Source organism: Protobothrops mucrosquamatus, unplaced genomic scaffold (assembly GCF_001527695.2).
Source record: "Protobothrops mucrosquamatus isolate PMUCROS unplaced genomic scaffold, P.Mucros_1.0 scaffold81, whole genome shotgun sequence".
Classification (NCBI taxonomy): Eukaryota; Metazoa; Chordata; class Lepidosauria; order Squamata; family Viperidae; genus Protobothrops; species Protobothrops mucrosquamatus.
In genome coordinates, this window is record NW_015386458.1 from 355,958 (window position 1) to 419,754 (window position 63,797).

Here is a 63,797-nt window from a genome sequence, read left to right on the forward strand (position 1 = left end):
ATGGAGGGGAAAGNGAAAATGGAAGGAAGGATGATGGAAGGGAGGGAGGGAGGGAGGGAGGAAGGGGTGATGGAGGGGAGGAAGGGAAGATGGAAGGAAGGATGATGGAAGGGAGGGAGGGAGAAGAAAGGAAGGAAAGGAGGAAGGGAGGGAGGAGTGATGGAGGGAAAGGAGGAAGGGAAGATGGAAGGAAGGATGATGGGACAGAGGGAGGAAGGAAGAAAGAAGGAAGGAAGGAAAAGAAACACAGAGAAAAAGAGATGGTTGGAGGGAGGGTGGAAGAAAGGAAAGAAAGAGAGAAAGAAAGAAAAAGCAAGTTAAAGCAACATTGGAGATCATCTCAACCCTCCTTGGAAACAGTCTGAGCCCATCAAATTTCAGGTGCTGCTTAGTGACCAAAGCCCGTGACCTACCTTGGTAGCACAGTTTCTCCATCCACAGGACACCCTCCACTTATAACCATTCATTTAGCAACCATTCATAGTTACAACAGCACTGAAAAGGGGTGACTTAAACTGCAATTACAGCTCTTGCAGTATCCCCAGGGTCAAGTGTTCATAATTTGGGCACCTCTCTTTTAGTTGCCAAGACTGAGAAACTGCAGCCAAGCCATCTCTAATCTTATTACAGGTAGTCCTCAACTTACGACCATGAATGAGCCCAAAATTTCTGTTGCTAAGTGAGTTCTGCCCCCATTTTACGGCCTTTCTTGCCACAGTTATTAAGTGAATCCCTGCAGTTGTTAAGATAGTAACACAGTTGTTAAGTGAATCTGGCTTCCCCATTGACTTTGCTTGTCAGAAGGTCACAAAAAGGGATCACGTGACCCCAGGGACACTGCGACCGTCGTAAATATGACACCAAAGGGGGTTTTTTTTTTTTTTTGCAAAGATTTACTTCTGATTTCATTTTTCTTTTTGCAAAAAAAAATATTTTTGATCTCTTTGCAGAGATTTATTTCTAATTTCATTTCTCTTTTTGCAAACATTTATTTCTGATCTCGTGGCAAAACAATTATTTCCGATTTATCTTTTTGCAGATTTATTTCTGATGTCTCTCTCTCTCTCTTTTTTTTTTTACAGAGATTTATTCCTGGTTTCTCTTTTGCCAAAAAGATTTATTTCTGATTTCCATTTTTGCAAAATTTACTTCTGATCTCTCTCTCTCTCTCTTTTGGCAGATATTTATTTCTGATTTCATTTCTCTTTTGGCAAAGACTTTGTTTCTGATTTCTTTTCTCTTTTCCCAAAGATTTATTTCTGATCACTCTTCTCGCAAAGATTCATTTCTAGTTTCATTTCTGTTTTTGCAAAGATTTGTTTCTGATTTCCTTCTCTGTCCCCACCCACCGCCTTCCCATTTTCTGATTTGTTTTCGGAGCTGAGGTTTTTGGGTTGGCTGAGAAACCAGGGAACGTTAGGGCTCTGGATTGAACAAATAGAATTGTTAAATCTTTTTGGAATTTTTGGGAACTGAGAAAGACATCTGTTGAAAACATAAATGGCTGCCAACTTGGATTATGCAAGCATATCCATTAATTGCACAAGAAATGACAGCAGCCTAGCATAAAATGTGAAAAAAAAAGCTGATGTAGAACTGAAAAGATAAAACATAAAGCTACGACTTACAACATTTAGTGACGGTTCGTAGTTACAACGGGACTGGAAAAAGTGACTTATGACCAGTTACAGCTGTTGTGGGATCACGTGATCAAAATTCAGACAATCGGCCACTGACTTCTATCTATGACGGTTGCAGTGTCCTGGGGTCACATGACCCCCTTTTGTGATCTTCTGAGAAGCGAAGTCAACGGGGGAAAGCCGGATTCAGTTAACAACCGTGTTATTCACTTAACAACTGCAGGGATTCACTTAAGAGAAAGGAGGGAGGGAAGGAAGAATAAAGTCAGGAAGGAAGGAAGGAAGGAAGGAAGGAAGGAAGGAAGGAAGGAAGGAAGGAAGGAAGGAAGGAGAAATAAAGTAAGTGAAGAAGGTAAGAGATAGAGAGAAAAAGAATGATAGAGGAAGGAAGGAAAGAAGAAAATAAAGAAAGAGGAAGGAAGGAAGGAAGGAAGGAAGGAAGGAAGGAAGGAAGGAAGGAGAAATAAAGTAAGTGAAGAAGGAAAAGAGATAGAGAGAAAAAGAATGATAGAGGAAGGAAGGAAAGAAGAAAATAAAGAAAGAGGAAGGAAGGAAGGAAGGAAGGAAGGAAGGAAGGAAGGAAGGGAGAAAAAAATAAAGTAAGTGAAGAAGGAAAGGAAAAGAGATGGAGAAAAAAAGAATGATACAGCAAGGAAGAAGGAAGAAAATAAAGAAGGAAAAATGAAGGAAGGTAGAATGAATGAATGAAAGAAAGAGAGAGAGAGAGAGAGGGAGGGAGGGAGAGAAAGGAAGCAAGCAAACAAGCAAGAACATTTCTCACGGCCCAGCCTGTCTAACACCGGGCTTGTTGCCAGCTATGCCAGGATTGTCAGCTTGGGCCGAAGCATGCAAGGTGATCGGAGACGAAGATCTGAAATGCAAAGCTTTTGCAAAACAACTGCAGAAACTCTTCCTTCCTTCCTTCCTTGCCTTCCTTCCTTCAATCTTTCTTTCCTTCCTCTCTTTCCTTCCTTCCTTCTTCCCTGTCTCCCTCTCTCCTTCCTTCACCTTTCCTTCCTTCCTTCCTTCTTTCTTTTTCTTTCCTTCCTTCCTTCTTCCCTGTCTCTCTCTCTCCTTCCTTCACTCTTCCCTTCCTTCCCTTCCGATGAAAGCAAATTCCCCAAATCGATAAAGAACCATAGAATCCCAGGGTTGGAAAAGACCTTGGAGATCATCTAGTCCAACCCCCTGATCAAGGAGGGAGATGGGCTGAAAAGGCTTCATTGGGCTGTGATTGCGGAAGACCCACTCAGAATAACAGGCAGTCCTTGATTTACGACCAGCCCAATCAACCCCCCCCCCCGGTCCTGGGGTTGAATTATCAGGCAGGTCCACTTTACAACCAGGGTCACGTGACCATGATCTGCAACGTCCTTTACCAGTTTGCAGAAAAAGATGAGCATCACAAACACCTGTAGTCAGTCCTTGACTTACAACCACAGTTGAGCCCAAAATTATCATTGTTAGATTAAGACAATTGAGTTTTGCCCTATTTTGCGACCTTCCTTGCCACAGGTCGTTAAGTGAATCACTGCAGTTGCTAAGCTAGTCACGCAGTTGTTAAGTGAAACTGGCTTCCCCAATATCAGAAGGTGGCAAAAGTTGAGCACATGACCCCTGGACACTGCAACCGTCATAAATCTGAGTTGCCAAGCGTCTGAATTTTGATCATGTGACCCTGCAATGGTCGTTAAGCGTGAAAAACGGCCGTAAGTCATTTTTTTCAGTGCTGTTGTAACTCTGAACAGTCACTAAATGAACTGTTGTAAGTGGAGGGCTACATGCATTCATTATTCGTTATCCAGAAGTACTAAGTTGACCTCAGTCATAATTCTGAGTTAAGAAGCCATGTCTAAAATATCAATTTATGCAGCCCAGAAAATTAAACGGCATAGTTAAGAGGAACATTGGAGATCATCTATCCAACCCGAGTCTGTAAAGGGTTCAGTTATACTCTAGTATAATAATAATAATAATAATAATAATAATAATAATAATAATAATAATAATTAATAATAATAATAATAATAATAATAATAATAATAATAATAATAATAATAATAATAATAATAATAAAGTTGGAAGGGATTTTGGAGGTCATCTAGTCCAACCCCGTTCAGGCAGGAAACCCTGTACCATTTCAGACAAATGGCTGTCCAGTCTCTTAAAAACTTCCAGTGTTGGAGCATTCACCGCTTCTGGAGGCAGGTTGTTCCACTGGTTAATTGTTCTAATTGTCAGGAAGTTTCTCCTTAGTTCTAGGTTGCTTCTCTCCTTGATCAGTTTCCATCCGTTGCTTCTTGTCCTGCCTTCAGGCGCCTTGGAGAATAGCTTGACTCCCTCTTCTTTGGGGCAGCCCCTTAAATATGGGAACACTGCTATCATGTCCCCCCTCGTCCTTCTCTTCATTAAACTAGACATACCCAATTCCAGCAACTGTTCCTTGTATGTTTTAGCCTCCAGTCCCCTAATCATCTTTGTTGCTCTTCTCTGTACTCTTTCTAGAGTCTCAGCATCTTTTTTACATTGTGGTGACCAAAACTGGATGCCGTATTCCAAGTGTGGCCTTACCAAGGCATTGTAAAGTGGTATTAACACTTCACATAATCTTGATTCCATCCCTCTGTTAATGCAACCTAGCACTGTGTTGGCCTTTTTGGCAGCTGCAGCACACGGCTGGCTCATATCTAAGTGATTGTCCACTAGGACTCCGAGATCCCTCTCACAGTTACTACTATTGAGCAAGGTACCCCCTATACATATGGACATGTAAACCAAAAAGAACGGATTTACATCTTGGAATGAAAAAAGTGGTAACTTAAAGTAAAACAATCTATCGCGGGTCACAAGTTCAGACAGGTCTAGGAGGACATACCTAAGCCTGTCTTCTGGAGTGTTGGCTATTCCTGCCAGCTTGGTGTCGTCTGCAAATTTGATGATTTCCCCATCTATCCCCTCATCCAGATCGTTGATGAAGATGTTGAAGAGCCCTGGGGCACCCCACTACACACTTCCCTCCATGTAGATGTGGTTCCATTGAGGACCACACACTGAGTACGGCCGGTCAGCCAGCTACGGATCCATCTGGTGGTGATGCTGTCTAACCCACATTTTTCTATCTTATCAAGTAGTAGGTTGTGATCTACTTTATCAAATGCCTTACTGAAGTCCAAGTAAATTATATCCACAGCATTCCTCTGGTCCACTAATTTTGTCACTTGGTTCAAGAATGCAATAAAATTTGTCTGGCATGATCTGTTTTTGACAAACCCATGTTGGCTTTTAGTAATGACTTTGTTTGCCTGTAGGTGTTCGCTTTTTCGTTGTTTATCTTTTCCAGGATCTTCCCAGGTATTGAGGTCAGGCTGATAGGTCTGTAATTTCCTGGGTCCTTTTTCCCCCCTTTTTTAAAAATGGGAACTACATCAGCTCTTTTCCAGTCCTCTGGTAGTTCCCCAGTGCTCCAGGATCTTTGAAAAATATAGTTCAAGGAGCTAAACCTAAAATGTAGTATTGAAAAAAATGTACTTATCTGATTTGGCAGCTATGCAATTTCTCAGCCTGGAAGAACCTTTAAAACACGTGGACTTCAACTCCCAGAATTCTCTGTCATGCGCAGGGTAGCTGGGGAATTCTGGGATTTGAAGGGCACAAATCTCCCTTTTTCTAAAGCCACTGAAGATCTTATATGCCATCTTTGCAAACGGTGGGTGCAAAATTTTTAATTTGTTTTCAGTGAGTTTGGGGGTGTTTTAAATGAGGAGGAAACAGGAAGGGGAAATTTCTGGGAGACCCGTTGCTGTAGTCACAATTTTAACTGTTCAAAAATGTGCTGAAATTGCATTGAAATTGGATTTAACAACAAAATACAGGTAGTTCTCAACTTACGACGACAATTCAGCCCAAAATTTCCATTGCTAGACCAGACTGTTCTTAAGTGTGTTTTGCCCCATTTTACCACCGTGTTGTTAAATGAGTCACTGCAATTGTTAAGTTAGTCACATGGCTGTTAAGTGAATCAGACTTCCTACTTGGCAGAAGGTCGCAAAAGGGAATCACATGACCCCAGGATGCTGCAAGCGTCATAAATATGAGTCAGTTGCCAAGCGTCCGAATTTTGATCACATGACTCTGGGGATGCTACAAGTCTGAAAAACGGTCATAAGTCACTTTTTTTAGTGCTGTTACAACTTTGAACGGTCACTAAACAAAACGGTTGTAAGTTGAGGATTATTAGTAGCAAGTTTCTAGCAATTTTTCACGGAGAGGAATTAGTCCTTTGAAAAGAGGAGTTTGCTTCTCATGTAAAGGGTCACTAAATTAAATTCAATGTATCACTAAAATCAACTGCAGGCAGTCCTTGACTTAAAACGGGACACTTACTAACCGTTCCAAGTTATGACGGACCCAGAAATGGAGCCTATGTCCCAGTTTCGAACTTCTGACAGTGGCCTTCGCTTAACCACCACCACTTAAAAGTTCATAAAATTGGGTGCAGTAACGTGGTGACCCGTTTTACGACCAAAGTTTTGGCCTCAATTAATGTTGTAAGTAGAGGACTATCTGTAATAGTTTTGTCAAATTTTGAATGGATCAGTCTCAAGGGATATGCAAATTATCTCTTTGATGAGGGTTTCCCAGACGCAGCTCATTTTTAGTTGTGTGGACTTCAACTCCCAGAATTCACCAGTTCGCATGGTAAAGTTCACTCATGCCCGCTACAGAATTTTGGGAACTGAAGTTCATTCAGGCTGGCTGGGGGATTCTGGGAAATGAAGCCCAATCATATTGGCTGGGGGATTATGGCAGATGAAGTCGCCTCAGGCTGGATGGGGAATTCTGGGAAAAGAAGTTACCTCATAGTGGCTGGGGAATTGTGGGAGTGATGTCGTCTCATGGTGGCTGGGGAATTTTGGGAACTGAAGTCAATACATGGTAGATGGGGAATTCTGGGAACTGAAGTCCACAGATGTTGACTGGGGAATTCTGGGAACTGAAGCCCACAGGTATTGACTGGGTAATTCTGGGAACTGAAGTCCACAGATGTTGATTGGGGAATTCTGGGAACTGAAGTCCACGTATTTTAAGGTTGCTGAGTTTGAGAAACACTATCTTAGATCAACCCTATGACTTATATTTTACTTTCATGTCGATTCAACAGAATGTGGGATTACAAAGGATTTTCTGTTCATTATAGTTATTTGGTTTGCTTTTGCTGTTTGGGTCTCTAAATCCACCCCATTTGGTCAAAGAAGATGGGAGTTGTAGTCCTAAAATTCCAGAAGCCAGGGGAGGGGCCATTGCCTATCATAATGGCGGGCAAGTCCTCAATGATATCCAGGAATTGGGTGGAATAAAAAGGGTCAAATGGCTTAAAGCAGCTTTGCCCCCAATGCACGGACATTTGTGAGGGAAAGTGTACCACAGCATACCACAACTGCACAAAAGCCTTTGTTTCTGCCGGTGCCTCTACAACTCTCAATTTACAACAGTTCATTTAGTGACCGTTGACAGTTACAACGGCACTGAAACAAGTGACTTATGACCGTTTTTCACACTTACGACTGTTGCAGCATCCCCATGGTACACATGGTCAAAATCTAGACACTTGGCAACTGACTCATATTTATGACGGTTGCAGTGTCCTAGGGTTACGTGATCCCTTTTTGTGACCTTCTGCCAAGCAAAGTCAATGGGGGAAACCAGATTCACTTAACGACCGTGTGGCTAACAGCTTTATAGATTCACTTAACAACTGGGGCAAGAGCGGTCGTAAAAAGAGCCAAAACTCACTTAACAACTTTCTCGCTAAAACAGAAATTTTAGACTCAATTGTGGTCGTAAGTCAAGGATTACCTGAACTTTTAATGCCCGCAAATTTTCTCCTTTGTTGATCTACTCTACTGTTACACAAACACACACACACACACACACACACACATTCTATTCCTTACAGCTACTAATGACAGAACAAAACTCTATTGTGTTTGGGGTGACACTGGAAGACACCGGCCATCCACGAGAAGATGAGTTGGCCCTTAAAAGAACAATCCGATGAAACAGAACTCCAAAGTTTGGACAGATTTTGCTGCAAAAAAACCCCACATTCACACAGTTGTTAAGTGAATCACTACAGTTGTTAGTAACAGGGTTGTTAAGTGAATCTGGCTTCCCCACTGACTTTGCTTGTCAGAAGGTCGCAAAAGGGGATCCCGTGACCCCCCCAGGACAGAGCAACTGTCATAAGTATGTGTTGTTGCCAAACGTCCAAATGTTTATCATGTGAACATTGGGGATGCAGCGGTCACTCAGTGTAATGTCACTAAATCAATGGTTGTCAAGGACAACATCTCTCTGTCTGTCTGTCTGTCTGTCCTATCTATCTATCTGTCTGTCTTTCTGACTCTGTCCATCTATCCTATCTATTGATCTAGCCATCTGTCTGTCTATCATCCATCCATCCATCATCTAGATTCTTATTGATCTATTATGTTATCTATCATTAACTATATTGTCTTATTGATCTGTTGTCTACCTACCTGTAATCTATATTGTTTTATCTATCCATAATCTATCTAATCTATCTTATATCATATCTATTATATCATTTATCATCTCCTATCTGCCTGCCTATCTATCATTACCTATCTATATCTCTTCTATCTCTATCACTATCATCTCTCTATCTATATCTACATATCATTATCATCTATCTCTATTTATATATTTCATCTCTCTATCCTGTTTGTATCTATATCTATCGATCTGTCTTCTATCTATCTATCTATCTATCTATCTATCTATCTATCTATCTATCTATCTATCTATCTATCATCTATCTATCTATCTATCTATCTATCTATCTATCTATCTATCTATCTATCAATCATATCTCTCTTATCTCTCTCTCTATCTATCTATCTCTATCTATCATGTCTCTCTCTCTCTCTCTCATCTATCTGTCACTTGAATTAAACTCTATCCTGGTGCTACTTGCGTAACAGCTCCCCAATTCATTGATAATGAATCCATGAAGAATTTTGGAAATAAATCCCTGAGAAAGCCCAGCACACAGGGCCCCCTAACTGCTCTCTTGGGGGGCATTTGCAATCACCAGCCTGTGTCCCCCACAAGACACATGCCATTACTTTGCATTCTGGCTAAGGATGATAGGAGTTGAAGTCCAGCACTTCCTAGGATCGCATTACAGTCTTTGGGCCTCCTTTGCAGGTAGGAGCTGACCTACTCAGCCAGCTGCAGCATAAGCACTTTTCAAAAGGAAACCCCAGAGGGAGGGGGTCATGTGGTCTTTCAAAGGGACAGGGTCATCCCACTTTCCCAAAAAAAAAAACACCAATATTTTTTTTAAAAAATCCAACACATGCAAACTTAAGCAGACCACGGGAACCCCCCCTCCCTCCAAGGGAGCGACAGAACTGAGTGGGGGGTGTCAAATCAAAGCAGATTTCTATTGCAAAACTGAGACCGATTCTTTTCCCAACTTCCACTCCCCCCAACCGTTTATGTAGCCCAAGCCTCCCTCTTTCTCACATAAATACACACACACACACACACGCACAATCAGGTTGCCAAGCTGCTTGCAAGGACCTTAAATGAACCGAGATGCAACTGTCACTCACGCGTGCAAGGAAGCGGATTTAGTCCCTAAACTAAAGCCTGGAGGGTTTGCGGGCGGGGGGGGGGGGGGGGGGGGGGGGGGGGGGGGGGGGGGGGGGGGGAAGCGGGCAGAAGGAAAGAAATCACAGCGCGAGCCAACTTGTTCGGGTGAGCTCATTCGTCGCAACGCGATCGGGTCTAACGAGGAAGGGAGGTTAACTCCTTGCAAGCCACGATCAGGCCAGGATGGATGGATGGAAGGTGGTGGGCATCTCCTGCGCCTCCCCCCCCACTTTAAAAAAAAAAAAAAAAAAGACAAGGCAATAGGACTGAACCAGCAGGCGTGCAAATTCAGAATCCTGTTGAACCTCTTTTACTACCCCGTCCTGTCTATTCCCCCCTCCCCCGCTTTTGATTGCAACGTGTGCATGGTGCAGGACAAAACCCGGGCGTCGGAAGGACCAGAAGAAAAAGGAAGGAAGGAAGGCAGGAAGGAAGGAAGGAATGAAGGAAGGAAAAAGGCAGGAGAAATCAGGAAGAGCGAAGACATTGCACTGCCTTGCAAATTGCACTGTAAGCCGCATTGTACATTGCATCGCATTATAAACTGCACTGCATATTGCACTGCACTGCAAAGCCACTTCCGATCCTCCCTTCCCCACCGCCCGTTAGCCCAAGCTTGCCAGCGCCCCCATTCCGGGAGGAGGAAAAAAAAAAAGAGGGGGGGGCGCTCTACCATTTTGCTGCCGGGCTACCCGATCCAGGGAGCCCCGCTGCTCCTTTGCTCGCGGGGGGGTTGCGCTCTCCATCAAAAGGTCCAGGGGTGGAGCGAGGAAGGTGGATTGGGGGGGGGTCTTCTCGCTTATTCCGTCTAAAGAGGGGGTCTATTGCTTGCCTGGCTGCCCCCCCTCCTCCTCTGCAGCGGCCGCTGCTCGGCGCTCTGCAAGGTTCCTCGGCCGATGCTCCGCCTCCCCTCCCCCCGCCCCTTTCCGTCCCCCCCCCTCGCAAGAAGGGAAAAGGCTGGCAGCGCCTGCCTAGCATTCCAGGCGGGTGACGGAGGCGTTTGGCTTCGCTTGGCCTCAGTGCGCCTGCGCGCCCGGTTTTCCCACTTTGTAGACTCAATTCTTGACAGATTTGGCTTCTTTGCCGTCTAATGAACAGAATCGGGATGGATGCGGGACGATTTGTTTTTTTATTATTTTTTATTTATTATTAAATAAATAGGGTTTCCTGCCTGAGAGGGGGGTTGGACTAGATGACCTCCAAGGTCCCTTCCAACTTTACTATTATTATTATTAATGATTATTGGGTCTTAATTGCTCGGTATGGAATGAGCCGCCTCCTTCCTTCTCCCGTTTTCCCCAAAACAATGACCCTGCAAGGTGGAATTGGCTGTGAGAGAAGGACTGACCCAGTCACCCAGAAAACGTCCTTGCCTAAGGTGGGACTAGAACTCGCTGCTACCCAGTTATTGACCCAACTAACCAACCAGCTTTCACGCACAAGTGGGACTAGAAATCACAGTCTCCTGGCGATTGGTTCAAAGTCATCCAGCTGGTTTTCACGCCTAAGGCGGTACTAGTACTCATTGTCTCTTAGTGATTGGCCCAGTTACCCAGCTCAATTTTGTGTCTAAAGTGGGACAGTCGCCCGTGATTAAAGTCACCCCGCTGGCTTTCATGGTCAGCACCTTAACTACTATCGCTTCCCTGTGTAGAAAGTGAATCCAGGCAGGACCAACCTGTCCATGATCCGGGAGGACAACACAGATGGGTGGGGGCTTGGGTGGGGTCATTATCCTGGAAAGAACAGACGCCTGGTGGGTTTGAACCCGTGACTCAGTTGGAGGGGGAGCCCAGAGTACATTGCACTTTGCTGTCAACACAACCACACCAGCCATCTTTGGAGCACTCCCAAAACGTAGTGCATCGCCATTGCCTCTGATTGTCGGGACTGAAAAAGGGATGCTTGATCTACGAAGCTTTGGTGGGCTCAAAATATAACGTCTGAACATGTTTTAAAAGGACCACAGGGAGATTCTGGGAATTGAAGTTTTTAACAGATCAGCAGATTTGAGATTTAGGCCTTCGGATAAACTTACATCTAGGCCAGCTTAGCTAATACCCATCAGTCTGTCCCAGTGTGCCATCTGCAGGCTCAAGGCTATGTGCATCTGCCCACCTGCTATGAGCTGCGCTGGGAAACCAGGTTTTTAAAGAACCACCTTCCCCTTATTACATTCATTCGGTTCATCAGGATGGAAAGGCTAGGCATGTTACAGATCCTATCTACTAGGGGTTGCGTATCTAAAAGGGCCTTCTAAGTGGTGGCCCCTTTTCTATGGATCATCTTTCCCCCAAGGAAGAAAGGGTCAATCTATTCTCCAAAGTAGTTGAAGGCAGGACGAGAAGCAACGGGTGGAAACTAATCAAGGAGAGAAGCAACCTAGAACTAAGGAGAAACTTCCTGACAGTGAGAACAATTAACCAGTGGAACAACCTGCCTCCAGAAGTTGTGGATGCTCCATCATTGGGGGTCTTTAAGAAGGGATTGGACCACCATTTGCCTGGAATGTGTAGGTTCTCCTGCTCGAGCAAGGGTGTGTGTGAACTAGATGACCTCCAAGGTCCCTTCCAACTTTGTTGTTTGGACTGGCTCCCACCCTATAGTTTTTCTGAAAGGCCCTAAAAAGGTGATTTTGTCAGTAGGCCTGGGTGTCCCAAATTACTATGGAGCTGATCAAGTGGCTGGTTTGACTGGATTGTTGCTGCCATGGGGTGAGGTGAGGACTACCTGTATTGTGTGAGAAGTTAACAACCCTGAGCAAAAAAAAAATCTTGTGCAAAATTTCTCTTATACTAAGATGGACATTCTCTCGCTCTCGCTCTCTCCCTCTCTCCTTTTTCCATGTGGTTTTTCAGACTTTCCAAATAGATCTGTAGGCCTTGAAATTAAACCGGTTAGGCATTCGTTTTAAAAAAAAATTGGCTTTTCTCCACGGCTACAGGATTTCAGAAACAGGTTTCTCTTCACGTTTTAGGGCACACCCCTGAATATAAGCTTACAATTGAGGCCAAAATTTCCACTGCTAAGCAAGACAGTTGTTAAATGTGCTTTGCCCCATTTTACGACCTTTCTTGCCATGTCGTTAAGTGAATTGCTAGGGTTGTTAAGTGAGTTAACATGGTTAAGTGACCTTGCTTGTGAAAAGGTTGCAAAAGGTCACATGACCCTGGGGCACTGCAACCATCCTAAATATGAGCCAGTTGCAAGTTTCGATCACAAGACTCACAGCGAGGCTGCAACAATCATTAAGTGTAAAGAATGGTCATAAGCAACTTTTTTCATTGCCATTGTAACTTCAAATGGTCACTAAACAAAATGGTTGTATGATGAGGACTACCCGTAAAAGTTCTCCCACCAGACAATTGCTTTTAATTGAAGAACAGGCAATTCGTACCTAAAGATCAACAACTGATACTTAAGTGATTCGTATTTTTAATTGCATCAAAGGGAAAAAAAAAGATCATTTCAACTGTACATTTTGGCTCCTAATAAAAAGTTGAAACGGGGAGTCTAAGAAATCCTTCAAACTGTTTTGAAAATGAAACGGGCTGCTTTGAAAATTTGTGTGTGGTCTTTTTCCCCGTGAATTCAAAATGGCAACCTCAAACTCAAGTCACAAATTTGGGGGCTGAAGCAGGTCCAAGGAAAATGCTCTGCGCCACCCTGTTACGAAATACGCAGCATTTTGGCATCGTAGAAATTTAACAAATTCAGGATCGGCATTAACAGATAATAAAGAGTCGGCATATCCCTGGACCACTAAATAACAGAGTGTTATTTCTGCTGTTTAAAAAAAAAAGTTAATTATCCAATATGAAAATTTTGTGTAGATCCCGACATTTCGATTTCAAAATGAATTTTTACCTGCTGAATCTAAACCCGGGAACAAAATTTGATTGTTCCTGAAAGTTAGTTCTCTGAAATAAATTTACAGCTTGCTATCTTTGCCAATACTCATCAGCAGACTTGCAGATCTGACAGCGATAGTAGAAAGTTAGAAATGTTAGCACATCCAGACATGATGAAAATCCAGAGTCAGAAGACCATGGGAAAAGCCAACACAGCTAATGTCAGAAACAAGGAGAACATTGTTCTTGCTTCTTCACTGGATAGAGAACGGAGACTCAATGTGGTCTAGCATCGCTTGGAGTTCAGACACCAAAGTTAACTATCGGCACCTGGATTACACCTGCAAGGGTGTATTAGGTAAAACTGATTAAGAAACAGGATGGTAACCAGTTTTAACTCCTGGAATCCAAATATACATGACATTTTCCAGGCAAGGGATGAATCTAACTCCCAGAATTCAAACTGTAGTGGTGAATGATCTCTTTAAGTTAGGAACTTTCGGGATCTTCCTGAACATTACAGATCCAAGATCTTCCTGGATCTGTAGTGTCACCGTTTTCTGGGGTGTCAAGATATCAACGAACCATTATTTTGGCATTTAAGGGCAATGTTTGAAGCAGGTAGACTGCAGGTGAGATTCCTATGATTCTTCACAGTTTCATGGTTACCAAGCAAATTTCCTTCGGAAAAACAACGACCGGGCTTAAGATTGCACGTCAACCGTTATCATCTATAGTTTTGAAACGGAACTCCGGGCAACACAAAATGATCGCCACAATAAGAGTGTACAAAAAAGGTTGTGTTAAGTTTAAATAAGGCTCTGCCTTTGTTGGCAGCGATTAAGTTTTACGTAGACATTGAGAAGAAAACGAAAAAACAAAACCTCGATGCAGGCTACGGACACAAAAACTTTCTGTTAATTATAATTCGCTATGCTCAACCGGTCGGGCTCTCAGCTGTATCTGCTGCTTTCACTGGGACTTCGGCAATTAGAATAGCTGCGGTCACTTTCGCTGTCGGAACCGTAAGATCTACGAGGAAAGCAAAAATATACGTCAATACAGCACATCGGGCACCCACTTCCACTTTAAAAAACAGGTAGTTCTTGACTTACAACAGTTCATTTAGTGACCAAAGTTACAATGGCATCGGAAAAAAAAGATTTAGGGCCATTTTTCACATTTATCGTTGCAGCATCCCCATGGTCACGTGATCAAAATTTGGACACTTGGCAACTGACTCATATTTATGACTGCTGCAGTGTCCCCAGGGTCACGTGATCCCCTTTTGTGACCCTTTGACAAGCAAAGCCAATGGGGGAAGCCAGATTCACTTAACAACCGTGTTACTAACTTAACAACTGCAGTAACTCACTTTAAAGTTATAAAATGGGGCAAAACCCACTTAACACCAGAAATTTTGGGCTCAATTGTGGTCTTAAGTCGAGAACTATCTGTAGAGACTTTTCCACAATCTGAAGATAAAAACTAAGGGAATCTTTCTGGGGTGTCTTCTATCATTTGCCTCTTCAGAACCCCCTCCTCAAATATGGCTTGTTAGGCTAATGCAACCGTGTCAGGAAACAAGATTGCGCAATTATCCCTCCTTCACAAATCTGCAGGGTTTGTTCCCAAGACTTCTGTCTGAGATAATGATGTTCTAATATCTCTTCCATTTTGTTGCTAGTTATGGTTCCTGAACTTCTGTCGCCGGGTCCAAATTTTTTTCTCTGGAGTTCTGGAATGCGTGCCATGCCATGCCTAGCAAGCCAAAGGGTCAGTTGCAACTGCAGGAGGGAGCCATGTTGGTCTAAGATGGCAAAGAATCAGGAAAAGTCCCTTTTCCGATCAACTATTTTTAATAATACAGTGGTACCTCGGTACTCATTGTTAATTGGTTCTGGGAGGCGTGATGAGTACCAAACAATTTTTCCCATTAAGGAATAATATAGTGAGTCACAAGGCAGCTGACACCAAGTAATTCTAGCTTTGTGCGTCGAGTACCAAACGAGCGATGAGTACCGGGATAAAATTTTCACGTCAAAATGCGCTGAGTGTCAAATTTGATGAGTTTCAAAGCAATGGAGTACAAAGTTACCACTGAAATAATAAGAAGAGAAAGAACTGCAGAAGATCACAGCAGAAGTAGAACAAATAGAAGTAGAACAACTATGGCAATGGAAAGTGAAAAGTAATCCCGGCCAGTGATAAGTGCAATGTTGGGTGCCATCCCAAAACATCTGGAACACCCACTGAACACCTTCGGCATTGACACAATCCCCATCAGTCAATTGCAGAAGGCAGCTGACATCCTGCGAAGAGACCTTTAACGCCATCAAATATCCACATCTGCCTGTCCCAGGTCCTTGGGAAGGACGCCAAGGTGGACAAAAATGTCCAACAGCACTGAGATCAACAAAGTCCAGCCTCAGAGGCTAGGAAGGAAGGCCAGTAGATGTGAATCTGAGGGATCCAACTAGCCCTTTCCTTGTGGAATTATGAAAACAGGCCTTGAAAGATGTATTGGATCCTAATTACTGTATAATTATTGTACTAGTATTCTTTTGGATTTTGTCTGTTAAGCTATAGGTAGCCTAGAATAGTGCTTTTTAAAAGTGTGATCCTAGGACCCCTGGGGATTCTCCTCAAGACCCTTTCATGAAATCAAAATTAGTTGCTAGGCTGTGATGAAAAATAACACAATATTAAACAATTGTGAGAAGCAGTAGCAGCATGTGGTTAAGGTGACAGTCTAGAAAGTGGGAGACTGGGAGTTCTAGTCCGCTTGTAGCCATTGAAAGCTAACTGGGTGACTTTGGGCCAATCACTAGGAGATCATGAATTCTAGCCCGGCCTTAGCCATGAAAGCAAGCTGGATGACTTTGGATCAATTACCAGGAGATGGTGAGTTGAGGTCACCCTTAGGCATGAAAGCCATCTGAGTGACTTTGAGCCAATTGCCAGAAGGCTGTAAGTTCTAGTTCTTCCTTCGGCACAAAAGCTGGCTGGGTGATTCTGGGCCAATCACCAGGAGACGGTGAGTTCTAGTCTTGCCTTAGGCATGAAGGCCAGTGACTCTGGGTGAGTTCCTTTCTCTCAGCCCAACCCACCTCACAGGGAGAGGAAGGTGTGTTGGATACTGCCTTGAGTTATTTGTAAAATAATAAAGGCAGGATACAAATAAAAAAAGTGTTAACATGCTAAGTGAAAGCTCTTTTGGGATCCTCCATGATATTTAAAAAAGGGCAGGGATCCTGAGAACAAAGGTGTTTAAGAAACACTGTTCTAGAAGCATCATTCTATACTTCCCTACTTTTCCAAAATGCTGGCACTTCCACAACAGACCTGAAAATGGAATGTAAGAGTTTGCATGCAATGTTTGCCAGCCGGTCCAGTTAACAGCCAAGCTACTAGGAAAAATTTACCTGGAACGTCGGTCGTAGCTACGAGAGCGGTGGTAACTGTCACTTCTTCTGCTACGGCTACGACTCCGGCTGTAGTAACTGTCATATGTGTAGGATCTGCTTTTGTGAAGGAACCAGAAGCAAAGGATTATTTGATCTAGAATGACTTCCATTGTTAGTAATTAAAATGAGAATTGTGTGAAAGTAACAACTGCTTTTAGAGTGCCAATCTTTTGTGCTAACAAAAGGAAGGAAAGACACCTACACAATTGCAAAACAGCTGCGAGCTTTCTACCTTCTGTTGTATTATTGTTTATAACCAGAATTGTGTTTACAACTAGAAATACAGATAGTCCTCGGCTTACGACCACAATTGAGCACAAAATTTCTGTTGGTAGGCGAGATATTTTTTAAGAGAGCTTAGCCCCATTTTATGACCTTTCTTGCCATGGTTGTTAAGTAAATCACTGCAGTTGTTAAGTTAATAACAAGGGTTGTTAAGTGAATCTGGCTTCCCTGTTGACTTTGCTTGTCAGAAGGTCACAAAAGGGGATCACAACTGTCATAAATATGAATCGGTTGCCAAGAACTTGAAGTTTGATCACACGGCCATGGAGATGCTGCAATGATCATAAGTGTGAAAAACAGACATAAGTCATTTTTATCAATGCTGTTGTAACTTCGAATGGTCACTAAATAAAGTGTTGTAAGTCAAGGACTACTTGTATACCTGAATCCATTCATTATTCCTAGGTATCTCCATATTATTCCTACGGTGTTAAAATTAGGAAATTAGGAAGGAATATAAAAGTAGAGCTATGCAAGCTTCAAATGTGACTCAGAAGCATGTTTATTACACAAATATAACCCGTCTCCATTATCTATTAAAGCAGTTTTTTTTTCTTTTTCCTCCATTTTTCCATGCTTGCCTGAAAAAAGAAAATCCCTTGATACAGGTAGTCCTTGACTTGACCATTTGAGGTAAAAACGGCACTGAAAAAAAGAAGACTTATGACTGTATTTCACAAAGACGTTTAGGGGACTGGAGGCTAAAACATATAAGGAACGGTTGTTGGAATTGGATATGTCTGGTTTAATGAAGAGAAGGACGAGGGGGGACATGATAGCAGTCTTCCAATATCTGAGGGGCTGCCCCAAAGAAGAGGGAGTCAAGCTATTCTCAAAGCACCTGAAGGCAGGACAAGAAGCAACAGGTGGAAACTAATCAAGGAGAGAAGCAACCTAGAACTAAGGAGAAACTTCCTGACAGTTAGAACAATTAACCAGTGGAACCACCTGCCTCCAGAAGCGGTGAATGCTCCAACATTGGAAGTTTTTAAGAAGGGACTGGACAGCCATTTGTCTGAAATGGTATAGGGTTTCCTGTCTGAGTAGGGGGTTGGACTAAATGATCTCCAAGATCCCTTCCAACTTTATTATTATTATTACTTTTGACCATTGCAGCATCCTCATGGTCGCCTGATCAAAATTCGGGCACTTGGCAACTGACATGTATACACTACTACAGCTGCACTGTCCCGGGGTCATGCAATCCACTTTTGCAGCCTTCTGACAAGCAAAGTCAATGGGGAAGTCAGATTCACTTAAGAATTGTGTTACCTGCTTAACAAATGCAGTAATTCGTTTTAACATTTGTGGCAAGAAACGTGGTAAAATGGGCCAAAACTCGCTTCACAACTGTTTCACTTAGCAACAGAATTTTTGCACTCAATTGTGGTCTTAAGTCAAAAGACTACTGCAATTGTTTATAAAACAACGGTCAGAATACCGGTTTTCAGATTGTTTTACAAGGATGTTTATAAAAATTAATCTCGATCTTATTACCTTACCTTGACCGACTCCGGTGAGTGTAAGAATTACTTCTGGATCTGCTCCGACTGTAAGTGTGACTGTTAAAACAGGGGGAGGGGAAATGGTTGATATAGAATTTTTTAAAAATTATTTGCACGGACAACTTTCCTAGCATTTAAATGTAGGTACTTAGGTCTGAGAATTCAAATTCTTCCCTTGTTAACAGAAAACTCTTCCCTAAATGTAGAGAGGGGTCTGTAACGAAGCCAAAGTTGGCTGCAAGTAAAAAGATCCTGTATCTCTTTCAAGGTGAGCTGAGCTTCAGGGACGCAGTCGTGCACGTTGGGGGCAAGGCAGGTAATCCTCGACTTACAACTGGGTCAATTAGTGACCGTTCAAAATGATGACGGGCCTCCCCGAGGATGCTTATGACCTGCTCCTAAAGTTCCCACACACGATCACGTGGCAACCGCCCGGCTTTTACAGTTATTTGCACGTTTTACAAGAGTTTGGGCAAAAAGTGACACTTAGTTCTGGTTTTCGACAAAAGCAGCCCGTAATGAATTATTGGTTTATTTAACAACCACATTGTTCACTATTATGTCTGCGGTGTTTGCTTAATAACCGTCATCCCCAAAAGGTCATAAGATTGGACCAGTCACGTGGATTTACAATTGTCAATATTTACGACCGTGCATGACTTATTACTGTGATGGGCAGGCTCCATCATAGTCATAAGTCGAGGATTCCCTGTAGTTTAAAAGTTGTTTGCCACTGCTTTTTTCTAAAAAGTTCTTTTTTAAAAAAAAATTTCCACTCGAGTCTTAAGCGATGTAGATTCTTCTTCCTCAATTCAGCTCAACCTCTGGCGACTGCACACACGCTGTCCACAAAACCCAAACATTTCACTACGGCGTTTAGTCAGTGCTGCTTTCTCAGCTTCCCGATATGGCACTTAACAATAGCACTTAGATCAGTGGTAGCGAACCTATGGCAGGGGTGCCAGAGGTGGCACTCGGAGCCCTCTCTGTGAGCACATGTGCCGTTGCCCCAGCCTCGCCTCCCCCCATGACCCCCTCCTCACCAGCAGCCCCCCTGGAGGGGAGTCGCTCCCGAGCGTGGCCCACACAGAACAGCACAGCCAAGGACATGGCAGCCAGGCAGCGTAGACAAGACTCTGCCGTCACACCCCATCCCGCACAGTTAATGCTGCAGGGCGCGGGGAGAGGACGTGGCCATGGCGCTGCTGGGCTGCCTGGGCGATCTGCGGCGGGCCCTGGAGGTGGTGAGTGACCCTGCGGGCAGGCGGGGTGGGGGCGGGGCAAGGGGTGGAGCGGGGGTGGGGGCAGTTTTTGGGCACTCAGTCTCTAAAAGGTTCGCCATCACTGACTTAGATTTATATATTGCTTTAGAGACCTCTCTAAGCAGTTTACCCATGTCAGCATATTATCCCCAACGATCTGGGTCCTGGTTTTACCGATGTCGGAAGGATAGAAGGCTGAATTCAACCTTGAGCCGATCAGGATCGAACTCCAGACTGGAGGCAGAGTTTCCCTGCCGTACGAACCACCGTGCCAGCATGGCTCCAGTCCTTTTCCCTTGACAGACAACTTACCTATCACTTCTGCAACTGTTGTAAGAGCTACTTCGGGTTCTTGAGCGACCACGACTGTACCACCCTCTGCTCCGACTTCTCGAGTAGCTCCGGGATCTGTGTATTTAAAGGAAATGGGTTGGGAGAAAAATACACATCCGAAAAAAAAAATACCCCCTTTAAAAATACATATAATAGACCGTAAATTCAAGTTCCGTCTTAGCCATAAAACCTAGCTAGGTAACTTTGATCCAAGCACCAAGAGACTGTGAGTTCTAGTCCTGACTCAGACATGAAGGCTGGCTGGTTTGGGCCAATCATGGGGAAATGGTGAGTTGTAGTCTCACCTTAGCCATGAAAGCCAACTGGGTGACTTTGGGCCAATCCCCAGGAGACGGTGAGTTCTAGTCCCACCTTAGACATGAAAACTGGCTGGGTGACTTAGAGCCAATCTGTAGGAGACAGGGAGTTCTAGTCCCACCTTAGACACAAAAGATGGCTGGATGACTGTGGGCCAATCACCAGGAGACGGCGAATTCGAGTCTTGTCTTAGGCATGAAAGCTTTGTGGGTAATTTTGGGCCAATCACCAGGAGATGGTGTGTTGTAGTCCTAGTCATGAAACCCAGGTAGGTAGTCTTAGGCCTGTCACACTCTCTCAGGCGAACACTGATGTTGTTGTGGGAAAAACTGGATATGTTCGCTGTCTTGAGTTATTTATAAAAATAATAAAGGCAGGAAATAAATGCACAGACAGGCAGGCAGACAGATGGATGTAGGGGGAGAGGGAGAGAAATGTACTCACCTATATGAGTACGTGGAGCTCCTCGACTGGCTTCGTGAGTGACTGTAAGACAGAGATCTTGTCCGGTGCCTGGATTTAACATCCGATTTGCTCCGTGAGCGACTCCGACTTCTGGACTGGCTGTCCTCTGGGGTCGCAGAATCTTCCTCACTCGAGCTCTCGTGGTTCCGTGGCCTCCGATTCAGACGCGCCGTCTTCCTGACTTCATCAAACAGGGAGCCCGGCCTAATCTTGTTTTTACTTTTAATCTCGATCCTTAAACCCGGAGGTTTGGATTCCGAGGAGCCGGCAGCCAAGTTTTTCATTTCGACAATGTTGCTGGCGGATACGGTGAACTGCAGATTCCCAGCACCCTGTAGCGGTTTCCACTTATTGTCCCCGAGACTGCTTGATATACTTTCAGAAACTTCCATCTTCACCACGGTTTCAACGCTGGTGGAGGCTTTCGGTTTTTCCCGGTCTCGCTCTTGGTTTCCTTCTTGGAGGCTAGTTAGCCCTTTCGCATCAACGGCTTGTCTTACGTTCCGGCTTGCGGTGCTAATCGGCACCCGGGAGCTTGTGCTGGCTTTAATGTCTTGGAAATTTAATTTGAGGCTTACTGGAGAAAGTTCCAGATTCACTTTTACGGGCGAATTATGGTCCGGAGTACAGATCTCCATATCGTCTATCTGTACGGCATCCGGCCCGGTTTTGTTATTCTCCTGAGCTGCGGTGGGATTTTTGGAAACAGAGACGCTTTTATTTGAATTTGGTACAGGAGTTGAAGAAATAGCTTTTTCCTCACTGCGTTTATTCAACTGACTAGCGGATGAGGCCTGATTTGCTCCTCTCTTTGAGAGGGCAGGTTCTTCATGGGACGTCCGATCATCCTTCGCTTGGTCTTTGAGTGTTTTATCACTTTTGGAATCCTGGTCTTTGTTTTTGACTTTTGCTTCCTTTTTGGCGTGTTTCTCTCGTTCTTCTTTCGTTCCAGGTTTTCTGGCAACGACCTCCTCCTCCTCTTCCTCTTCTCCAAACTCTAAGGGGGGCTGCCAATGGAATGTCTCTTTACGTTTTTCGGCCTTGTGTTTCTTCTCCTTTTTATTTTTGGATTTTTCTTTCGCCTTTTTGCCATGGACTTTTCGGAAGGACTTTTTGGAACTTCGCTTCGGCTTCCGGGATTTGTCCCTGGAACCCGCACCGGAATCGGAAGTCTCCGTGTCTGAAGAGGAAGGATGCTTGTTCCCTTTCGACGTATCTGGGACGGGTTCTGATTTCGACTTGTGTGTGATGGGCGGGCAGGGATCCGTATCGGAGTCCGACGAGGCCTCGCCTTCCTCTTTTGCAGACAAGAGTCTCGAGTTTTCTTTCTCGCCTTGGGTCCCGTCTCTTTCAGAATTCGATTCGGAATCCCACTCGTCGCTCGCACACTTTTTCGTTTTAGCTTTCCGGCTGCTTCTGAGAGTCTCAGGTTTCTCTTTCGAAACTTTTTGTTTGGAACGGTTGCTATCCTGCCCAGGCCGAGGTTTCTCTTCGTGCTGGTTGCAACCCGAGCTTCTTTTATTTTGCTTTCGGCCCACTTTTTCAGATCTCGGCTGTTCTTTTTCTTGGGCGGGCTGGGATGGAGTCAATTTTTCACTATCGATCGAGGACTCGACGGAGGATCTGCTTGCACTCCTAGGCTTCAATGAGCTCACGCCTTTCACGTAGGGAAGCGTGCTTTCCGAACTGCTCTGCCTTTTCTTGGACAGCTCGGAATTTCTCTCACGGGATCCCAATTTTGCCCGGCTTTTCTGCCGGTCGTCCTCGCTGAGCGAAAAGTAAGAGGAGGATCCGCTGTAGCACGACTGGTCGCTGGGGAAGGGATTCCCCGAACGGGATCTCACGGTGGATTGGGATCTCGAACTGGATGGGCTTCTTGATCTTGAGGAGGACTTGGAGGAGGACCGACTTCGTGAAGTCCTGCTGCTATATTTCCACCAGCTGCCTGAACTTCTGTTGCTCTGGATTTTGGAGTAACGGCTCCGGTCGCTCTCCGAGCTCTTTTGCTGTTTAGGATAGGAAGAGGAGGAGCCGGGGTCTTTGATGCTGATTAAACTGTAACTCATCTGAGCAGGTGGTAGATGAGTGGTCTTGGCTTTCATTTCCTGAAGCCGCTCGTAAGATGGTTTCCACGGTTTTTGCCCTGGTTTCCATCTGGAAGGTGGGGGACTATCGCTCAGCGGGATGACTGGAAGGCTTTCGGCGACCACGGGCTGAATAGTGAGTTTATCGTTTTGGGGTAACGCTGTTCGTACCGGTTCAACGGAGATCAGCTTGCACTCCTTTAAATGAGCCACCACATTTTTGGGCGAGTTGGAGACTGTTTTGACCGGCTTCGAGGTGGAACTGGATCTTGACTGGCTCCTTGACTGCGAGGACATGCGAGTGTTTCTCGACTGAGAACTTCGGGAATAAGATCTGGACCCGGACCGAGTTTGGGATCGAGACTTATAGTATGAGCGAGAATCTCTGCTGGAGAGAGAGGCCGAGCTCCGCTTGTCTCTGTCGGATTTGGACCAGGCTCTTCTAGAAGAATCATCTTTAGATGTCAGGGAGGAAGAACGCGATGCTCTTTCCTGGTCACGCAACGATTTTTTCCTTCTGGTAGAAGAAGGAGAGGATTCTAACTCAGTGGAAGGAGTCTGTTTCTTTTTCATTTGTTTGTGCTTCTTCAAGTGCTTCTGCTTTTTGGCCTTCTTCTTGTGCTTCACTTTTTTCTCTTTCCGGTGTTTTTTCCGGTGACTGACATGCTGAGCGGTACTGAGGTCTGAAAAGCCATTGTGGGACCAAGAACGAGACCGCGGGGATAGACTTCTTTCATCCCACCGTCCTGGGTCGCTCAGCCTAAGGAAAAAGAAATCAAAATGTCTTCATTTTGGTCTTTGATCAGCTTTTACAAAAATTAAAAAAATACACTAAAATAGTTTAATACAGTGGTGGCGAACCTATGGCACATGTGCCAGAGGCGGCACTCAGAGCCCTCTGTGGGCACATGTGCCACCGCTGCCAGCAACTTGCGCAGGTCCATTAGGCCGCTGGCCCCCACAGGCGTCCCCCCCATGAGCAACATCAAGGAGGCCCTGCCCACCCCAGCCACGCCCGCGTCTGTCGTGACAACCACAGCCATGCCCATCCAGTGGGCCACAACCACCCAGTGGGCCACGCCCCCATGCCCCCCCCCCCCGAGGCCACCACAATGCTGATGCGGCCCTGGCACTTTGCGATAAATAAGTAGGTTTTGGGTTGTGGTTTGGGCACTCGGTCTCTAAAAGGTTCGCCATCACTGGTTTAATACATTGAAGAAGGGAAAAAAGTAATAGGAAACAGCATATCTAATTAAATGTTTTGCACAGTTGTATAACTAGGTGAAGATATTTGGCCACCTGATGTGCGAGTTTGGGGTTAGCATCCCTTAAACAAAATCAGCATAAAATGGATTATTGTGGTCCCTGGGATTTGGAAATGATTGGGGCTATCAGACCAGGTCTTGGGGTATTCATATGAGGAAGATGTTTTAGTACCATGGATCAACAAGGATAAAGTCTCTGCAAACAAGGAGTCCCATTAAATCTCCCTGCCAGTAGAGCTGATGGGAGGGTGCATCAATAGATTCTGCAAAAGGCTCATTTATATTTGCTTTATGGTTAAATTGTACAGAGGCTCTGTAGTAAAGGACCTGCAGCTCTAACATTTGGCAATCGAATTCAGGGGCACTGGTGATATCATTTTGACGATCTATGTCCCCGATTCGAACAAAGTAATCCAAAGAACAAGCGATCCCTTTGAGTACAGTGCTTAACTCCCCTTAGGCATTAAACTCTGCAAGTGCTCTAAGTAGCGCCTGAAAGATTAAAGAAACCCTGAATGAGCAACTTGAATAAAGCTAAAAACAGAGGTCTGTTAATAGCCTCTTCCTAGAGAAGAAGTCAGCAGTCACAATATACCACAGAATACTACAGCACACTACGTAGAGTTGCACTGTGGGGCCCTTGAGGCATTCTTGAGCTTGGTTTTCTTGCAGACATTTCATGACCCAACTAAGTAACATCATCAGTGATAGAAAGAAGTGGGGTTTGGAGTGTGGAGAATGGAGGAAGAGACGTTCTATGGGATCCTTGGTGCTCTCTGAGCTTTGTTTTTTCTCCCAAAACATGACACTTCAGGAAGACAACATTGTCAGCTAATTCTTACTTGTCTCCTTTACTCCACTTTTCTCCGCTGGGCGCCCTATAAGTTCTCAATCTCTGCATTTCCTCCTTCCAGTGGGGCGGTGTTTCACTGCTTCCATTGTTATCCGATTCCGTGCACGAGCGAGATGGCGTATGGTATCTCTAGAAAAAAAAAAATGCAATAGGATAACAAATGTACACCAAATCTACAGATTACGTGAAAAGTGGCTCAACAGCAGTAACTGTGTGAGGGATCTTGGAGTCTTAGTGGACAATTACTTCAATATGAGCCAGTAGTGTTCGGCAGCAGCTAAAAAAAACCAATGCAATCCTAAGCCGCATTAATAGAAGGATAGAATCAAGATCACATAAAGTGTTAGTACTACTTTATAAGGCCTTGGCAGGATCACACTTGGAATACTGAATCCACTTTTGGTTGCAACAACGTAAAAAAGGAAGAGTGCAGAGAAGAGCAGCAAAGATGATTAAAGGACTGGAGGCTAAAACATATGAAGAACAGTTGCAGGAATTGAGTATGTCTAGTTTAATGAGAAAAAGGATTAGGGGTAAGCAGTGTTCTAATATCTGAGAGGCTGCCACAAAGAAGAGGGGTGGGGGTTCAACCTATCCTCCAAAGCACCTGAAGGCAGGACAAGAAACAATGGATGGAAAATAATCAAGGAGAGAACCAATGTAGAAATAAGGAGACATATCCTGACAGTGAGAACAATTAATCAGTGGAATGACTTGCCTCCAGAAGTTGTGGATTCCCCAACAATGGAGGTTTTTAAAAAGAAACTGGACAGCCACTTGACTGAAATGGTATAGCGCAGGTGTCCCCAACCTGTGGGCCGTAGCCCAGTAGTGGGCTGTGTTCTACTGGCTACCGGGCCGCGGAACAGGCTGGCCAGTGCATGCACGTGTGCGCACGCCACCTTACTCCTGCTAGCACCACGGCTGCGAAAACAGGACACTGTGCCACGGGGTGCAAAAACAGGACGCCGCCATGCCTTGGGGCACGAAAATGGGCTGTGCCTTGCTGCGGGGCACAAAAATGGGCCACCGCCACGCTGCAAGGCACAAAAACAGACAACGCGCCATGGAAACAGGACACTGCCATGCCGCGGAGCGCAAAAATGGGTGCCGCTGTGCTGCAAGGCACAAAAACGGCACAGAAATGAGACACTGTGCCACGCAAGAACGGGGCAGGCCTAGTATCACGGCACTAGCCCCGCCCCATTTGCGGCACGCGTGTGCTCGCAGCCCCATGCGCACGCATGCATCTAAAATGCTTCCCCCTCCCTTTTCCTTTGGTCCGCCAACTGAGAAAGGTTGGTGACCTCTGGTACAGGGCCTCCTGCTTGAGCAGGGGGTTGGACTAGAAGACCTCCAAGGCCCCTTCCAACTTTATTACTGTTAATCTGTTACTTGCCCACTTTCAGGAGTAATTAAGATTGCTTGCAGACATGGGGTAAGGAAGGAAAAGGATCTGGTGTGCAAGAGAATTCGGCTCCAGAATAGAAAAGGACAGATAGTCCTCCAGTTGCGACCATAATACGATCATCTGTCCATTATGGTCATAAGTCGTAATATGGGTCAGTCATATGACCAACTCGATTTTATGACTTTTGAGGTAGTGGTGAACATCACAGTAGTTAACTGTTCCTTGTGGCACCGCTTTGCTGAAAACAGATGTGCCAATTTTGGGTAAAACAATCAAATGACGGCTAGGATGCTCCAAACAGCTGTTGATGAATGCCCGAAGCACAATCCTGTGACCAGCAGGCGGCAGCACCTGATCGCCAGGGCCTTATGTCCAGGTCTTAAATCCCTTTTTCAGGTCTGACATAACTTCAAATGGTCATAAGTCAAGGATTACCTGTAAATTCAAAGTGGGGATCTTCCTTAATTTGTAAGACAGACTTTGCATGAAGCCCTCCAGAAAATAAATTACAGCAGAATTGAACTTCGAAGTGCAAGGAAGCAAAATTCATATCCACTTTTTGTCTAAAATACTGTCTAATTCAGGGGTAGTCAACCTTGGCTCTTTTATGACTCGTGGACTTCAATTCCCAGAATTCCTGAGCCAGCTGTGCTGGCTCAGGAATTCTGGGAGTTGAAGTCCACGAGTCATAAAAGAGCCAAGGTTGACTACCCCTGGTCTAATTTCAGGTTTCAGTAAATCATTAGTTAATAGTATAGGTAGTCCTCGACTTACGACTATAACTGAACCCAAAACGTGTTGCTAAGTAAAACATTTGTTAAGTGAGTTTTGCCTCCTTTTTACAATTTTTCTTGCCACGGTTATTAACTGAATCACTGCAGATGTTAAGTGAGTAACCTGGTTGTTAAGTGAATCTGGCTTCCCTGTTGATTTTGCTTGTCAGAAGATCGCCAAAAAGGGATCACATGACCCCGGGACACAGCAACCGTCGTAAATACGAATCAGTTACCAGGCATCCGAATTTTGATCACGTGATCACGGGGATGCTGCAAAGGCCGTTAAGAGTGAAAAATGGCCATTAAGTCCCCTTTTTCAGTACCACTGTAATTTTGAACGGTCACTAAACAATCTGTTGTAAGCCGAGCACTACCTGTACAAATATAGTTTTCCAATGCTGCCTGTTTTTCATTTTTGCTATTTCTTTAGGTGTCAGAATACATTTGTCCCTATTTTGAAATTTCAATGAGTGCCCAGATGAACGGAAGCTGACCTTAGGGCTGCACAACCCACATCTACACCCCGTGACTAAGTTAATCAAGCCAGAGCAACCTTTCAGCTGCTTTTAAAAATAAAACTCTCCAGTTGTAAATTTGAAATTAAAACAACAACAACAACAAGAACAACATACTATTGTGCCTCTCCCTCTGATTTTTCTTCCAGATTTTGACACCGACGGCTTCTGGTTGCCCGAAGCGGGTCCTGCATCAATGTTTCTCCTAAAATATTCAGAAGAAAATAAGTATCAGGAAAAATGAACTGGAGTTACAAGCAGGTTTCTTGTAATCAAAGTATGGCCTAAACTGAGCAGGTGCGGTCAACAGTCCTGCAACTAACTGCTTATCTTTGTTGTTAGCCCAGTTGGGGGGGGGGGTCCCATGTGTGACTCTCTCCTGCAGACGACCTCGTTTTGTTTATTAAGGTAGACACTGCTCATCTCGCCAGGAGGCGATTCCGTGTGGCACACAGCCAAGTAAAGACAAGATAAACCATTAAATGTTAAAATCCATCCATATCTATCTATCTATCTATCTATCTATCTATCTAATCGTATATCTATCTATTCATTCTATTTTATATCTACTATCTGTCTCTTCTATTGTATCTATATCTATCTCTTCTATCGTATCTATCTCTATCTATCTATCTATCTATCTATCTATCTATCTATCTATCTATTCAATCGTATATCTATCTATTCATTCTATTGTATATCTACTATCTATCTCTTCTATCGTATCTCTATATCTATCTCTTCTATCGTATCTATCGTATCTATCGTATCTATCTATCTATCTATCTATCTATTTGTATCTATTCTCTCAAGAACTGACTGTAGTTGAAATATATAAAAGAATGAGAAATGTCATAGGCCAGTGGTGGCGAACCTATGGCACGGGTGCCAGAGGTGGCACTCAGAGCCCTCTCTGTGGGCACACGCGCCGTCGCCCCAGTCCTAGGCCTTCAGCTGGGTTTTATAAAACTTTTTCGCTTTAGGCCTCTGCCGCCGTGTGCAAAAAAAAAAAAGGTTCAATCAATCAGTCAATTTCAACTTCTCGCAGGAAAAAAAAAGATCTTGGAAAGTTGGAATCGATTGATTGAACTTTTTAGTCCCACCCAGTCTGCCGTTACCACCACAGCCACGCCCACCCAATGGGCCACGCCCACCCGGCACCCGACGATGCATAAGTGGGTTTTGGGTTGCAGTTTGGGCACTCGGTCTCTAAAAGGTTCGCCATCACTGGCATAGGCTCTTCTCAGTTCTTGGAGTGCAAGTCCGAGTCTCTCATAATATCAGTTGTGGGGTCCATGGTGCTCTCTGAGCTTGGTGGTTTTCTTGCAGACGTTTCCTGACCCAGCTAGGTAACATCATCAGTGCTAGAAGTTCAAATCCTATTCCCTTCTAGCACTGATGATGTTACCTAGCTGGGTCAGGAAACGTCTGCAAGAAAACCACCAAGCTCAGAGAGCACCATGGACCCCACAACTGATATTATGAGAGACTCGGACTTGCACTCCAAGAACTGAGAAGAGCCTATGACATTTCTCATTCTTTTATATATTTCAACTACAGTCAATCAGTTCTTGAGAGAATCAAAGTTTGCAACATTTCAAACAGGCCCTTGTTTAGACAGAACCAGAAATAAAAGACGGTCTTGTCTTCACTAATTTAGTTGCATCTACTGCAGAATATTACAGGTAGTCCTCGATTTGCAACCATTCATTTAGTGACCGTTCAAAGTTACAAAGGCATTGAAAAACGTGACTTATGACTCTTTTTTCACATTTAAAACCATTGTAGCATCTCCATGGACATATGATCAAAATTTGGATGTTTGGCAACTGACTCATATTTATGACGGCCGCAGTGTCCCGGGGTCATGTGATCCCCTTTTGCGACCTTCTGACAAGCAAAGTTTATGGGGAAACTGGATTCACTTAACAACTATATTACAAACTTAACAACTGAGGCAAGAGAGGCCATAAAATAGGGCAAAATTCGCTTAACAACTGTCTTGCTTAGCAACATAAGTGCTGGGTTCAATTGTGGTCATAAGTCGAGGACTATCTGTACTAAAGATAAGAGGCAAAGGAAGATACAACTTCTCTCCCAGTAAGAATGATTTCAGCTCCTAAAATATACAATCTTTTTGATTAATATCTGAAATATAAATAAGTACGTTTGGTCCGGCCACTTAGGTTACAAATCAAGGCACAAAGAATTAAAAATAAGCGCAATGCATACAGATCTGGCTCTGTATTTATAATGGGTGCGTCTCTTCTAAGCAGGAATCTGTTTTCCGGCACGGGAGGTATTTCTTCCGGACGGACGACCGGTTTATCCCTTTTCACACTCAGGTCCGCTGATTTTTCGTTTGTTTCGCTCCGATCAGAATGGCTAGAAGGAAAGAGAGCGATTTAGGACCACAGAGGCTAATTTGCACCCGTTTCAAAAGGCAAGCAAAATGATCAGTAAATTAACTTGACCTCCTCCAGGTTTGATACAAATGTAAATAAGGAAGCCACATCTTGCTTTTGTAAAAGTAAATCTAACTCAATCCTTTTTCGATAATTAAAGGTGTTCTCTCTGCTATCAAGTTTTAATTGTTCGCTGTTCAGCGCCATTCCTCAGGGACAATAAAAATAGAACTTTACGGACTCTAATAACATCCATGGAAACATGCAGGCTTTTCTCACTTAACAACCAGTCACTTAATCAGGATCCCCCCCCCAAGGTACTTATAACACAGCTCTGAAGTTACAACAGCTGCACTCCCCCTCCATGATCATGTGATCAAATTTTGGGATCTTGGCAACTTTTGCGGCCATTTGCAATCTCCCAGCCGACTAACCACAATTTGGGGCATTCTGTTTGCCAATTTCTAACATTTACAGGTAGTCCTTGACTTACAACCATTCATTTAATGACCATTCAAAGTTATAACAGCACTGAAAAACGTGACTTAGGACCGTTTTCCACACTTACGACTATTGCAGATCAGGCGATCAAAATTCAGACGCTTGGCAACTGATTCGCAGTGTCCCAGAGTCACGTGATCCCCTTTTGCGACTTTCTGACAAGCAAAGTCAATGGGGAAGCCAGATTCACTTAACAACCGTGTTACAAACTTAAAAACTTCCATGATTCACTTAACAACAGTGGCAAGAAAGGTTGTAAAATGGGGCAAAACTCACTTAACCACTGTCTCGCTTGACAAGGGAAATTTTGGGTTCAATTGTGGTTGTAAGTAAAGGACTACCTGTATCTTCTGATTTCCACCAAAAAAACATTCAATGGCTCAAATGGAATTGTTTAACTACTGCAATATTTGTTTAACGACCATACTGTTTGCTGAACAACTGCTGCAAAAACAGTCATAAAAACACGTAGTGGCCCACTTAACAACTACCATGACTTACAACCATAATCCCCAGCCCAGTTAGGATTGTAAGTTGAGGACTACCTGTTCATAGCCAATATCTTTAAATGTAGTTTTAGAATCCCCAGTTCTACGCTCGCTGGGAATTCAAGACGTTACATTCTGACATGATGCAGAGATGGAAATCGCTATGCTCTAAAAGGCTTATTTTTTAAGCTTTTTAAAAAAAAGATATTTGTTTTGCTGCCATTATTCAGCACTTTTCTAGGCCTGACCTGTACATATATATACTTTACTGTATACATTAAATATATATACACTTCAGACCGAAGTATCCACTAAGGCAAAAGCTTGTCCACTCCAAGGATAGAACACCCAGACACAATCTGAGCAATGTGGCATATGCAGTATAGTGCAGTGAATCATGTGCAGATCTGTACATTGGGGAAACAAAACAACCACTTCACAAACGCCTGGCACAAACATAGGAGAGCAAACCCATCGGGACCAGATTCAGGAGTCCTTCTACATTTAAAAGACGAAGGCCGCTCTTTCGAAGACAGCAAAGTCCACATTCTGGACAGAGAGGATCACTGGTTTGAAAAAGGGGTCAAAGAGGCCATCTAGGTCAAAACTGAACAGCCCTCCCTCAACAGAGGGGAAGGGATACGACATCAGCTATACCTAGTCTACAACACAGTCAGCAGTTTCAAGAAGGCTCCACACCCATTTGCCTATTCAGGCACAGATAATCTCCAAGTGGAATCAATGGCTCTGAGAGAGAATGCTAACATCTAGTTAGAGGAATATAAATCCTTCAATCAGTCAGAACTGAAGAAGCTTCCTGGATGGGAAGCGAAACATCTTCAAGCAAAAACAAAGTCCAGTTGCTTTTTGAAAAAAAAAGCACCTTTGGGACAACAGTGACCTGGATGATTGAGAATCTCCACAAGACTGACCTGTGTTTGTTTTTTGTTTCCTCTTTTTTCCTCTCTTCCCGTCTTCGTTTCCTGGATTGTTTAGCTTTGTTCCTCCTCTTCCTCTTCCTCCTTCTGCTTCGCTCATTTTCATATTCGCTGTCGGAAGACGATTCCGATGACGTGGATGTGCTGCTGGAGGAGCTATTGGAAGCTTCTGAGTGACTCCATGCTTTCCGCTTCTTCTCCAACACTTGGGAAGGAAAAAAAAATCACATGTTTTTAATAATCTTTAGGAAATCACATGGATCGACAATCGTCAGGAATATAGTTAACAATTACAGGTCGCTATTTTGGGGTCACAGTTACATACAGTACATGTTATCGATAAAGGAGAATATCTATAGCTCAGGGGTCCTTGGTGCTCTCTGAGCTTGGTGGCTTTTGTTGCAGACATTTCATTATCCAACTAGGTAACATCATCAATGCTAAAAAGAGTGAGGAGGAGGAGGAGGTAGAGGAGGACTTGGTACTTTCTGAGCTTGGCTGTTTTCTTGCAGACATTTCATGACCCAACTGGGTAACATCATCATCGGTACTAGGAGGGAGTGGGGTGTGTGGAGGCAGGAGGAGGAAGATTATAGAATCCTTGGTGCTCTCTGAGCTTCTTTCCTTGGAGATATTTCATTACCAAACTAGGTAAAACAATCAGTGCTAGAAAGGAGTATGGTTTGTGGAGGAGTAGTGGGAAGACTGAGCGATCCTTAGTGCTCTTTGACCTTGGCTGTTTTCTTAGAGATGTTTCATGAACCAACTAGGAAACATCATCCGTGTTAGAAGGGAGAGACGGCTGAAGATGTTCCCTAGTTGGATCATGAAACTTCTGCAAGAAAACCACCAAGCTCAGAGAGCACCCAGGACCCCACAGTTCAATTCTGTGGTACAAATATTCTCTCCAATCGATAATTTCATATGATAGGGTATTGAACAGATTTACACACGGCTTTATTTGCAAGTAAATATTCTGCTCTCTCTCTATATATATTTTTTTATTCAGAACTCAGCATCCAATAAAACCTTCCCTAGGGTCACAGCAGAATCTGGCCAGAGTGGGGGGACAGGATAGCAATATTCCAATATCTCAGGGGCTGCCCCAAAGAAGAGGGAGTCAAGCTATTCTCCAAGGCTCCTGAAGGCAGGACAAGAAGCAACGGGTGGAAACTAACCAAGGAGAGAAGCAACCTAGAACTAAGGAGAAACTTCCTGACAGTTAGAACAATTAACCAGTGGAACAACCTGCCTCCAGAAGCAGTGAACGCTCCAACACTGGAAGTTTTTAAGAAGAGACTGGACAGCCATTTGTCTGAAATGGTATAGGGTTTCCTGCCTGAGCAGGGGGTTGGACTAGATGACCTCCAAGGTCCCTTCCAACTTTATTATTATTATCATTATTATTATCATTATTATTATTATTATTATTATTATTATTATTATTATTATTATTATTATTATTATTATTATTATTATTATATTCTAGGATCCTTTTGGTCGTGAAGCATGTCTCCCTGGAAAGAAAGGCTTACCATCCTTTGCCGATTTGGTAACCAGGACCCCACAGTCAATGACGCGCACGTCGGCATACGGCCTACTGGCAGAATCAGTTTTCAGATTTTCGATTTGTTCTATGACTTCAAAACCAGAAATGACAAGTCCAAAGACGACATGGACGCTACAAAAACAGAAAATGCCAAAGGTATACTAGACTGTACAAAAGGGGGGAACTTGGCTGGTTGTGTTCACGCTGAATTCTTATCTGGGTGTATTGCGTGGGTTTACCTACAACCGTCTACAGGTAGTCCTTGACTTATGACCGCAATAGAGGCCCATAATTCCTGTTGCTAAGCAAGACGGGTTAAGCTGGTTTCAGAGAAATTGAGACCCCAAATTTCACACCACAATTGAGCCCCAAATTAACATTGCTATGCCAAAGAGAGGTCAAGTGAGAGTTGCCCCATTTTACAACCTGTGTTGCCACAGTTGTTAAGTGAATCACGGAAGTTGGTAACACGGTTGTTAAGTGAATCTGGCTACTCCACTGACTTTGCTCGTCAGAATGCGGCCAAAGGGGATCACGTGACCCCGGGACGCTGCGAATGTCATAAATAGGAGTCAGTTGCCAAGTGGCCAAATTTTGATCACATGACCATGGGGGATGCTGCAATGGTTTTAAGTGTGAAAAACGGTCACAAACCACTTTTTCCAGTGCCGTTGTAATTTACAATGGTCATTAAATGAATGGCTGTTAAGTCAAGGACTCCTTTAATTGTCCAAATGAGCATCTTAAATCAAACAGAGGAAACTACATCTAGCCCCCATCATAACCTACTTTTGCTGGGGATGAAATTAATTCCCTCAGGTTGATTTTCCGTATTTGTGGTACTTATGAAGCCTTGCCCAAAAAAACAAATAAACAAACCAGCTTTCTCTGTAGTTTGCAACACATACAACCGGTTCTCCAGGGGGAGACAGAAAAAGTAATGGTGGTAAAGACCCCTCTCCCAATCTAATGATAGTGATTCACCCAGGTTTAATTTTTTCTTTTTTTTTTAAAAAAAAAAAATCCTTTTCCCTTTTAAAGAGAAAACAAATCAGCGAAGCAGGAACCAGGAAGGGGAATTCTTTCCAACACCTTGCTGGAGTTGGGATGACTGAAACAATGGATAATTGATGGAAAGGATGGGTTTCAATAATTGTATTCCTGCAAACTTAGAAATGAAGGATATTAAATTAGATTAAATGTTTAAATGTTTATTTGCACTTAGGGCTACGGATGTCATAGTTTGAAACAGAGCCCTCAAAGTGAGGCGGTTCATAAACTCAATCTATCCCAAAGAAAGAACCCAATGATTATCAATATTAGTTTATTAAGGTTATTTATTTATATCCCAGCTTTATTATTTTTTACAACGAACGCATCACCCCCATAGGTGGTTTTAGATCCACACCATGTGATTATGAGTCTTGTTCCTCCACCTTTCTCATTATCGTTTATTTCTGTCCCATCTGTATTATTTTTATAAATAACTCAAGTCAGCAAACATCCCTAATACTCCTAACTCCTCCTATTTTCCCAACAGCCACCCTGTGAAGTAGGTTGGGCTGAGAGGAAGAGAGACTGGCCCAAAGTCACCCAACTGGGACTAGAACTCACCCTCTCCTGGTGATTGGCCCAAAGTCACCCAGCTGGCTTTCATGGCTAACACAGGACTTGAACTCACAGTCTCTTGGCTTTTAGCAAGGTACCTTAACCACTATGACTTGTGGACTTCAACTCCCAGAATTCCTGAGTCAGCATGGCTGGTTCAGGAATTCTAGGTATTGAAGTCCACAAGTCATAAAAGAGCCAAGATTGCCTATCCTTACACTAGAACAGTGATGGCGAACCTTTTAGAGACCGAGTGCCCAAAAACTGGCCCCGCCCCCACTCCATCCCCCCATCCCTTGCTCCGCCTGCCCGCAGGGCCACTCACCACCTCCAGGGCCCGCCGCAGATTGCCCAGGCAGCCCAGCAGCGCCATGGCGGCCACGCCCTCTCCCCGCGCCCTGCAGCATCAACTGTGCGTGATGGGACGTGAGGGCAGAGACTTGTCTACGCTGCCTGGCTGCCATGTCCTTGGCTGCGCTGCTCCGCGTGGGCCACGCTCGGGGGCGATTATCCTCCAGGGGGGCTGCTGGTGAGGAGGGGGTCACGGGGGGAGGCGAGGCTCGGGCAACGGCACGTGTGGCCACAGAGAGGGCTCCGACTGCCGCCTCTGGCACCCGTGCCATAGGTTCGCCACCACTGGCTTAGACAAATCTACCTCTTTTTGGATAGCAAAGTTTTTCTCAACTTGTTTTTCTCTCCAGGACCCCTCAGGACAACATTGCCATAAATTTGTGATAGGATGGCAAAAAGCTCAGGTTGAAAGCAATCTAGTTTTTCCAAGTTAAGTCCGATACAAAGCTCCTAACGGGAAATAATAGGGGGGGGTCTTACCTATCAAGATGAGGAGCAGGCTTCGTAGTTCTGTTTGGCATCAACATACCCAAGACGTTTATTGTTGGGGGGGGAAGGGAAATCAGGTTTTCAGATGAGGAGATAAAAGGCAGAACGGCAGATAAAAAAAAGTAAGGGAAGAAAAAACATAGTTAATTTAATAGATAAAACCTATTGGTACTAAACTCAGGAAACATCACTTGTCACACACTACAATATAACACTACACTTGAACTTCATTTTTGACTGAAATTAAATGCCTATGATATAGATAGTGTCTCTATTTTACCAACTGAACAAACTATCATGGATTCATTCACATTTGAACTATTCACAATTACAATCTGGATCTTGGCAACAGTACAGAATAAATTAGAGGCTGCTAATATGTTTGATACTGCACAAAGCCACCTTCTTTTAAATATATTAGGCACACAAATACACGATAGTTTCAAACCACCTTGTCCCCCCGTTATTTTACTAAGTCTACAAATCAACACGAAACCATTCAGAGTTTTGGAAAATTAGCATTCCAATTGATGGGACTGTCAACCTTTAGAATAAAGAGGTTTCTATGCCTTTTTGTGAAGTCTGTGTTTCAAGAATATAAAGCCACTGCTCATCCTTCGATTGAGTGGGTGGGTGGGTGGGTGGGTGGGTGGGTGATGATGTTAAACTGCAATCCCAAACAAGGTCAAAACGTTAGAGCTTATGGCAAAAACCTGCAATTGTATACTTATCTACTGAAAAATAAATGCCATCAAATTGATTGCATATTTACTTGAAATAACATGTATGGTGGTTATGGTTTTAAGAGCCTATCTTGTGATTTTACTCTCTATGCTAAAATACAAGGAACATTTAAAAAAAAAGGACTTGACAGTCCAATATCTATTGACAACCTGCAGAGAGGAATTAGTGGCCTTTGAAAATAATCTGCATTTTATTTGTTAGGGAAAGAAATTGTTTTCAAATATAACATGGGGGCTACCAACTAAATTATCAGGAAGTGTTTGCTGAAGTTACCCTGGGAAATGCCTCTGTATTAACTAGCTATAAAGCAATATATCAGTGATGGCGAACCTTTTAGAGACTGAGTGCCCAAACTGCAACCCAAAACCCACTTGTGCATCATCGGGTGCCGGGTGGGTATGGCCCATTGGCTGGGTGTGGCCAATTGGGGGGTGTGGCCATTTGGGGGGCGTGGCCAATTGGGTGGGTGTGGCTGCAGTGGTAACGGCAGACTGGGTGGGACTAAAAAGTTCAATCAATCAATTCCAACTTTGCAAGACCTTTTTTTTTCCCGCGAGAAGTTGAAATTGACTGATTGATTGAACCTTTTTTTTTTTGTACACGGTGGCGGAGGCCTAAAGCGAAAAGGTTTTATAAAACCCGGCTGAAGGCCTAGCACTGGGGTGAGGGCGCGCGTGCCCACAGAGAGGGCTCTGAGTGCTGCCTCTGGCACCCGTGCCATAGGTTCGCCACCACTGCAATATATCATCCTGAGATACTTTTGCAAATGTTTAAATAGTCTTTATTTTTTTTGCCACAGCTATCTTTGGGGGGGGAAGAGCGACGGACAAAGAAGCGATCCAAAATTATTGAATTTCCATTCTTTCCAAGCAGGGTATCAATCATTTTCTATTTTGAGCCTAAGAACTCAGCAGCTGTTCCCTGGATCATTTTAACTAGAGGGCAATCTAATGGGAATAAGGGTGTACATGCTATCCCAAGTACAGGTAGTCCTTGATTACAATCGCAACTGAGCCTAACAATTTGGTTGCTAAGGGAGATACTTGCTAGTCGAGTTACATGGTATTATGTATTATGCCTGGAATTATGGTCGTAAATCATGACGGTCATTAAGCAGGTTATCAATGGCCGACCCAATTTACTTTTTTTTTTTTGCGGCGCTTGTTAAATGAATCCCTTGTCTGCAACGCCCATTTTTTTTTTCCCGATACCAGACGGAAACACCAGTTTCCACCCAGAAACATAAATCACGGTCATGTCAGTGACCCAGTAAACGGGAGCCAGTTGCTAAGCGCTGCAAATACGATCACCTGACTGTGAAGGGGAGGCAGCTGTCAGGACGTGGAATCTGAATCGCAAGTGCTTTTTTGGGATCTGTCACCACTTTGAACAGTTGCTAAGCAACCGGTCGTAAGTCAAGGACTACCTGTGCTGTTTGAGATGCGCTTGGTGAGAAAGGCACGCAGAATATGCCCTTGGGCGAGTATCAGCCATAATCACTGATCTTTTTGGCTGGCTGGAAATACTGTGAACACTGTTGACCGGGTCTCATTTTTTTTGTCTCTCAAAAATTAAGGCTGGTCTGGAGGCCCACCCCCCTACCCTCAAGGGGGACGTTGTTCCAGGGCTTGCAGTCAATAGGGCCACTTGCCCACTACTTCTTTCTGCAAAGCCAGAAAAGTTAACAGAATTATTTGCTGATCAGATCAACATGGGCAGGGCGATCTCTACAATCCTTTGTCTCCAGTAGTAATAGGGTTTCCTGCTTGAGCGGGGGCGAGGGGTGTGTGTGTTGAAGACCTTCTTCTAACTCTGTTATTCTGTTTAATCCGTCTGCTCTCAAATCTTGAGAGAGTCAGAAAAACATGCAAGGGTTAGCATGCAATTGCCCGGCTCTTTTGCTCTAAAATGAATAAAGAACACGGGGCCCATTAGAGCTTTCGATTTAGGAAGCAGAAATGTGAATTCTTATTATTATTGTTGTTCCTTTTTGCAAAGTGAGGACAGAAAGATCTGTCGGGCGCGAAGGTAGGACTGGGGGACAAGCGTGCTCATTCTTCCTTAAGTGGTCTAAAAGATTAAGCAACATTATTCTATTGGAATAGCTTTACCTTTGCAAAGAAACGAGCATACACATACATTTATGTGTTCCAAACACTAAAAAATATATTCAAAAATGTTGGAGCAGAAGTATTAAGCATTACCTTGCTAGCAAGTGGCCATTAAATGTGTTATTGCTATGGCTGGGTCTAATCGCATAGACTGTATGTGAAGTGAATTTCATATGTATGAATTAAATAGGGGAATTAAACATATGGATATAAATTAAATATTTGTAATCGAGGTCCATAAGCTCAAATGTAATTTCTGACCCAAATATAAAGGGGTGATCTTGGCAGGCTCACCCAGCCCCAGTTCCTCTCTCTATAAAACAACTGAATCTAATGAGGACAAGAACAGAATTATGTAGTTTAAACTGCAACCCAAAGTGACTGAACTGAAATCCTGAATTAGAAAAAAAAAAACCAAGAGATTGTTAGGTTGAGAGTCAGTGTAACATCCTCAGTTCTAAATGAAAGTATCCATCAACAATTTTGAAATATTTTTATTAGTTTTCATCATAAAGATACTTTGGGTCTTTCAAACACGCTAAGTATTTTCAGAAAAACAGGGAGGGAGGAAAAAAAAACATTTGAACAGCATTAATAGCAAGAATTCTTAACGATGCCTTACCTATTGGTCTTCCTCCAAATTGGAAGTGTGTTATAAGCTCAACATTTTGAATTTAATACTACTGAAATACTGATTTCAAAATATGAATGTTATTTAAACTGGTGGGTATAAAACAACTTACTCAAAACTCTGCATTTAATATTACTGAAATACCGATTTCAAAATATGAATGCTATTTAAACTGGTAGATATAAAACAATACAATCATTTTAAATAACCATTTCTTCCTCTTGATAATAGTTCGCAAGATTGCAGAAAAAAACACATCAACTACTACTGCTCTAGGCATTCTTTGATTTTTCAAAGCCATTTTTCCCCCGCGAAGAGAAAAATGACTGAAAAAAAATTCTAGTTCAAAAGTTTGGGATGGAACTGAAAATATTTACTGCTACAATTAGTGAGAATTTTTGCATGGTTTATCCTGAAATAAGGCTTTAAAAAAACCCCCCCAGGGTTGCTATAAAGAAGTCTCTCTCTTTCTCAACCCCAGGGAGAACACCACAAGATTCAATTCACATATGATCAGAAAAAAGACAAGAAAGACAGAAAGGAGAAAATGAAAAGGAGGGGAAGAAGGGAGAGGGAGAAAGAAGGAAGGAAAGAGAGAGAGAGAGAGAGAAAGAAAGAAAGAACACAGCCTTAGAGGAATGAGACATTACCTTTGGAGCGCACGATGTAACACTGTTTCTGTAAATTTTACACAAAAATGGCAAGAAATAAATTGTAGTACAATTCCAAACAAACTTGAGACTATGTTTAATACAGCTTTTAAGTACTTTTTTTTTTTTGCGTTTCAGCTGAATGCAATTCTCTATGTGTTTGCAAAACCAAGGTCCCGTTTTATTTTTATTTTTTTTAAAAAAATAGGGCTCTAAGCTTTCTTTACGTTCACCTTTGTTTAGGGCTGAGGATTTTTATACCAGTAGAAATAGTGAAGAGTCACTACGAAAAATAGACTCAGTTAAAATTCTCTCTCCGACAAGTCATTTATCCTTTGCCTAGAGTCAGTTTCCGCCACCCAAGTTACGACGACACGTGGGAAAGTTACTTGAGCGGTTTGGGTTACAAAAAGATTACAGGTAGCCCTCGACTTATGATCACAACTGAGCCCAACATTTCTGTTGCTAAGACAGTTGTGTGAAGTGATTTTTGCCACATTTTACAACTTTCTTCCCACAGTGGTTAAGCATTAAGATAGTCACACAGTTGTTAAGAGAATCTGGCTTCCCCCATTGACTTTGCTTGTCAGAAGGTCGCAAACGAAGCTCACGTGACATCCCCCTCCCCAGGACACTGCAACCGTCAAAAGTACAAGTCAGTTGCCAAGCGCCTGAATTCTGATCACGTGACCATGGGGATGCTGCAATGGTCGTTAAGTGTGAAAAACAGTCCTAAGTCACTTTTTTTTTCAGTGCTGTTGTTAATTTCAAACAGCAACTAAATGACCGGTTGTTAAGTTGAGGGCTACCTGTACTCAAAGGATTATAAAGACTGTTTATAAAGACTATAAAAACACAGAAGCCCATCCTCAGCGAGGGGTGTGTATCATTTTAAAATGCCCTTCCACAAACTCTACATAAACATGATTAAAGGGAAGGATTATCTGGGTTTCCAGCACAGTCAGAAATAAGCCCTGCAAAGCAGGCAGGATTAATCTTGGTGATGCTTTGGCTTGTAACAGGCCAGAAAACCAGTATCGTAAAGCTTTCAACCCACGTATAAATGCTAGTGACATCAGAAACCATATGGTTATAATAAACAGGGGAGGTTGTTACCATTCTTTTCACAAATCAGGATAATCACTGGGATTAGTAAGTGAAAAGCTCTCATTTACACAGGCCTAGCTTGGCTTGAATGCAGAATGCTTCAACAGCTTGATTCATGTTTTGTTTGTACCTATCAGCAGGGTTTATACTTATTAAGAAACAATTTACGACACAAAATTCAGGTTAAAGTTGTTATGAAAATTATGAGAAAAGCCACATACTTTTTTTTGCAGCAACTTTTTCAAAAATTGAATAATCCCGTGCAGTTCAATAACCTTTGAATTCCATCAATTTTTTTTAGAATTTTTCCCCCAGAACTTAAAACAGAAAAATAACAAAGCTGAAGAAAACCTTAAGTATCATAGGTAGAATAATAAAAAACCTCATTTCTCTCTCTCCCCCACCCTATCCTTCCTGGTCACATTGAAGAAAGATGAAAAAAAAAATGTTCCAAAATACTTACAACTGAAAAAGAAAATGTCAACCATGTATTCAAGGGGGCATTTCAACCAACCCCAGTTTGCAATACGAATGTTAATATTTGGGTGTGCTGAGGGGGGGGGGCAGAGAGAGAAAGGTCAACAGCAGAAAAAACACTGTCTTCTAAACCGTTATCATCCTCTATTTTATCACCAGTAACTGAGTTTTAACATGCTTGAGATAAATACGTGTCCATCATCCGACAAAACTTAAATAAAAATAAATATAATTTTAAAGTAAAGACATAAAGTTAAAAGTGCAACAAAAACCACAAAAAACCTCAAAGGGAAAACTTGTTGGATCACTGGGTCTTTTTTTCTGCCTTCAGTTTTCTATGTGCTATTTTCCTGGCTTCTGAGCACTGCACTGTATCATAACTTATTTCTACATCATACTTTTATTTCAAACTGTATTGCTCCTCAGTGGGTTTTGTAGATTGGCAGCCAGCATCCCAAGGGTTCAATCCACAAGCAGAAATACTGATTTTTCTTTGCAGTATTGTTTAATCCCTTCGTTATGAAAGGTCTTGGTACACCTCAAGATGTTGCTAAGTAGGGTGAACACCTAGCTGGCTTTTTAAATTTCAGCCACTAATAAACAGTTTGCAGGTAGTCCTTACAGGTAGACTTATTATCACAATGGGACTCCCCCAATTTTTTTTTTTGCTAAGCAAGGAGGTTGTTAAGCGAGTTATTCCCCATTTTACAACCTTTCTTGCCACAGTTACTAAGCGAATCATTACAATTGTTAAGTTATCACGGTTATTAAGTGAATCTGGCTTTTCCCATTGGCTTTGCTTGTCAGAAGGTTGCAAAAGGGATATCAGGTGACTTTGGGACACTGCAACCGTCGTAAGTACATGCCAGTTGCCAAAAGTCCAAATTCTGATCATGTGACCAGGGAGATGCTGCAATGGTCATTAAGTTTAAAAATAGTCATTTTTTTACAGTACCATTATAACTTTGAATGGCCACTAAATGAATGGTTGTAAGTCAAGGACTAAGTGTACCTTGCAAAGCTGAGAATACCCCACCACCAGCGAGGCATACAAGCTGTATCTTTCTTTTATGCAAAAAAAACCTGTCTACAAACTTATTGAACCTGTAATATTGCACTTATTTGCCTTTGAATGCAACTTAAAAGTCTGTCATGGCAAAAAAAGATTATCCTATATCAGCTGCATTTTCACTTATTCAGCCTTTCTCCCACCAAATAACTAACTGTAACCACAATTATAATTATAATAATTAAAGAGGGCATGTCTACCTTCCCTGAACTCAAGGTAATGTACAATGAATGTTAAACTTATCTTAAGCAGGATTGCATAGGATTTAAAGGTATACCATAGGGTAAGTTGCTGGCGCCACCTTTTATTGCTAAAAGTGGGCCTGTAAGTTATAAATTTCAATTATGTTTAATGTTTTCATTATTTTTATTAGTTTTCTAAATTGTAAGCAGTCCAGAGTTACCTTGTAAGGGAGATAGGAGCCATAAAAACTTAATAAACAAACAGCTATATTAATTAAGTGCTCTTGTAAATATTGCCATGTATTATTAAATAAACTTTACAGTTCACCAGCAGCTTCATAATCAATGTGTTAGCAGTTATATTTTGTTAGTTCAAATAAGCTTGAAAACTGGAAAAAAGTATGGGAGAACAAACAAATTATTTTTATTTTCTACTATACGTCTAGTTCATGCCAATCTCAAGCATAAGGGAAGCCATCTGTCTGCCAAACTAGAAATCTCTATAAACCTGCCTTACCTTCCTAATGAGGCAAAAGTTATTTCCAATTTTATATTGATTTTTTTTCATTTTGGGGACATTCCTTAGGAAACGAGTTAAATATGCCTCTTATCTGTACATTATTCAGTAATGGCAGAGACCTCTTTTCAATTTAATCTTCCAGAGCAGTGATCCCTTTAAGAAGGTAACAAAGCACTATTCATTCTTATCAAGAAAGATGGCAAACCTGAGAGGAAAATATATATTTGCCATATATATATACATAGCAACCAGGACTGGTAATTCTAGTAAACATGCTTGAAACCAGTAAGATCCAAAATTCATCAAATAGCAAAAATCCAAGTTGTCTTGTCTCAAAGACAAGATGAAACGAATACAGCTTGTGTTTTTGTAATTCTGGAATATATGTGGAAGACAGGAAAAGAATGTTGAACCACAGATTCTAATAAAATTCAGCAAAACCACTTGGAGTACAGCAGGTTAATTTCACTTTAACAGGTGCCTCTTGCTAACAAAATTAAGAATCTGGAATGGATTCTGTAATCACATTCCTCAAGCATATGTTAACCCTGCCACTTGAGACCTTCAAAAGGACGGAAAATGAGAGCAGAAACCCAATGTTATAACAGGGAACCTTCAAAACAAATGCTGAAATTACATTGTAGCTGACTATCTGCAAATTAACGCTGGTCAAAATCGACAGCATTTTTATTATATACAGGTAGTCCTCGAATTACAATCATATCTGAACCTGGAATTATGGTCATAAATCATGAGGGTTGTAGGTTGAGGCATCACATGACTGAGTCTAAAGTTACAAAAGTTTTGTTTACAATGTTATTAAGTGAATGCAGCAGTCGTTAAGCGAGTCCGTTTTCCCCAAGGGGTGATTTTTGCCAGAAACCAGAAGCAAATGCCAAAAACTGGCAAAACATTGTAGAAAAGTAGTCATGTGACCTTGGAATGCTGCAAACAGCCATAAGAAGCTAGTTGCCAAGCATCCAAAATACGTTCATGTGACACAGTGTCTGTTTTTGTGTGTGTGTGTTTGTGTGTGTCTGTCATAACTCCAAAAATGGATTGTAAGTAGCTCTGGGAGGGTCCATCATTAAGCGACCGGTCGTAAGTTGAGGACTACCTGTAGATGCCTATACAGGTAGTTCTCAACTTATGATCAGAAGTGACCCCGAAATTTCCATTGCTAAGCAAGAGGGATGAATTTTGCCCATTTTTCGACCTTTCTTGCCTCAGTTGTTAAGTGAATTGCTGCAGTTGTTAACTTAGTAACACAGGCGTTAAGTGAATCTGGCTTCCCCCATTGACTTTGCTGGTCGTGAAAGGGGATCACATGGCATTGCAACCGTCATAAATATGAACCAGTTGGCAAGCATCCGAATTTTGATCGCGTAACTGCGGCGAGATGTGAACAACTGTCTTAAGTCATTTTTTCCAGTGCCTTTGTAACTTTGAACAGTCACTAAACGAATGGTTGTTAAGTCGAGGACCACCTGTATTTTCCGTTAGACCAACTGCAAGCTATCTTCAGAGGTTTTCCTCCCTGGAACTAGCGCATGTCTAAAAGAGGGCTGTGTACCAACGCAACATCTGCACCCTTTGATGTGTTAAAAAAAATGTCTGTAACCTTTCCACCTGAACCATCTCCACGCCTCTCAGGGGTCTGGGAATTGATGGGAGATAAAAGCTATGCATTCACTGCTTTCACAAAAGAAAATGCTCAAACTTAGCTTTTCAGAATCTGAGATACGATATATATATATGCCTCGAGAGATTTTTGTAAGAGAACATAAATAAGTAATTTAAGAAAATGCCTTTATATTCTGGCAGGGGCCATGCAAAGCTAGTGAATTTAAAATCAGCACTGTATCTATAAAACCAAATAACTGCCGTTCGTTGGTGAAAAGCAGAAATCTGCCTTTTGATTCCTGTCCTTGTGTAAACATTTTGGCAATACCATCTTTCTTATGAACAGGGCTTGTGTGTTTTTTATGAAAATGCAACTCTCAAATGAAGTTTACTTACATGAAAAACTGGGAACCATTCGTATGTTTCCCTCTGTTTGCCATTGACAAGAGAAAGGCTCGGTCGTGTTTCAAAATAAAGTTTTCATCTGTTTCAAAAAAAGGGAGACAAAAGAGAGACAAATCAACCTCCCCCTGGCATTTAGACCCTTTACAAGTATCAGTCACGAAGAATTATCCCGTTGTGCAGTAAAAAAACTCAAAAACAATCTATGCCATTAATTAGAAAGACAGTTTGCACGCAAGCAATCGTTGAGCAGCCTTTAATCAAGAATATTTGGAAGTTTCGATTATTGACAAGCCACTTTACCATTTCTTAACCGCTTTTGTGAAATCTCTGGCTGTCCTTCCAACATTGCAGAGATTTCTCCAGCCCTGCTATTAAAACACATTTCCTTTAGCTGCAGAATGAGCAGATCTCATGCAGCTCCATGGAACTAGCATATATTCCTTTGGTTCAACCATCGACTAACCAGTTAAGCACTAGCATCTGAATGAACGTTTCCACGAAACAAGGAAGTTCAAATTTCCTTTGTGAAAAGGCAACATGCCTCGAGTTTAAATAAAAATCTGTGTAGATCAGTGCTTCTCAATCCGGGGACCTTTTAAGATGTGTGCACTTCAAATCCCAGAATTCCTCAGCCAGCCACGGTGAATTCTGGCAGCTGAAGTCCACATGTCTTAGATTTTCCAAAGTTGAGAAACACTAGCGTAGATACGCCTTAACGTTAATCAACCAGCAATAAGGTAAGAACAATTCCAAAGCAGTAATTTCTCCAGTAATCCATAGGCTAAGAATCACTAGCATGCAATAAAATTGGGTTGGATCAGAAAACACAGAATCCCCCTCACCAAAAAGCCTCTTTCTTTGAACTGGACAGACAAAACCACTCTGACTCTTTCACTAAACCAATTAAACTAATTATGTGGGGTCCTGGTGCTTTCTTGAGCTTGGTGGTTTTCTGGTAGACGTCTTATGACCCAACTAGGTAACATAACGAGTGCTAGAATCTAGAAGCCCGCTCCCTTCTAGTGCTGATGACGTTTCATGCAATGTCTGCAAGAAAACCATCCAGCTCAGAGAGAAGCAAAGGACTCCACATTTCAACCCTGAGCTACAAATAGTCTATCGGTAATTAAAATTATGATTTGTTTGTTAAGGTAATTCTCAACTACAAACAGCCATCAACAAAACAAGAGTGCCACGTATGTTTTTTTTTCTCTTCAGTTTCAGAGTGGAAAAAAATCTCATTTTACAACATGCGGTTATGATGATGATTGCGAGTACTATTGTGGCAGATTTAACTGAATTTTATTAAAAGCGTAATTGTACAGTACCAGGACAGTTGTACTTACCTAATTCAAAATCTTAGAAGAACCCAAAACCTTTACAATACAGATTGGCAAACAGAAGAATAATTGCTGTTGTATTCTATGATTAAGTACTTTCAGAATGTAACTTTTGTACAAAGCAGCTCATTTAGAAAAGGTTATTCTTTTCTACCTAAGTACGGTCAGGACACATTTCGAACCAACGTTTAACAAGAAAAACTGTTTGGTATCTGATTTATAATCCAATACTTTTAAAACATGCCCCAAATAATTGAGAAGACACATACAAACCTCAAAAAGGGCAAGGAAAGGGAAGGGAGCACCTGAGTTGAAAGACAAGTAGGTGACATCCCAAGGACGTCTTGGTCAAACCGAAGGCCATCTTGGGCCTCTCAAACTATTTTGGGGTTTGCTCTCCAAAGCTACACGGACCCAGCCACAAATTCATTAACAGCTGACCAAAGATTTATTAGGAAGGGTGCAGGGGAACAAGTTTGAATTTGTGTTGAGCTTTTGTGTCTTACCTTTTCATTTTGCAAAAGATCACATTCTCTATAAACAAAAGAATATGTTGACAGTTTTAGGCAGGAAGACAGGAGTTGGCATGAATCAAGTTGGCTAGCCTCCATGCTGAAGTCAAGTTTTAACCACTACAATAGCCGCCATAAACGTTGACTGTTAACGCTAACATTTACAGTCTTAAGAATTTTTAAAACTCTCTCATGCACACAGAGAATATCCATGCAATATTATACTTTCATGCAAGAGGAGCTATATAAACCTGGTTATGAAAAGCTGAAATTGGAATTCGCAAAGCTGAAGCCACCGAGGTTTAAAGTAACTGCTTGAAGTTTACCTTTGAAGTATCCTCCGTAAATAGATTCGCCTCCTTTTCCGTTACCTAGCATTAAGAAGATAGAATGTAAAATCCTGGAAAGTGCCACTGGATAATTTAATTAGTTGCACAGCATGAAGGAAATCAGCAGTGGGCTCTGAGAGATTCCCAATTCTGAATCACAGGTAAGTAGCAATTACAGGTAGTCCCTGATTTGCGACAACTGAGCCCAAAGTTTCTGTTGCGAAGCGAGACAACTGCCAGTTGTTAAGTGAATCACTGCAACTGATAAGGTACCATCATGGTTGTTAAGTGAATCTGGTTCCTCATTAACTTTGCTTGTTAGAAGGTCGCAAAAGGAGATCACATGAACCCCAGGATGCTGCATCCATCCTAAATCAGTTGCCAAGCATCCAAATTTTAATCATGTAACCATGGGGATGCTGCAACAGTCATGTGAAGAACGTTCATAAGTCACTTTTTTCAGTATTATTGTAACTTTAATCACTAAATGAACTGTTGTAAGTCAGGGACTACCTATAGCACTAAATAATTTAACCAGTCACACAGCACATTTACCTGAGAGGAATTGGCAGTGGGCTCTGTGAGATTCCTAATTCTACAGGTAGGTCACAATTAAGGTAGTCCTTGACTTATGACCACAATGGAGCCCAAAATTTCTGTTGCTAAGCGAGACAGTTGTTCAGTGAGTTTTGCTCCATTTTACGACCTTTCTTGCCACACTTAAGCAAATTACTGTGGCTGTTAAGTTAGCAACACGGTTGTTAAGTGAATCTGGCTTCCCCACTGACTTTGCTTGTTGCAGAAGCTGATCACATAACCCCAGGATACTGCAACCGTCATAAGTACAAGTCAGTTGCCAAGCGTCCGAATTTGATTAATTGACCACGGGGATGCTGCAATGGCCATTAAGTGTGAAAAATGGTCATAAACCACTCTTTTCAATGCCCTTGTAACTTTGAATGATCACTAAATGAACTGCTGTAAGTTGAGGACCACCTGAAGTGTGAAATTTGATTTGAATGCAATTTATAAACTGATCCCAGGTTGAGTTTAATGCTTGCCCAAATTCACGCAGCGCAAGGCTAATAATGTGCACAAGGCTGAGGCTGGTGCACGGGCATTTGTCGCTGGCATTTTTAAGAGCTCCTTGGGTGGGCAATACGGAGACACGGTTCCATTCGAGAAAAACTCAAAATCAGAAGGGGCTCATTTTTTTCAAGAACTGTAGAGTACAGGTGATTAACAGGTGTGTTTTAGATACGGATAGCCCTCAACGTACGACCATCACAGAGCTTGCCCATTAAGGTTGGTTTTCGTGGCGCTTGTAAAACAAGTTGGCCACATGACCGACCTGATTTTACAGTGTTCTAAAATGCTGTGACTGTGGGAGGCTGCCTTAAATGGGGTTTGTTGTGATCATGTGACTGCTGGACCATTGGAAGTGGTGCAGTGGTTAGAATACAGTATTGCCAGGAGTTCGAATCCTGATGGGGCTCAAGGTTGACTCAGCCTTCCATCCTTCCGAGGCCGCTAAAATGAGGACCCAGATTGTTGGGGGCAAATAGGCTGACTCTGTAAACTGTTTAGAGAGGGGTATGAAGCACTGTGAAATGGTATAGAAGTCTATTGGTATTGCTAAATGGGGTTGTGTTGAGACCACGTGACTGTGGGGAGGCTGAGCACTGAAACTTAGGTCCCCTTTTTCAGGTAGGTTGTAACTTCAAAAATTCGCTAAGTGACCAGTGGTAAGTCAAGAACTTACTTTATCCTCTTTTATTGTTCTACAATATTTCATTAATAAGCATATACAAATTTATGCTTAAAATACTCAATTGCCTGTTTTCATCAAGATGGAATTGCATACTTTTCATAAAAATATTGCTTTGAAAACAGGAAGTCTTCGACTTATGAGCCTAACATTTCCATTGCTAAGCAAGACAGTTGTTAAGTTTTGCCCCATTTTATGACCTTATTTGCCACAATTAAGTGAACCGCTGCAGCTGTTAAGTGAGTAGGTTGTTAAGTGAACCTGGCCTTCCCCCTGACCTTTGCTTGTCAGAAGGTCGCAAAAGGTGACCCCATGACACTGCAGTCATCATGAACATGAGTCAGTTGCCAAGCATCTGAATTGTGGTCATGTGACCATGGGGATGCTGCAATGGTCATTAAGTGTGGATTTCAACTCCCAGAATTCCACAGCCAGCAATGCTGGCTGTGGAATTCTGGGAGTTGAAGTCCACATGCCTTAAAATTGTCAAGGTTGAGAAACACTGCTCTATTCAGTGCCCTTGTAACTTCAAATGATCACTACATGAATGGTTATAAGTCAAGGACTACCTGAAGTCCAAATAATGCGACAATTTTGTGGGGTTCATTAATTGCACTAATCAAGACCCTTCGGTTATTTATGAAATAAATAACTCAACTGCATCTTGCATCCTGTTTATTGAAATTCCACTGTTCCCTGGCAACATGACCAACCTGATTTTACAAGGGTTTTTGTGGTTGTTGCAAGTGTGAATGGTTGTAAGGCCTAACTGGATTATCTGTACAAACAACACCATCACCGGCATGTGCGCAAACAACACAAGGAAACTACAACTCCTCCTCATCTTGTCTCTAAGGGATTACACAAATAGGGAGAAACAAAACAGCATCTGTGAAGAGGTCAGATTTATTCCCAACAGAAAAATTAAGTTGTGATTTTTTGGAACAGGCCGGGAAAACAACGCTTACGTTTCTCTTCTCAAAATCTTTTTTCCCCCCTTCTTCACAATTTATAGCTGCTTCCTATGAGGATTTGATCTCACATCAACTCTTAGCATTAGGGATGTTCTCTTTACATTTTAAGTGAGACTCGCATAGGGGATGTTGTATATTTTGTAGCGGTGACTAAACTAAGCTATCAGGACCGATTATTTACGTATTTTAGCTAGCAATAGCAATAGCACTTAGATTTATATACCCCTTCTTAGTGGTTTGCAGCCCTCTCTAAGCATTTACAGAGTCAGCATATTTGCCCCCAGCAATCTGGGTTCTCATTTTACCAACCTCGGAAGGATGGAAGGCTGAATCAACCTTGAGCCGGTGAGATTCGAACTGCCAAACTGCTGGCAGTCGGCAGAATTAGCCTGCAGTGCTGCATTCTAACCACTGCACCACCACGGCTCCGATAACTTCTACTAACATCATCCCCAGGCATTAAGATTTCCATTTGGGAAAACCTTCCTGCTAGAGCAGAGTACACAGGTAGTCCTTGACTTACGAACACAACTGAGCCTAAAATTCCTGTCGCTAAGTAAGACAGTTGTTTAGTGAGTTTGGCCACATTGGACGACCTTTCTTGCCAGAATCCCCACAAGCCTTGCGGCTGTTTCCCACCCCAGTGGGTCCCATACTGTCCTCCTCACTTCCTTCCAGCAATCACTGGAACTCAGATCAAGGAAGGAGGACAGACTGTTCTATTGCTGGGCTATGTGGTGTGATCCTAGAAGTGGACACCATTTTCCCAGAGGCGACACCGAATTGTGGTCATTCGGAAAAAATGAGGGTCATTTCCTGGATGGCTCATCAACAGAGTGGCTTGCTTTGCCTCCTTAATCTGAGCTCTGGAGATCTTTGAGAGATAAGCGCACGATGAGAGATGCAGGGTAAGGGGATTCAGTGGGTGGAAAGGGACCCCAAGGAGCAGGAAGCAGGGAATGGGGGGGGGGCTCAGATGTTGGGGGGAGGTCTGGGGCAGGGTCTGTGCTGCGTTTAATGACCCACAATTTGTTTTAACAACTGGACTGGGAAAAGCAGGGATGGAGGAGTCACAAGCGAGGTGATCATGTGACTTGCTTCTCTTAATGGCCATCAGGACTAACAACCGTAAAGAACAGGCTCCATTAAAGTAAGTCGAGGACTAACTGTAACAATATGTGCAAGTTGCTCAATGTACATGCAACAATTTATGACCAAACTGCTAGGTGTAATAACAACCACAACGGTAATAACAATATTCAGGCTAAATTTTAGAGAGTCAGACGAGGACAGGATTTTACCTTACATAAAACTCTAATTAGAATGTCTAAAAAAAAAAAAAGGCCAGTGGTTTAATTCCTGACATAATATAATCTATTCTTGAAAGTTACCCTTCTTATAATGTAACATGAGAGCTAACAGCATATCCAAGCTATTTATTTTTCCTGAAAAGAGAAAAGGGTCATTTACTGTAGACATTTAAATATATTCAAACATCTCATAATTTTTTTGCAGGCAACTGATAAATTTGGGCAACATTTTAATTACAATGGAAACCCCTCCCCCAATTTGGAGTGATGGATTAAGGTTAGGTCATTTCATCTACCTTCGCTAAAGTCTCCGCCTTGAATTATGAAGCTTTTAACCACGCGGTGGAAAGTTGAACCTTTGTAGCAAAGCTTTTTTCCAGTTGTTTTCCCAATTCCCTTTTCACCTATAAGGAGGAAATATATGTAAGGTCTCAGCAGTCTTACAAGCCATGATGTCCAAGAGAGGCGAATGAGTCGGAAAATGTAACTTGGTCTCGCATCACCCATCACTTAAAGCCGTAAGTGGTGACAATGCTACAGATGTGTCCAGTTGTATCTCCTGCACATAGCTGGACAAACGTGACTTCTAAACAGCCACCTACATTTGGCAGAGCTTCAGTGTTTCTATTCCAAATGGAAGATGCTACCACTACCATACCTAAACACAGAGGGTAGCCATTTTTGACTGCCAGTTAAGACTTCATTAAATTTAGCAGGATGAAGGTCTATGGCGATTCTCAGTCATCCAGGTCATGGTTGTCCCAAAAGTGTTTATCCTTGTTTAAGGCATTTCGTTTCTCATCCAAGAAGCTTCATCAGTTCTGACTGAATGGTGGAGGATGGAAGAATTTATATTCCTTATAGTCATCTGGTTATTACAGAGTAATTGAGGCTACGGTCCTTTTAGCAGTTCCAAGGAGGTTCCACACCCATTTGCACTATTCAGGTGACCCTGAGGGCACAGCTAAACCTCCAAGTGGCCTCAACAGCTTTTTAATGACCAGCTGTCTGCAAGGAATATAAATCCTTCCACTATCCACCATTCAGTCAGAACTGAAGTAGCTTCTTGGATGAGAAGCGAAGCATCTTCAAGGAAAAACAAAGTCTAGTAGCCTTTTGAAAAAGCACCTTTGGGATAGCAGGATGAAGTATTGATAAGACTATCAAGTTATCAAGTCAGTCAAATCCTTCGCCAATGCTTTCTTTTCCTGACATGGGGGTTTCACCACACAGAAACATTCAACAAGGAGAAAGGTGCTTGGAATTGCTTTGAAGAGTGAAATGGGCAGCAAATGTATTTGATACCATCGGCGTTGACAAAATCCCTCCCTATCGGCCAATGATAGAAGGCAGCTTTACTTGGAACTGCTTCCATCCTGCGACAATACCTTTAACACCACCAAACTTCCACATCTGCCTATCCCAGGTCCTCGGGAAGGACTCCAGAGGTGGACAAAAATGCCCAGTCCAATCTGAACGACTGACTGGTGACTGTGCGACGAACGACAATAATAATAATAATGATTAAAAAGGATACAGGTAGTCCCTGACTCATGACCACAATTGGGACTGGAATTTTGTTGCTAAGCATGGAGGTTCAAGTGAGCTGCACCCAGTTTTTGCCACAGTTGTTAAGCAAATCACTGCAATTATTAAGTGAATCGCACATCATTAAGCGAATCTGGCTTCCCCACTGACTTTGCTTGTCGGAAGCCGGCTGGCAAGGTTGCAAATGGCGATCATGTGACCCCCGAGACGCTGCAGCCGTTATATGTCGGGTTGCCAAGTGCCCAAATTTTGATTACGCGACAGTGGGGAATGTTGTGCTGGTTGTAAGTGCGAGAACTGGTTGTAAGTCATTTTTTTCCATGCCGTTGTAACTCAGAACTGTCACTAAATGAATGGCTGTAAGTCGAGGACTACCTGTATGTGATCAGGACCCCACAAACAACTTATTTTTTTCCTACTTGTTGCTAGCTCTCCCACCTCTTTACTAGTAATGTTTAATGTCATTGATAAAGACATTGGTCAAGCTGTTTAGCTGTATTAATCATACTTTCCCACTGGTTGGCTGCTTCTCTCCAGGACTGTGCTGAAAAAAAGATTGACACAATATAGATAGGATATTAAAATTCCTGGGAACAGATGAAACTGCAGGCTCCTGGGTAGGGAAAAGGCTACCAACATCCAATACTGCAGTATAGCTCAATTAGATGTCTATGGAGATTCTTAGTAATCCAGATCATGTTTGTCCCAAAGGTGCTTCTTCAGGAGGTAACTGGACTTTCTTTGTTTTTTTCTTTGAAGATGTTCCGCTTCTCATTCAAGAAGCTTCTTCAGCTCTGAAGCTTCTTGGGTGAGAAGTGGAACATCTTCAAAGAAAAATAAAGTCCAGTTGCCTCTTGAAAAAGCATCTTTGTGTATAGCTCAATTCTGTAACTTTGATGCGCTGTATCAAATTTAACTCTGCAAAAATAACATTCAGATATAACTAAATAATATTTAGACATTCCATTTTTATTCCTTTGTTCTAGCTCAGGGGTAGGCAACCTTGGCTCTTTCATGACTCGTGGACTTCAACTCCCAGAATTCCTGAGCCAGCCATGCTGAGGGGAAAGGGAGAGGTTTCCAAGCTGAGCCATGCTAGCCCAGGAATTCTGGGAGTGGAAGTCCACAAGTCATAAAAGAACCAAGGTGGCCTACTTCTGGCATTCTGGTTTTACTTGATGCATTCCTTCATGAGACAGTTGGGGAAGAAGGCAGCCAGTTGCTAACCCGTGCACTCACTGGGTGCCCCTGGAACCGGGCAATCACAGTTCAGTTGTAGTAGGGAGAGGAAATGCCGGTGGTCCTCCACTTATGACCTCGACGGAGTCCAAAATTTCTGTTCCTAAGCAAGACAACTCTTAAATGAGTTTTGCCCCATTTTACAACCTTTTTTGCCACAGCGATTAATCACTGCAGCTGTTAAGTTACTGGGAGTAACATATTGATTAAGTGAATCTAATTAATGCCAGCTCTAGCAGAGATCAAAAACTGAGCTTTCCAACAATGGGAACTGAATATTGGGGACAAGAAGGAAGGAAGGAAGGAAGGAAGGAAGGAAGGAGGAAAGGAGGGAGGGAGGGAGGGAGGAAGAGGAAGAGGAGGAGAAAAAAGAGAGAGAGGACGGGGGAGAAGGAAGAAATAAGGGAGTGAGGGAAGGGGGAAGAAGGAGGGTGGCAGGAAGAAAATAAGGGAGGGAATGAAAGAGTACAGGCAGCCCTCGACTTATGACTACAATTGAGCCCAACAGTTGTTTAGTGGGTTTTGCCCCCTTTTACGGTCGTTCTTACCAACTGTTGTTAAGTGAATACTGCAGTTGTTAAGTTAGTCACAGAGCTGTTAAGTGAATCTGGCTTCCCCATTGACTTTGCTTGTTGGAAAGCCGCAAAAGGGAGTCACATGACCCTGGGATATTGCAACCATCGTAAGTATTCAGTTGCATGCATTCAGTTGCCAAGCGTCTGAATTTTGATCACGTGACCCTGGGGATGCTGCAACGGTTTATTAAATTGAAAAACTATCATAAGCCACATTTTTCAGTGAAATTGTAACTTTGAATGGTCACTAAACGAACTGTTGTTAAGTCGAGGACTATCTGTATACTGGTCACTTTTGTAGCAGCAGGCTTCAGTCCATTCCTAACAGATATTTCCAAAAAGAGATCCTGCAGTAAGCATGCCCTAAGGGAAATTTATATTTGTGTATCAGAACAGACTAAAAATTTGGAAAAAAGGACTCTGCGTTACAGATTTTTTTTTTTTTAATCTGCTAAGCACAATTTCTGGCGTCCAAGGACGAAACAGGCAGCCACTGATGCCTGACCTTGTGTTTCTTTTCCGAGTGGCTCCAAAGATAAGTCACGGCACATAATTACAATAAAATTATAATTATTCACAACTTTTAACAAAACATACCTGTGCATAGACAAAGGAAGTTTTTGCAAGTCCTTGGACATACATCAGAGAAAAGCTGAAATATGATACGACCAACTGGAATATAAATTAAAGTTTAATTACATTCCATTTTTACAGTAGCCAACCAAAGCATATTGCAGTTTTTTTTACAATTACTTTATCATGGATTTAAACTGTGCTGTGAAAATTAGAACTACCGTACTTCTCATTTTTCAACTTACTGTATATGAACCTTCAGCTTTATCTACTTGCCGTTTCTCCAACCCGTATCTTACAGAAACTGCAACCCTCTCACATTCTGCTTTCAGTAAAAACATGAAAAACAAGTGAAAGCCACAGCCAGAGCACTTAGAAACGCTTAGTGATCACTTTCATTTTCCACAAATGACCAGGTATTTTTATGTGCTCTAATTATAATCCTAGTCCTAAAATAACCATTTTGTAACATGTTGGAGCAAGTTAAGTTGCAGTGAGAATTTCTAGAACAACGAAAAAGGAATCTTAATACCTATTTTTCAACCCCTACAAATATGCTTAAGTATGTACGTGATTTATACATATACACAAACACAAAATCTGTACAAGAACTGGTCATAATTAATTTTTTCAGTGCCATTATAATTTGAAGAATAATTAAATGAATGGTTGTTAAGTTGAACACTACCTGTAAAGTGACAAGCTTGGTCTTTTGACAGCAGGCATGCAGTATATTGTGGTTCCTTTTGTATATTTATTTATCTTCTGTCTTTTTTTTTAATAAATAACTCAAGGCAGCAAATATACCTATTACTCCTTCCTCCTACTTTCCCTACAATGGCAACCCTGTGAGATGGGTTGGACTGAGAGGTCTGCTTTTCACACCTAAAGTGAAACTAGAATTCAGAATCTCCTAGTGATTGGCCAGAAGTCTTCCAGGCGGCTTTCATACCTAAGGTGAGACTAGAACAGTGATGGCGAACCTTTTAGAGTCTGAGTGCCCAAACCGCAATCCAAAACCCACTTATTTATCGCAAAGTGCCAGGGCCGCATCAGCATTGTGGTGCCCTCGGGGGGAGGCAGGGAGGTGCCTCTGAGTGCTGCCTCTGGCACGCAAACACTGGGGGCGCAAAAATGGGCCACCGTGCTGCAAGGTGCAAAAACGGCCACTGCCACACCTTGGGGTGCAGATACAAGGCGCTGCACCACGCAAGAACGGGGCAGGGCTAGTGAGTATATCACACAGGCACTAGCCCTGCCCCATTTGCAGTGTGTGCACGCTCGTGGCCCCGTGCGTGCATACATGCATGTAAATTGCTTCCCCCTCCCTTTTCTTCCAGTCCACCAATGGACAATGGTTGGTGACCTCTGCTCTACCACCTCTACTCGAGCTTGCTAGTCGGCCGCTTTGCCTCCTTTGTGCTGGGCAGGGCTCCTGCTCTGGGTGGCGGTGGCGGCCTGATGGACCTGCTGCTGGCAGCGGTGGCGCGTGTGCCAACAGAGAGGGCTCTGAGTGCCGCCTCTGGCACGCGTACCATAGGTTTGCCACCACTGGACTAGAATTTACCATGTCCTGGTGATTGGCCCAAAGTCACCCAGCCTGCTTTCATGGTTGGGACTAGAACTCCCAGTCTCCCAGTTTCTAGTCTGGTGCTTCAAACCTTAAGACCAAATATTGCTTCTATTGTGTATTGTTTTGTTTCTGGTCTTATTTGTATAAGATCCCTTTAAGTCACTATGTGGAATGAGAAGCTATGCTTATTTAAGTTATTCCCATACTTTCAGCTAAAGGGAGTAACATTTTCACTGTTATACAAAGAAGCATATTTTCAGGTCAGTCATCTAAACGCAAGTGATACATTTCTATTTTGTAAATGTGTTTTATACATTTATTTAATATATGAAACCCATTTGCAAAATAGAAAAGGTATCACGTTTGGATAACTGACACGAGAATATGCTTTTTTGTATAACAAGGTAACAAAACCTTACACCTTTTAGCTGAAACTATGGAACCGGGATGTTTAGAATACAAAAATATATGGACTCATTTTAAGTGTTTCTAACCTACTTTCCTCCGTTTGAATATTAAAAGCAACTTGATATATGAAAGCAAAACACTTGCCTAGTATTCATAAAAATGATTATAAACCTGAAACCAACACATCAAGAGATTATCCAGGGACTGCAGGACAGAAATAGTAAAAGCAGGACAAGGGTTTTTTTTGACAGCAGAGCTTTCCAAACTTTTCAGAAAGACTTGGATGCATCCCACATTGTACTTATTAAAATGCTTTGTGTTGAAATACAGAGAAATGGTTTCATTCTTCCATCCACTTCTAAATTAAGAAAGATTATCAGAAAATGTATTTAATGTCACTTTTTTTTTCCTACTTATAGGATGCGAGGCTGATCTGGCTGCAACAACTGTCACCTCATTAATTGCCAGGCTTGATTTGGCTGATCTCACTCATTTGCAAAAAAAACAAAAGCTAATCAGGAATTAAATCCAAAGGTTGCTATACCTTTACTGTATTGTATGCAATTAATCCTGGTTTATTTGTTAATACAACAAAAGGCTATAAGAGAACAAACGCACATCATCATGATGAAAGAGAGAATAACAGAATTGGAAGGGATCTTGGAGGTCTTCTAGTCCAATTCCCTCCTCAAGCAGGACACCTATACCATTCCAGACAAGTGGCTGTCCAGTGATGGAGCACTCACAACTTCGGAGGCAAGCCATTCCACTGGTTAATTGTTCTGTTAGTAAATTTCTCCATTGTTCTAGGTTGCTTCGCTCCTTGATTAGTTCCCATCCATTTTTTTCTTGCCCTGCCTTATGGTGTTTAGAAAATAGGTTGACCTCCTCTTCTTTGTGGCAGCCCCTCAAATATTGGAACACTGCTTATTTTCACTTTGCATTGCTATTCTGAAATACTATTTGACCATGTATAAAAATAGCACGTAGCCACTAAAATTCAAGTGATCGGTGCACAACAGAGGGCTGTAAACAAAATCTAACTAATGAGAAGCATTCATCTCCGCAAGCATGAACTCTAAAGTATGGTGATACAAATATTCTTATAGACTGATAGAGCCCTCAGACCTTACCTGGTTCTCGATTAATTTCGATATCAAAGAAGCACTGGGGGCGATCCTCTGCCCCCATGATGGCAGGATGCCCTAGTGCCCACTTCTTTACCACCTTCAGGAAAACAGAAGCATATCAAAACTTAAATATTGGCTGAATCTTAGAGGCACAGAGAAAACTATTTATATGATTAAAAAATGCCCCACCCAGATGCTGAAGCAGCCAATAAAATCCAGTACCAAAAATTTCACGTCATTCAAAGGAACTCTAATTGCTATTGAGGATTAACTATAAGTAGTCCTTAAAGTACATCCACAACTGAGTTCAAAATTTCTGCTGCTAACTTTTGTTGAGTTTTGCCCCATTTTACGACTTTTCTTGCCACAGTTGTTAAGTGAATCATTGCAGCTGTTACGTGATCCTGGGACATGGCAACTGTTATAAATATAAGACAGTTGTCCAGTGTCTGAATTTTGATCACATGACCATGGGGATGCTGCAACAACAGTCATAAGTCCCTTTTTTCAGTTCCTTTGAATGGTCACTAAATGAACTGTTAAAAGTTGAGAACTATCTGTACAGTGTCTCTGGGCTTCTTACGATATAATAAAAAAGCAGAAAAAGTACAAGGAAACAATTAAAATTAGAAAAATTAAATAGAAAATTACATTTCACATAATCACCATATTCTACACAGGAACTGAATAGGAAATACATTTACCTGTTTTGTAAATGCAGTATATATTTATTGCACATATCATGATGCATACGTTAAATATGCATTATTTGCAATCATTGGTTGCATGGTCAAATGTTGTGCATTTCTGCCCTTTTTCCTATTTAATTCTTAACTAAAAGGAGATAATTTAAATATTTTAAGATATGAAAATAAATTACTCCTGTTTCCTTTGGATTCTATTTAAAGGAAAAATAATAATAATAAAAAATTGGCAAGCGTAGGGAGGTGTAAACCGTCCCGCTATCCCTTTCCTCAGGCCAAGCCTGGCTGGGAATGATGGGAATTGGAACTTTTTTCCTCGTGAGGATTTGAGGAGGAAGAGGGAAGCTGAATCTCCTGAAAAAGAGCGGCCGGGAAGAGAGAGATTCTAATGAGGAATGTGTGAAGAGAAATATACCCACTCGGGCTCCACAAACATTGGCCGCACTCCTTCAAGAGGACTAGCGCCTTTTTGGTCAAGGGGCTAGCAGCTCTCAGAGGATCCCGGCCGGGGCCGTTACCTGGCTGTGCCGGAGCTGCTCGGTCAGTCCTCCGCGCCCGCCCGCTTCCGATCAGCCCGGCTCGCGGCCAAGTATCTCGGCCCGAAGCAGCCGCAACAACCCCTCAGCACTAGCGCCATTAACGGAAACCCTCTGAAGGGACGACGAAGGGCGGGGCCAAGGCGCGCGAGTACGCACGCGCGCTCCTCTTCTAAGGCCCGCCCTCGGGATTTCTCTCCATCCGATTGGCCTTTTCCGAACAGCCCCGCCCTCAGCGCGCGCGCCTCCGCCGCCTCCACCACCACTCGTCAGGCCACGCCCACCCGCGCTTTTTCTTTTTTTTAAGCCACCGAAAGAGGGCGGGGCGCCGGACCAGCGCGCCTCGCTCCCTCTTTCCCTTCCCGTGAGCGAGCGCTGCCCCGCCCAAAGCTTCGAGGGGAGGAGTCCAAACCGAACCAAGCAACAACAACAGAAAAAGGCTGGTCGATTTGAAGTCTCGCGAGATCGATTTGAAGTCTCGCGCCTCTCTTTCCGCGCCCCTCGCCGCGGCCCGCATGATTTGAGGATGTGGCAGTTGGCCTCTGGCCGTGAGGGAGGGTGGGGGATTTGCTTGAGCTCGCCTTCAAAATAACTATTAAAATGTTTAATTTAACTTTTTAAAGTATCCTTACCATCGATCAAAGCCGCAATAAAATAATGTCTGTACCCTGTAGGGGGTTATTTGCTGTTACTTGTTTGCATTTTTGTCTTCGATAGGTTATTCTTAGTGGTGCATTTCTTCAGAGGCAGCCTGCTTCATCCCAAAATTAATGCGAATTATGCAGAAAGTTACAAAATCAGAGCAAAAATAATTCAAGAGTAGGAGGAGGCTTGCTACGTTACAGAGTTCCCTTTAATTTTTGGACATATTTCTGAACTTCCTCTTAAAACAAGTAGTCCTCAACAGTTCATTTAGAGTCCGTTCAAAGTTACACCACCACTGAAAAAAGTGACTTAATACTGTTTTTAACACATGACTTGCCACATTCCCATGGTCACTTGAACAAAATTCAAATATTTATAATGGTTGCAGTGTAATCCCCTTTTGCGACCTGACAAGCAAAGTCAATAGGGAAGCTAAATTCACTTAATAACTTTGTTACTAGCTTAGCAATTGCAGTGATTCAAGAAAAGTTGTAAAATGAGGCAAAACTCACTTGACAAATGTCTCCCTTGGCAACAAATTTTGGGCTCAGTTGTCATAAGTCAACGATTCCCTGTATTTGGATAGGAAACCACAAGGAAACCCACAAGTTGTATTCTAGAAAGTTGAGGGGGAAAAAACTCAGAAAAAGAAAATTGACAAACCAATCTATATTATTGCTGAGGAAATTACGTGGATATAATTAAGAGAGACTTTATTTTTTGATGTAATTCAAACTTAGCTTCTTCGTAAATCTTTTGATTGGTATTATGGAAGTCATGTTCTCATGGTCTCAGCTATAGGTCCTCAGATTACGACTGCAGTTTGGGCCAGAAGCAAGGCAGTCATTCAATAACTCACACCTAATTTTATGATTTTTTTTGCCGCAGTTGTTAAGTGAATCATAGGGTTGTTAAGCAAATTCATCTTGCACTTTCATTGTTGAGTGCTGAGAAGGTCAGAAATGGCGACTGCTTGAACCTGGGATGCTGCAATTATCTTAAATACACGCAGATTGCCAAGTGGTCAAATTTTGATCATGTGACTGGGATTGTAAGGGTGAGGACCGGTCGTAAGCAGGGCTGTGGAGTTGGAGTTGGAGTCGAGGAGTCGGAGTCGGAGGAAATTTTGGGTACCCGGAGTTGGAGTCGGAAGTACAAAAAACTGAGGAGTCGGAGTCGGAGTCGGAACATTTATCTACCGACTCCACAGCCCTGGTCGTAAGTCACTATTTTCACTGCTTTTGTAACTTTGAATGGTTGTTAAACGAATGGTTGTAAGTCAAGGACAGCCTATATTTCGCATCATGAGTGCTGTGAAGGTCAGATCATAAACGCTTCATATTCAGAGCTTAATAGATTAAGAATTTTATGTAGATGCCGAAAAAATAATATTTGTCTTTGGAATGGAATATTCCAAAATAAATGTATTTAAATAAGATATCAAGAAATACTTGAAACTGTTGTTCAGGAGCTTAATTGGAAAAATATTTTGATTAGGAAGTTTAGTACTATGATGATAAGAAACTTATTTAATTTTGTTGTGAGTTACAAAATGACAATAAAGCTATTCTATTTACAGTTGAACAAGATAAGAGCAAACCTCACCAGAAAGTGCTTGAAAAAAATGAAAAAAAAAAATCTTTTCTTTCCATCGAGTGACTTATTTTGAATCTCAGGAAGATATGAGAACAACAGGGATACAAGCTCACTTATTATCAAAGATAGTCTCCCACTTACAACCATTCGTTTAGTGACCGTTCAACGTTAAAATAGCACTGAAAATAGTGATTTCTGACTGGCCCTCACAGTTATGATTATTGCAGTATCCCCATGGTCACGTGACCAAAATATATGCGCTTGGCAACCAGCATGTATTTGCGATGGTTGCAGCATCCTCAGGTTATGCGATTCCCGTTTGTGACTTTCCCAGCCAGCTTCCCACAACCAAAATCAATGGGAGAATCTGTATTCACTTAATGACCCTGTGATTCACTTATGAATGGCAGAGATTGGCTTAACAACTCTAGCAAAAAAATACATAAAATTCTGGTCGCCATTGTGGTGGTAAGTTGAGGATTACCTGTACAGGTAGCCTCAACTTACGACCACAATTGAGCCCAAAATTTCTGTTGCTAAGCAAGATAGTTGTTAAGTCAGCTTTGTCCCATCTTACGACCTTTCTTGTCACCGTTAAGTGAATCATTGCCATAATTATGTTGGTAACACAGTTGTAAAGTGAATCTGGTTTCCCCATTGACTTCGGTTGTCAGAAGGTCGCCAAAGGGAATCACATGACCCCAGGACCGTCATAAATATGAGTCAGTTACCAAGTGTCTGAATTTTGGTCACGTGATCATAAGGATGCTGTAAGTGTGAAAAACTATCATAAGTCCCTTTTTTCAGTGGTGGTGTAACTTCTAATGGTCAGTAAACAAATGATTATAAGTCAAGAATTACTTTTATAGTGATCGTATTTTGGGAGGAAAAAAAATAAAAGGCAAAGCTGAAAAAGGGCAAATCTGAAAGAGGTTTGTAAAGGATAACAAAACACTCATTGTTTATATTGATAACATTGTTTGACAAAGGAGGATTCAAAAGCAAAGCCAAAGCAATCAATCCATCAACTGAAAGGTCATTTTTTTTAAATAACAAATTGTCCTTTATAATAAAGGATATATGGTCACTGTATTTATGGTAAAGATTTACATTGGCTGAAATCCAGTCATCACAATGCTGTCCACTGTGGAGATAATATGTGCATACAGCTTTTTAAAATTCATTTTAATGCATTAACAGAATAACAGAGTTGGAAGGGATCTTGGAGGTCTTCTAGTCCAACCCCTTGCTCAAGCAGGAGATCTTATATCATTCTAGACCAGCAATGGGCAAACTACGGCCCGCGGGCCGTATACGGCCCGCCGGCCGTTTCAAGCCGGCCCGCGGAGCACTAGATAATTTATTCATTTATTCACCTCATGCTGTGTCTAGTGAGGTGAATAAATTATCTAGTGCTCCCGGTGGCTGGCTAGGGAGTTGCAAGGAGCTGGATTGGCTGGGCTGGCCAGCAGCTAATGG

General features: G+C 42.5%; 1 protein-coding gene across 1 annotated transcript; it reads right to left on the minus strand.

Annotated features, from left to right (window-relative positions):
• Window positions 1–12,737: 12,737 nt before the first annotated feature.
• On the minus strand, window positions 12,738–60,072 carry NKTR (natural killer cell triggering receptor). The gene is made up of 17 exons (XM_029283423.1): window positions 60,060–60,072; window positions 58,841–58,934; window positions 55,751–55,825; window positions 52,088–52,195; window positions 47,737–47,781; window positions 45,550–45,637; window positions 36,031–36,060; window positions 33,578–33,723; window positions 32,028–32,247; window positions 29,943–30,095; window positions 27,828–27,915; window positions 24,998–25,137; window positions 20,786–23,650; window positions 20,003–20,098; window positions 18,426–18,485; window positions 16,597–16,695; window positions 12,738–14,203 (listed from the first exon to the last, which is right to left on the minus strand). The coding sequence occupies exons 2-17, from the start codon at window positions 58,896–58,898 to the stop codon at window positions 14,125–14,127; spliced, it is 4,350 nt and encodes a 1,449-aa protein (XP_029139256.1). The 5' UTR covers window positions 58,899–58,934; window positions 60,060–60,072; the 3' UTR covers window positions 12,738–14,124.
• Between the last annotated feature and the right edge of the window lie 3,725 nt (window positions 60,073–63,797).

Bases quoted from the DNA above. Each gene is read 5' to 3' on its own strand.
- NKTR (XM_029283423.1), bottom strand. From the start codon at position 58,898: ATGGGGGCAGAGGATCGCCCCCAGTGCTTCTTTGATATCGAAATTAAT. The intron at 32,248-33,577 runs GTAAGCCTTTCT...TTCCTTCCCAAG, and splicing joins TACCAAATCGGCAAAGGATG to TGTTGGAGAAGAAGCGGAAA. The intron at 30,096-32,027 runs GTGGAGATTCTC...CTTTCCTTCTAG, and splicing joins AACAAACACAGGTCAGTCTT to CCATTCTGATCGGAGCGAAA.